Source organism: Chelonia mydas, chromosome 3 (genome assembly GCF_015237465.2).
Source record: "Chelonia mydas isolate rCheMyd1 chromosome 3, rCheMyd1.pri.v2, whole genome shotgun sequence".
NCBI lineage: Eukaryota > Metazoa > Chordata > Testudines > Cheloniidae > Chelonia > Chelonia mydas.
In genome coordinates this window covers 40,202,590-40,274,678 of record NC_057851.1, presented here as the reverse complement: position 1 = coordinate 40,274,678, position 72,089 = coordinate 40,202,590, and the positions used below count along the sequence as shown (strand labels likewise).

At 40.1% G+C, this 72,089-nt stretch overlaps 1 long non-coding RNA gene across 1 annotated transcript; it reads right to left on the bottom strand.

Annotated features, from left to right (window-relative positions):
- Positions 1 to 15,313: 15,313 nt before the first annotated feature.
- LOC122464948 lies at positions 15,314 to 67,838 on the bottom strand. Its single transcript, XR_006289411.1, has 4 exons — positions 67,791 to 67,838; positions 32,049 to 32,132; positions 18,278 to 18,424; positions 15,314 to 15,406 (listed from the first exon to the last, which is right to left on the bottom strand). It is a non-coding gene; the product is annotated as an uncharacterized LOC122464948 (long non-coding RNA).
- Between the last annotated feature and the right edge of the window lie 4,251 nt (positions 67,839 to 72,089).

The following is a 72,089-nucleotide window of genomic DNA, read 5'->3' as shown; positions in this document are numbered from 1 at the left end:
CATGGTGTGAAAATTACAGATGCAGGCATAAATATACTGGCACATGAAGAGAAGGGCGTTATCTTACAAGTGGAGAACCAGTGCTGACAAGCTCAATTCAGTCAGGGTGGATGTGGTCCACTCCCAATAATTGATGAGGAGGTGTCAATACCAAGAGAGGGAAAATTACTTTTGTAGTGAGCCAGCCAATACCAGTAACTATTCAAGCCCAAATTAATGGTGTTAAGTTTGCAAATGAATTGTAGCTCTGCAGTTTCTCTTTGAAGTCTATTTTTGAAGTTTATTTGTTGAAGGATGGCTACTTTTAAATCGGTTATTGAATGTCCAGGGAGATTGAAGTGTTCTCCTACTGGCTTTTGTATGTTACTATTCCTGATGTCTGATTTGTGTCCATTTATTCTTTTACATAGAGACTGTCCGGTTTGGCCAATGTACATGGCAGAGGGGCATTGCTGGCACATGATGGCATATATCACATTAGTAGATGTGCAGGTGAATGAACCCCAGATGGTGTGGCTGATGTGGTTGGGTCCTCTGATGGTGTCGCTAGAGTGGACATGGAGACAGAGTAGGTAACAGGGTTTGTTACAGGGGTTGGTTCCTGGCTTAGTGTTTCTGTGGTGTGTAGTTGCTGGTGAGTATTTGCTTCAGGTTGGGGGGCTGTCTGTAAGCGAGGACTGGCCTGCCACCCAAGGTCTGTGAGAGTGAGGAATCATTTTCCAGGATAGGCTGTAGATTGTTGATGATGTGCTGGAGAAGTTTTAGCTGGGAGCTGTACGTGATGGCCGGTGGTGTTTTATTATTTTCCTTGTTGGGCCTGTCCTGTAGTAGGTGACTTCTGGGTACCCATCTTTCTCAGTCAATCTGTTTCCTCACTTCCCCAGGTGGGTATTGTAGTTTTAAGATGCTTGATAAAGATCTTGTGGGTGTTTGTGTTTGTCTGAGGGATTGGAGCAAATGCAGTTGTATTTTAGGGCTTGGCTGTAGACAATGGATTGTGTGATGTGTCCTGGATGGAAGCTGGAGACATGTAGGTAAGTATAGTGGTCAGTAGATTTCCTGCATAGGGTGGTATTTATGTGGCCATCAGTTATTTGCACTGTAGTGTCCAGGAAGTGGATCTCTTGTGTGGACTGATCCAGGCTGAGGTTGATGGTGGAGTGGAAATTGTTGAAATCCAGGTGGAATTCTTCAAGGGCCTCCTTCCCGTGGGTCCATATGATGAAGATGTCATCAATGTAGCACAAGTAGAGGAGGGGTGCTAGGGGACAAGAGCTGAGGAAGCGTTGTTCTAAGTCAGCAATAAAAATGTTGGCATACTGTGGGGCCATGCAGGTACCCATAGCAGTGCCACTGATTTGAAGGTATACATTGTCCCTAAATGTGAAATAGTTATGGGTGAGGACAAAGTCACAAAGCTCAGCCACCTGGTGTGCAGTGGTCTCATCAGGGATACTGTTCCTGACAACTTGTAGTCCATCCCTGCATGGAATATTGGTGTAAAGAGCTTCTACATCCATGGTGGCCAGGATGGTGTTTTCAGGAAGATCACCAATGCATTGCAGTTTCCTCAGGAAGTTGGTGGTGTCTTGAAGATAGCTAGGAGTGCTGGTAGCATAGGGTCTGAGGAGAGAGTCCAAATAGCCAGATAATCCTGCTGTAAGAGTGCCAATGCCTGAGATGATGGGGCATCCAGGATTTCTAGGTTTATGGATTTTGGGTAGCAGATAGAATACCTCTGGTTGGGGCTCTAGGTGTGTGTCTGTGTAGCAACACAGGAGTTGATAATCACTTGTCACAAATGAGGACTTATTCTGAGGGAATAAGTGAAAAACCTAAACAAAGTCACCATCCTAAGATAGTGAGTGAGTATAAGTGTTATTTTCTATTGTGGTTGTATGATTTGCTTCTGAAAATTAAATGTTATATTGACCAAGTTTCTAATTTGTCATAGCCAAATCATAGTCTAGTAGCATTTTTGCCTTCTTATACTCTGTACTATTAGGGGCTGTTCAGGATATTTAATAAAACTCTATACAAGTAAATTCAACTTGAGTCATTTTCTTCAGTTAAGCAATCAAAATTCAAAGAACCCTAAGAAAGATGGTAGGAGTAAACAGATGAGTAGTTGCTCAACTACGATTTGTTCTATGTTCAATCTTTCTTAAAAAATGCTACAGTAATCACTTTTAACTAATAAGAAAGTAAACAGGAATACAAATGATGAACACTTGGCTAAACTGTAAAGCATTTCCAAGTCTGTGTAAACTGTTTTCCCTTTTTGGACTTGATGAACCTTTTTCGCAGAAGGGGTAGATGGCTGCTTGCACAGAAAGAGGGAGTTCAGCATATAGCAAAATGTAATTACTCAGAAAAAGAACATCCCAGTTAAATGGTGTGTAAAGCTTTTATGAATCAGATCCTTAATATAATAATTATATCCTTAAATAACCCTTCTGTTAAACAGAAAATAATGAAGGGAAAACACAAAAGCAAACACTTATAACAACAATCACTGTCTGGCCTGGTTACTGCATAATTTGAAAATACCTTCTTGTTTTTCTCCCCTGCTTCAATTAGAGGCATGATCAGAAACCCCATTTTCATTGTTGCTGACTAGTGGAAATGAAGTCAGTTTATATACAATAAATGTTCAGTGAAAACAAAATGTACTGGCTGTGATTTAAAGCTCAGCACCTCATAAACCATGCATGTCTTTTTGAAATACACAACAGTCATCTGCAGTGAATTTGGCCAAATAAAAGTGATTGTTATGTGAAAGTAGAATCAAACCCAAAGTATTGTGTTTTCTCACTTACTTAGAAAAATATAAAATGGAAAACATTTCTTTTCTTAATTTATTTAATACCAAAGAAGAGTTTGGTGAAAGAAAATACTAGTAATTCTTGTTCTGTTTTAATTTAAAATGGAGATATACCTATCTCATAGAACTGGAAGGGACCTTGAAAGGTCATTGAGTCCAGTCGCCTACCTTCACAGCAGGACCAAGTACCGTCCATTATTTTTGCCCCAGATCTCTAAATGGCCCCCTCAAGGATTGAACTCACAACCCAGGGTTTAGCAGGGCAATGCTCAAACCAGTACGTCCCTCAGCCTGCGTCACTTCCCGCAGCCCGCATTGGCCGGGCACAGCAAACCATGGCCAGTGGGAGCCGCGATCGGCCGAACCTGCGGACGCAGCAGGTAAACAAACCGGCCGGGCCCGCCAGTGGCTTTCCCTGCACAAGCGGCATCCCAAGTTTGGGAAACACTGGTGTAGATGACTGCAGTCCTGCATTTTGATATGGCATTATGTGACACCTACTTCTCATGCAGTTAGTGGGGACAAAAATTAAGCAGAAGGGAAACTAAAACAGAAAATCTGTTGAAACAGAGCCTTGATATTTTACTTTTGTCAATATTTCCAACAGGCCCAAATGAACAAGATTTTAGGCTTCTGTTTGGTTGGCCTAATGCTACAGTTTTCATATAAAAATAAAGATTGTGGAGCATAATACTGTAAAGTCCATTGAAATCAGAGAGGTTGTATGGACATAAATTAAAACAGAAAAGAGGCTTCATTCCAAGTAAGAAAATTCACAACTGAGAGTGCTGGCTAATTAATTTATCCTGTTCTGTAGATACCATGACAGATTAATTTAATTACTATACTGTGTATGTGGAATTTCCAACCTCCTTATTTAGAGTGAATTTTATCATGGCATAGGCAATGGAAAAACAGAAATGTTTCATTATACCAGAGGATATAGGGGACAAATTATTCAAATGCAAATGAATAGTTTAGGAAATGTCTAATTAGCTGAACACCTAAAATATGAACCAGTTAATAGTCCAGAACATGCTTAATAGTCTATTTCAGATCAAGATGCCAATTAGCTATGGATAATTTAACAATGGTCGCTACCATATGTAACATTCCAAGTTAGATGTGGATATACTATTGTTGCTGTTCATCAGGACATTCTATTTTCTGCATTAAATTTCAGATTGACATACAGTAAATACCTAAATGTTCCTCAGCAATTTTCTGAGTTTGAATAAAACTCTTTTCCAGGAAAACAAGCAGGAGCTTTTTAGAGAATGGTTGAAGTTATTTGGAAAAACCCTGCCTAGCTGATTTAAAGGAATGGCTTTGAAAGGAAGGACATGCGTGAAAAGTCTACTTTGACAATGGACTGCAATTCTCTAGCCTTATTAATGGGGGGAAGAAGTGGGAAATTATTAATGGAAAGGGAGGAAAGAAGGGATCTGAAGCAAGTAGAAAGAGAAGGGGGAAATATTTAAAGAAACAATAAAGCATTACATTGTAAAATAGTTACCTTTAGGCTTATTTACTTCAAGTTTTTCTGTATGTTTCTGAGCCATGTCTTCAGTTTCTTTGCAGATAACACACACAAGAAATAGCACAGCATTGTCTAGATTTTCTAATCAACTAAGTAGCGATTTTTCACCTCCTATATCTTTTTTTTCTTCAAATCTTCCTGTTGTGAGTGCACAAAGCCAATATGTATCTGTAAGACAAACAAAAAAATGTTGGTATGAAAATTTGGCATGATATTCTCACTTTATTACATGCTCCTGTGTTATGCTCTGATAGAGGCCTCTCTATGGGATGGGGGAGTAGGCTGATACCAGACACAGAGTTGGTATATAAAACTCTAAATACTTTTATTGATTACAATATAAACCCCACTCACTCCACATTCACATCACAAACATACTGCACCAGAGTCCGAAGATTAGAACGAAGTCTCGATGGCCAGTCGAGGTTCGGTCTAATTATAAGGTGTGGGGAGCAGCCAGCACTGCACACCTCTTCAAAATAAGGGCTCTGGGTCGATGTCTGACTCCAGATTTCAGATATGTCAGGCAACCATTTATAGACGAATCCATCACGTCATCCGCACTTTGTCTCTGTTTGCTTGGCCTTTCACCCACCACTCCAGGAAAACAGTTCCGGGCAAGCTGCCACAATCCAAGGCATTCCATTGCCCCCAATTTTTGTCCACAGCTATAACGGACACATTGTCATTACAACACAGCTGATGTTATTCCCTTATCTGCTGATTCTTCGTATTTCCCATGGACACAACAAAGTTGTTTTGCAAGAACAGTTCTTGACCGCTCATGACCTTAAATCCCTGCTTTGATTGCCAGCACTCAACTCACGTATTCATGTCAAGCACACTTCATCCATACTAGGCATTAATGGCCCATAGCATCTTACAATGTATACTGCCATATATCCCAAAACATGTACTGCAATGAAAACAAAATTGGATGAGCCAGAACAAGGAAGATAGAGAGAAAATAATTGTGTGTGGGTTTGTGGCCTTTTTTTAAAAAAAAAACCCACATCTTTGTTTTTGGAAAGGTCCGTTTTTAACTTGACTGAATTTCATTTCAACACCTCAACAACACTTCCCAATCTTCAGTCATAAGTTAATGAAGAAAAGAAATAGCTTTAAATAAATCATCAACAATATTACTGTTAACATTTCTTTTAACTTTTCTGGGCAAAATTACCTGTATGATGATCAGTTATCACACTGGACATATGTAAAATAAAAGACAATCTATTTTCTGCCATTTGAAGAACTTAATTGTTGATCATTTGGATTTGAAATATTTCGATTGCTGAGAATAAATTGTGTTTTCCTTCATTATCAATATCTCTGAGATTAGAGTAACCAAAGTTCTTTGTAGACTTCTGTTCAAAGATGCCCTGCATATTGCAAGGGGCTTTGGATCACAACTATATAGGTTTTTGCAATGGAGTCTTCCTGCTATTAATTAATTAATGTTATTATATTATTATTATTATTATTATGTGGCCCGCGCCACTTCCCGCAGCTCCCGTTGGCTGGGAATGGCGAACCACGGCCACTCTGAGCTGCAGGCGGCCATGCAAATGTAAACAAACTGTCTGGTGGCCTACCAGCGGATTACCGAGATGGGCTGCATGCAGCCCACAGGCTGCAGGTTGCCCACCACTGCATTAAACTAAGAAGATTAGGTTTGAAAAAAGCCTCAAAACTGGTGTTCTGCAGTGTCTCTGAGTACAGTTCGGTCAACACAAGTTTAGTTTTGTATCAACAATATTTAAATATTCAGCAAGTATGAAACAAGTTGGACCTAATTCTCAGTTATGCTAAAATTACATTACACCCACTTTAAGGCACTTTTACACTGCCAGAAGGAGCATTAGTGAAAATGAGAATTAGACCTGCTGTGTCTGTGCCTCTTACATACTAGCTCTACCTACAATTTGTACTTGTTTTGCTCACAGATTGCCTAAAGGATGGGGAGGGGGAAAAACAAACAAACAAACAAAAAGATTAAGGATTTTAATGGTATAATTTTCACTGTGTGTTATTACCAAATCTGGTGCAAATCCTCTCAGTAGTCATAAATTCTTTGAAATTCTCTGTCTAGCATAGAAATATTATGGGGTATGTGAGTGTGTGAGAGAGAAATGTATCAAATCTGGATTATAGAAAAGCTTTTTTGACTTCATCAGCTCCAGGAACCCCTGAGGAGACACCATACACTGAAAATTGTTCAGTTCCTGAACCATTATTCCTCTGTGCTGTTTTCCTCATTTTAAAATGGAAACATTGGAACCTGCTCATTCTGGCATTCATGTTTGTTGTTTATATTTATTAAAAACAAGTCTAAGCACTGAGTAATCATTCCTGCTCAAGATAATGACATTATTTTGTGTTTCTATACCCTTTTCTATTAAATTGTGACATTTGCCATTTTTACCATGATTAGCCCATAAAAATCTCTCATTTTTCTAAGTCATTTACAACACTGAGGGCCCAGCTCTTAGCCAGTGGTACTCTAATAATGTGATGATGCTGTTCTCACAGTGTGGCTACATGTGGTGAGCCAAAGCCATCGGTAATGTCATACTTCAATCAGAAATGCAAACAATCCTCTTGTATGTAGTCACCACTACCTTGCATAGCCACTGGCAAAGTGAAAGCAAAAGGGCTATAAAAGACTACATCCTTCTGATTGGTAGGTCCAGTTTCTCAGAGTCAGCTACCGTAAATTGGTATTATTCTGTTGAAGACGAAGGAACTAAATCAATTTGCATCAGCCGATCCAGCCTGGAGTCTTTCGCACTCATGTTGAAGAAGGGTGCTCCTGCATATGGTTGGTGACCCCCTTGACTACAACTCAAAATCATGTCCAAGTAGATTTTAGTATAGTTCATCCATTGAACCAGGAAGCTACATCCACCCCTGATGGCAATATTATTTGTTTTCTCTCATAAGAAATATCCTTAATTCCCATTTTTCTCCCCTGTACAAACAAATGCCATAAAATTATTGATGATAATTTTAGACAATTGTTATCTTTTGTGTGTGGAGGGGTGTGGGGGTATTCTTACTGTGATTTCTAGGAAATCTGGGTCCAATCCTCAGGCCCCAGTTTCCTCTACGATGTCCAGGCAGCACAGATAAGAAACTCCTCACTTCCATCTCTATTTTGTGTCAAGGAAGTAGGGAGTTTGTAGCTCACTTCAGCTGCTCATCTCCCTAAACCTGGGTTGTTGCATTATTCTCCAGATATCCCAGCTCACCAGCATACACTTTTGGCTCTCCCTACTCATGGCTGTAGATTGGATTCCAGGCCCATGTATCTGAACTTATCCTGCTTTCACTATGAAGCAGTGAAGGGAGTTTATATTGCAACCCAACTAAATTGTCCTTGTGAAGAAAGCTAGAGAACAAGAATTATCTAGCTGAAGGCAGGTGAAGTCCAGTTAGGGAGATAGTAATCTATGCAATGGAATTGGGTGCATAACCGCAGCAAAATGGTGAATTCTGTGACAAAAATGCTGAAATTAATGTGGAAAAATGTCAGATGTTACAGGATCACAGAGTCAATGATTGAGATAAATGGGGTGATTTGGTCCTCTCAGAATTCATAGAATCATAGAAATGTAGCGCTGGAAGGACTATTGAGAGGTCATAAAGTCCAGACCTGCACTAAGACAGGACCAAGTACACTTATACCATCCCTGACAGGTGTTTCTCTAACCTGTTCTTAAAAACCTCCAATGATGGAAATTCCACAACTTCCTTTGGAAGCCTATTCCACTGATTGAGAAAGTTTTTCCTAATATCTAACCTAAATCTCCCTTGCTACAGATTAAGCTTCTTGCTTCTTGCACTACCTTCATTTGACATGGAAAATAATTAATCACAGTATTGTTAATAACAACCTTTAACATATTTGAAGACTGGTATCATGTTCCCCCTCAGTCTTCTTTTCTCAAGATTATACATGATAACCTTTCCTCATTGAAAACCTGATCTTTCTTCTTGCTCCTCTCTAGACTCTCTCCAATTTGTCCACATCCTTCTTAAAGTGTGATGCCCAGAAATGGACACAGTACTCCAGCTGAGGCCTCACTCGTGTCGAGTAGAGTGGGACAATTACCTTCCTTGTTTTACATATGACACTTCTGTTAATTCAATCCAGAATATTAGCCTTTTTCCTCAACTGCATCACATTTTGGCTCATATTCAATTTGTTATCCACTATAACCCCCGGATCCTTTTCTGCAATACTTCTGTCTAGCCAGTTATTCCCCATTTTGTAGTTGTGTATTTGATTTTTTCTTCCTTAGTGAAGTACTTTATTTAGTACCTTTATGAAACATTTCTCCTTTTTTGAATTTCATTTTGTTGAACTAAGACCAGTTCTCCATTTGTCAAATTAGTTTTGAATTCTAATTTTGTCCACCAAAATGTTAACAGTTCTTCTCAGCTTTGTGTTGCCCTCAGAGTTTATAAATATATTCTTCATTCCATTAACAAAGTCATTAATGAAAATATTAAATGGTATTAGACCCAGGACAAACTCCTGCAGGACCCCACTAAATAGAAATGGTTCGCTGTCAAAACTGTGAGTCATAACTACTCTTTAAGTATGATCTTTCAACCAGTTTTGCATCCACCTTGGAGTAATTTAACCTAGACCACATTTTTCCTAGTTTGCTCATGAGAATCTCATCTGGGACTGTGTCCAAAACCTTACTAAAATCAAGATATATAATGTCTACACCTTCTCCCTATCCACTAGGCCAGTAACCCTATTAAAGATGGAAATTAGGCTGGTTTGGAAAGATTTGTTTTTTACAAATCCAAGTTGGTTATTACTTATAACCCTATTATCTTCTTGGTGCTTACAATTTGATTGTTTAATAATTTGTTCCAGTAACTTTCCAGGGTCCAGCTGACTGCTGTATAATTCTTTGGGTCCTTTTTGTTGACCCTTTTAAAGATGGGCACAATGTTTATACTGCTCTAGTGTACTAGGATCTCACCCACCCTCAGTGAGTTCTCAAAGATAATCGTTAACGGTTCCAAGATTGCTTCAGCTAGTTCCTTAAGTACCCTATGGTGGATTTCATCAGGCTTTATTGACTTGAATAAATCTACCATACAAATATTCTTCAGCCGTCATCTGCATTTGTGGCATAATGTAGTACTACACAATCATACATGCTGAGATAACTCATGAACTAGTGGCCCTCCAACTATGCTGTTTTAAGACATTGTCACCTAGGCAAATGTACACATTCGCAAAATAAAATAAACTACTACTACGGGGGTAAAAAAGTGTCCCAAATGTGATGCACCGTTATCCCCTATTTTTATTAGTTTTATGTACAGCTGTTTGCTTCTAATGAGAGTATCTTGTAATGCAATAGTTCATATATGCTAACTGATAATGCATTGCAGTGATAGTGGTTACTGCATGCAATAACCCTAAGGTAGAAGGTACTCCAATGAGGCTGGTCCCTTCACATATGGGCTTCTTATGAAGTAGTCTTGTTACTTAGTAGAAATAAAGTTATTATAATTATTATTATTATTATTATTAATGTTGTTGATTAATCACAGTTAACTCACGTGATTAACTCACTAAAATTAACAGTGCGATTAATCACAATTAAACAATAGAATACCAATTGAAATTTATTAAATATTTTGATGTTTTTCTCCATTTTTATATATATTATATTCTGTGTTGTAATTGAAATCAAGGTGTATATTACTTTTGATTGCAAGTATTTGCATTGTGAAAGATAAACAAAAGAAATAGTATTTTTCAATTCACCTCATGCAAGTACTGTAGTGCAATCTCTGTGTCATGAAAGTACAACTTGCAAATGTAGACTTTTTTGTCACATAACTGCACTCAAAAATAAAACAATGTAAAACTTCAGAGCCTACAAGTCCATTCAGTCCTACTTTTTGTTCAGCCAATCGCTAAGACAAACAAGATTGTTTACATATACAGGAGATAATGCTGCCCTCTTCTTATTTACGTCAACAGAAAGTGAGAACAGGCATTTGCATAGCACTTTTGTAGCTGGCATTGCAAGGTATTGATGTACCAGATATGCTAAAAATTTGTATGCCCCTTGATGCTTTGGTCACCCTTCCAGAGGACATGCTTCCATGCTGATGACACTCATTATAAGAATAATGCATTAATAAAATTTGTGACTGAACTCCATGGAGGAGAATTGTAAGTCCCCTGCTCTATTTTACCCACGTTCTGCCACATATTTCATGTTATAGCAGTTTAGTATGATGACCCAGCACATGCTGATCATTTTAAGAACACTTTCACAGCAGATTTGACAAAATGCAAAGAATGTACCCGTGTGAGATTTTGAAAGATAGCTACAGGGTTTAAGAATCTAAAGTGCCTTCCAAAATCTCAGAGGGTCGAGGTGTGGAGCATGCTTTCAATCGTCTTAAAACAGCAAAACTCCCATGAGGAAACTACAGAACCTGAACCACCAAAAAAGAAAATAAATTTTCTGCTGGTGGCATCTGACTCAGATAATGAAAATGAACGTGTGTTGGTCCGCACTGCTTTGGATTGTTATAGATCAGAACCCGTCATTAGCATGGACGTATGTCCGCTGGAATGGTGATTGAAGCATGAAGGGACATATGAATCTTTAGCATATCTGGCACGTAAATATCTTTCGACTTCAGCTACAACAGTGCCATGAGAATGCCTGTTCTCATTTTCAGGTGACATTGTAAACAAGAAACGGGCATCATTATCTCCTGAAAATGTAAACAAACCTGTTTGTCTGAGTGATTGGCTGAATAAGAAGTAAGACTGAGTGGACTTGCAGGCTCTAAAGTTTTACATTGTTTTATTTTTGAATGCAGTTATTTTCTGTACATAATTCTACATTTGTAAGTTGCAATCTTTTTATCATGAAAGTGCACTACAGTACTTGCATTAAGTGAATTGAAAAATAATATTTCTTTTTTACAGTGCAAATACTTGTAATCAAAAATAAATATAAAGTGGACACTGTACACTTTGTATTCTGTGTTGTCATTTAAATCAATATATTTGAAAATGTAGAAAACATCCAAAATATTTAAATAAATGGTATTCTATTGTTTAACAGTACGATTAATTGCATGATTAATCACGATTAATTTTTTAATCGCTTGACAGCCCTAATTATTATGTTTCTTTATCATTATAAAAAATTGACTGAATTGTGGGGAGGTTGACCCTGTGCAATCCTTGCTGAAAATACTCAATGGCTAAATTCTGAATCTCCGTGTGCTTTTCTATAGGAATTGTGTTGAAGCACGAGGAGAAAGGTGGCAAAGTAAACTCTAGCCCACCCAAAGTTTACATAGGCTCCTGTGGAGAGGAACTGTACATTCTGCAGAGGAGCACATGGCTCTGCAACAGTGGAGAGAAGGGATTCTTGCTAAGGTAGGGAAACCATGGGCTGGCAGCCTTCACATATGTCTCATCTCGAATAGGACTGTGTGTGTTCGGGGATCATGGTGCTCATCATGCAAATGCTGCAAGTCTGCAAGTCCCTGTCTGTATGGATGGCCCCTGCTCTTGCAGCCAATAGAAATGGAGCAATCTTGTAGGGAGGGGAAGCAAGGGCATCTTCTTCACATATGTGTTGTCTCCTGGATTGCACTTCTTTTGGAGAATGCTTCAGCTCTACCCATCAACATTCTCCTTCTGTCCTAGAATCATAGAATATCAGGGTTGGAAGGGACCTCAGGAGGTCATCCAGTCCAAGCCCCTGCTCAAAGCAGGACCAATCCCCTGCACACTCATGTGGAGCTGCGGGCACATCTCCTCTATGTGAGGAAGGAGCCGGAGCAAGACTTGATCTCCCCACTGGCTTTGGATCAGGCCCTAAAATATTTGGGTTTTGGAGCATGAAAGCAAAAGGGACATGAATAATTGTAAATGAATTTCATTTCTTATTCAAGTGAATATAGAAGAAGAAAAATGTTAGAGCTACTCCCCATCTCAAGTAGAAAACATGAGCTACAGTTTCGGGTGAAGTAACATCTGCTTTTTCTCACCTGGTCTTAAAGTTTGCCCATCACAAGAAACTAAGTTAAGGAATTTAATACTAAGTTAATTTAAGGAATTCTGTGCCTTAATTCACTCAGACCATGCAGGAAATATCACATTTCCACTCCTCATTGAAAAAGCAATTCAGGATTTTTTTTTAAGAAAGGAAGAGGTATAGTGATAAAAGATTTTTAAAAATCTTCACCTTTTTTTCGGTAGTAAGAGGACAGAGTGCATATGAATCAGAACAACGTTCTTCCTCCCCACCTTGCCACAGGCAACAGGAAAAATAAACTAAATCTAAACTAACAAAAATCCACAACATAGTAAGGACAGCTAACTATGCCCTTACCCTCTAGGTCCTCCAGCTGGGGAGTCTGCTAGATCTGAAATCCAACGGAGTATAGAAGCAGCGTTCATTACAGTGTGTTGTCTTCCTCTGGGCAAGTTCTACCCTGCCAGATTTGCAGGACCCCGCAGGAATTCTGTGCACCACTCATTTGTCTTCAGTGCTACTGGCAAGAAGTGTTGCAGGACATTTGCTGATTTGTATGCATTTGATAGCAACACAGTCAATCTCCTCTTGATGTACAAGAAAGCTAAGCTGTCTGAATTCCACTCGTGCACAGGGACATGAACCACCTCTGACTGTAAAATACAGGAGCAGCACATTTTATATCTACTATTTCTCAATAGAGAAACCGAAGGGTGTTTTTGAAAAAAAAACTTCACCTAGACTGTAGTCATAGCCACAAAGGTAGTTTAAAGTATTCTTTTTAATTCAGCAATATTGTAACCGGAAAGGCAAACTTGTTTTTTTTTGCAATTTGCAGTATACCTCGGTCAGAGAAAAAACTACCTTTTCTCAAGCAATATTAAAATAAATATTTGAGGTGTGACTTTGGCTTGAAAATGGATCTAAAGTGTTTCTCAATGAGTTCTTAACTATTGTAGCATTGTTCTGGAAATGACCATTTCTATCTTTGGTTTTCTACAATGGTCCAGGCATTCAAGTACAGTTCCTTCCTACCACCAGATGGAGAGAGTTACCTTTTCTTTCAAGTCTCTGGGTTACAATCTCAGAACTTAATCGTTTGAGCCACCAAGGAAAGTTTCAATAAAGAACCTATGTCAGTTTTATCCTATTTGTTACAGTCTTATTCCTAGTGAGTTGTTACTTCTTTTGAGCCAAGTGGTTAGCCAAAATTTGGGGTCTTTGGGTTGTTTCTATTAGGAGTGGAAAATGATGATGAAGTCAGGTATTTTCTGAGGCGATCCTGTTTATTTACAAAGAATATACACAAAGTCTTGAACAGGGTATGAATCAAACAGCAGGGGACAGTCAACTTGCCTATAAAGTTCCAAGCCTCTTTCCAATCAGCACTCTACCCAAAAGTGATCTCTTTAAGCTTTTTCTCAGGGTCATACTACTGAGTTTTTCTGGCTGTTTCTGTGGCTTCCATGCTGCCTTCTCTGTCTGCTTATGTGATGTTTCTGCTGCTCCTCTCTCTCTCTCTCTCTCTCTCTCACACACACACACACACCTGCAATTAAATCAATTATCTGCACCTGTGTTTGTCATCAGACCTCTGGGAAACCCCTTAGACCATATGGCCCAATCAGGCACAGAGCTGATGAGTGAAAAATTCGGACTTCCAGGGTCCTGATTCTGGCCTTGGGGAAGACTGCCCCTCACTGCTGGGGATTGTGAGCCCAGGGCAGCTTGCTGGGCGGTAGGGTCCCTGTCCCAGGGGGCCAGATCCTTTTTTCTTCTTTGAGCTCCGGAGCTGTCCCAGCTGGCTGGGAGGCTGGATCAGAGCCCCCTTGAGCCATTGGAACCTCCTTCCCACGTCCTCCCCAGGAATCCAGGCACGGAGGCAGTGGGTGGAAACTCAGACTTCTGGAGGCCCAATCCTGGCTGCAGGAGAGGCTGGCTGTCATTGCTGCCAGGGATGGCGAGCACTGAACAGCTTGCTGGGCTGCAGGATCCCTGTATGTGTAGGCTTGAGCCTTTTTCCAGTTTTGGGTTCTGGGGCTCCCTGAGCTGGTTTGGCATCAGCATCATGAGCATCAGCCCATGAGTGTTGGTCTAACTCTGACTGTGCAGCAGGTCAACCCCAGGCAAAAGGGGGAGAATATTCTAAGTCCATGATTATATGTGGTCTAGTCCTTGGAGGTGGTTTTCCATTGTTTCAGTTATCACTAAACAAAGGGCTATTTAATTGTTCCCTCATTTAGCATAAATAGATGGCAGTTGTTATGCCCAACAGCTTCAAGAATGTTGTGTGATTACCCAATCCCCAGCATATGAGGGTGAGCTTTAACCAAAAGAAACTGAAGAATGAAAGTATCAGAGGGGTAGCTATGTTAGTCTGGATCTGTAAAAGCGGCAAAGAGTCCTGTGGCACCTTATAGACTAACAGACGTATTGGAGCATAAGCTCTCGTGGGTGAATACCCACTTCGTTGGATGCATGTAGTGGAAATTTCCAGAGGCAGGTATAAATATGCAAGCAAGAATCAGGCTAGGGATAAAGAGGTTAGTTCAATCAGGGAGGATGAGGCCCTCTTCTAGCAGTTGAGGTGTGAACACCAAGGGAGAAGAAACTGCTTTTGTAGTTGGCTAGCCATTCAGGATTAAACAAAGACTGTATATACTGTATATAATACATCATTTATATATTATTTGTGTTATTTTATTTTAGTTTCATTTTTAATATTTTTTCTGTTACAATAGGAAATTACCAATCACTAAACCAATTACTAAACAAATTAATAAACCAATTACCAGTTAGAATAGCAGTTACAAATGACCAGTTAGAATATCAGTGAAGCCAATCAAGTACCATGTTGATGACAAGTTATTTATGTTTGATTATTCCTATAGTATGTTTTCTTTTTTCAATGTACTGACTGATGATTCAAGTATTCTGTCTTCATCTCCTGTTAAGTCAGAATCAACCCCAAAATGTGGACTGGTATGTAAGAACCTGAGAAAAGACAATTAACAGGAACCAAATTTCTCTTTTCTGCATTATTTGTAGCTATTTTTCCTTTAAAATCCTTCTAGGCTATAATAATAGAGAGAACATGAAAACATTGATAACTTTGCACCAATAGACCCAAAAAAGCTCATTTATGCATCTTGGCAATGGATCACATTACTTGAGTAGTTCTAAATTTTTAATCAGATTCTCAGCTGGTATAAAGCTGAATAGCTCTATTTAAATCAATGCGAATCTGCTTTATGGTTCTGAGAAAGTTTTGTGTGTGATTATTTTGCAAACGCACGTTATTTCATGTTCATTTTATTTTTTTAAACATGTTATGCTTAAAAAAATAGTTTCATTCCTTTGCCCTAACTAGCTAAACTGGAAGCATTGTTTTTCTTTGTAATATATAGTCTCTAGATCTGTTTGTGGTTTGGTTTACACTCCTTCAGATTGTTATTGAGATCATGTCAAATCACACTGTGTCAGATTTCCTTAAGCTGTTAATAATTCATGTCTGATGTAGAATGAAATAAAGGGTGGGGAGGGGGAGAATTACAGGGGGAAAATGAGCCCTATTTCTTTAAAAACAAGTCTAGATGGATGCAAGTGGACATCTGAGCCAAGTTCATTAACATGCAAAAGGAAATGAGACAGTGCAAAAATCATTGTTAAAAGAATAATCTGATATGATCTCTACTGCAAGATTTACCTACTTATAGTTTAGATCTAAATAAGCATATATATGTTCTTCTATGCATTGGCTACACCATACTCAATTAAAAAAACATAAAAAATATAAAAATCTATTGATCTATAAACTCTCAACCAAATGAGCAACCCAAATGGATGTGCGTAATCCTGTTGGTTTCAATGTTGACATGTGGGGAGAAATCAATGATCCATCTAGCCTGGTATCTTGTCTCTGCCCTTTGTCAATACAAATACTGCAGATGATGGTGTAAAACATCCACAATGCATCTACTTATACAATTTGTGGATTAGGGGGAATATATCTTTTAAATTTATTCTAGAGAGCATAAGTATAGTTGCTATTCTTGTGGCAAGGATAAGTAAGGGCTTGCACACTACTGGCTTCTACATTTTTTCAGACAAATATGTATTAAAATTTGAAATGATCTTCAGCTTTACGTATGATCATGTAGAGACATTTTATTTTTAAAATGTAATCATGAAATAAAGCAACTCTATACTTAGTGTCCAATACCTCAGTGCACATGCAGGTAAAATTCTCATTGAAGTCCATGGGAGCACTGCTACATTACAAGATAAGAGCTCCTGGAATGAATTTCGTTCAGAGGACCATCAGAAAACCTATGCAAGACTTAAGTCAGGAACAATTGTAATTAAAGAAAGAATAGGCCTTGTGCTGGCCCTCTGCAAAGGAATGAATGTAACCCTAACTATTGAAATGATATTATACTGCATGGTGACTCTTGAATCTACTTGTCCTTTCTTGAGATGTGCACCCAGTTCTAGGAGTCAGACTGCTCATTTTTATTTTTATAGAGAAGAAGTGTGGCATAAAAATACCATCTTGGATTAAAAGGAATTTATTTTATGGCATACCCCAAAGCAATTAGGTGAAATATGGAATTTTCCCACCTTCCACTAATATATTTGGAATTTATTATTGTCAGAGACAGGATACCAGAACTGGGTGGATCTCTAATCTCTTCATACGTTATGTTATATTTTTCACTATTAGGTTCAGATTCAAAATACATGATGTAAAGAAAAGAGAATATGGAGACCACCGGGGGGCTACAGAACATGGCAGAGTGAACTCCTGAGTGCTCTGGAGCAATTAATCAATATCAATCTGCTGGGCACCACTCTTTCCCCTCCAAAATAAAAAAAAAACACACACACCTTAAACTGGGCTGATGCCAACTGGGGACTCAGCAGCAACAGCAAGTTCCTCTCTGCTCTACAAATCCAGAAGAGACACACCCTAGTCAAGATGTCTGCCACTGAGCACAGGGAGAGTGTGCTGACTGTTCAAAGAGATGGGTGCAGCAGCTGAATGAGAGCTATAATCACCGCTCTCCAAACAACAGTATCTGCTGCTGAATCTTCTTCGCAGCTACTATCAGGTAGGATGTCAGGGGCAAAGGGTTAAAAATCATACAATCATCAGTCTTAGAATCATAGGCTGTGACCAGGGGCCTGGGATAGACCACACTGGTAATGCCACACTCAGGGAAGGCTGCAAGAAATAGGGCAGACAATCCCCCCCCAAACTGGTGTTTATTCTATAATTAGATTCACCAAGCCAGTAACAAAAGAGCTTCTGAAGTACCACACTGGATAACCAAAGCCAAGCACTGTCCCCTTTAGGCATTCCAGCCTTGGATTCCCATCCAGACAACCTCACGGATACCCAAGGATCAGACACTTACCCCAGATCAATATGTATCTCAGATCTTACCCAAATATCATGCTGTCAGCTAATCCTTAGTAAACTAAATAAAGCAGTGGTAGGCAACCTGCGGCCTGCATTTGGCCCATCAAGGTAATCTACTCGAGGGTCACGAGACAGTTTGTTTACATTTGCATGGCTGCCCAGAGCTCCCAGTGACTGCAGTTCGCCGTTCCCAGCCAATGGGAGCTGCGGGAAGCCGTGGCCAACACATCCCTGCAGCCCACACCACTTCCTGGAGCTCCCATTGGCCGGGAACGGTGAACCGCGGCCACTGGGAACTGCGGGTGGCTGTGCAAATGTAAACAAACTGCCTGGCAGCCTGCCAGCAGATTACCCTGATGGGCCGCAGGTTGCCCACTACTGAAATAAAGATTTAATAAAATAAAAGAAGAGACTTGTAAATGGTTAATAGATCATATACATACAAATGATTGTGAAATCTCTATAGTCTTAGGTTTGTAGCAGTGATGGAATAGACAGCTGGCTTGTAAAGTCTCCCTGGTAACTTCCCAAAGGTTGGAAGGTCCTCAGTGCATAGTTCAAGATTCTCCTTTTAGTTGTAAATCCACAGTCTGCAGAATTAGAACAGGAAAGAGGAGGCAACATTGAGATTTTTTAGGTGTCTTTTTATATCCTCTGCTGTGTGCATGTAAATTTACTGTCCCAAACAAAGCCTAAAACCCCACTATGTGGAAAGTTACTGGCCAAGATGGAATCCAGGGTCACATAAGCATATCACATGCCCCTACATGTTTGTTAAATCACAAGGGGTGGACATTGGCTCCTTGCTATCTGAGGCATCCTCAGGAAGAGCTATCTGAGCAGGATGAGTTTTTTCAGTGGCTCATTGTGAGAGTGGAATGTCCTTGATAGTCTATCAACACATAGTTGTCTAGGCCTGATGTAAATTTTATCTGGAGGGGCATCTCCCAGGAATACAACACAGGTTTAAGATACAAGTACATAGCCAATATCCATAACTTCAGATACAAAGATGATACATGGATTTCACCAGGATAATCATACTTGATAGATTATAACTTTTCCATTGACACCTTACATGACATACTTTGTACAAGATTAAAGGTAATTGTATAACAGTAGTAACATTAATTATATAAATCATACAGCATCACATAGGCATCCCTGCAGAACAAGGGAAATCTCTGGAATTTAACCTCACACTTTCATTGGAGACATTTGATCTGCCTGAGGACTTTATATTCAGTACTGAAGGAGCCCACAGATCTCTGGCCCCAAGACTTGCCCTGGACTAAACCCTGAAACTAGATAATGTTTTTTTCAGGTTCACGACCGAAGAAAGCATTCTGTGCAAGGCAAGGGGGTAAATAATAATGATTTTTCAAGATTTTGCAAGGGAAGTCATGGAGCAGAGGGCAGCTTTTGTCAGGGCCAGGGCATTTATAAAACAAAAGGGGCTAAACTTTTGCATGAGTTTTCCTGCATCGTTTCATATAATATCTGGAGAAGTGACCCATTGATTTCAAAAGCCTGAGGAGGCAGAGTGTGTCATAAATAACCTATAAACTACTTTTGTTGTATTTTGTTCTTGAATACTCCAACTGCTGGCACTTTGTTTGCCATGACAACCATGCAGATCTAACTAGCCCCATTATATCTAATCCTCTTACCCGACACACACACACACTTTGTCCCTGAATGGGTGTGGTGAAGTTGGAGTCCCTGTGTATGCTGTATGTTTTCTATATGGGGGTTTTGAATTATGACAACAATAATGGCCACCATGGCTTCAACAACACTGCATACAATTATATACCGTAGACACGCATGGACCCTTTCACTACTGCATACTTAACGGCACATCCACATGGTAGCTGTGATTTATATGACAAGATGCCTGATGCTGAGGGAGTAGAAATATAAATCTTCCCCACCCAAACCCCACACAGTGGCAGACAGTTGCTGGACAACAGCAAATGCAGTATGAACCATTTCCTAGCAACCACTAGGTGGTTTTATACATGGAGGCCATATTCTCGGAGGATAGCCCTGCTGGAAATGTTTCTTCTGCGGCAGAACAGAGGAGCTGAGCAATGTGAAGATGCACACAGAGACAACGGTGAACAGCAATGAGCCAGGGCTCTCTGCTTCACTGGGAACCCTGAGAATAGAAGAGGTTAGACTGTGTCATACCATTGCAGGTGGATACCTGCAGCATGGATTTAGAGATGATAGTAAGGGTAGTTACCCACAATCACTTTTGTTTACCACCTTCTATTGCTGCAAGACTGAAGTGTAACCATCAAACATGTTTTGTATGCAAACTAAGTGTCTGAGGACACTGGTTTAGCTGCATGCACTGTACAGTTATTGGGTTAATTGTTTATTGTTTGAAAATGGTTTGAAATACAGGAGATAGCAACTCCAGCAGAAAGTCACCCCCACATGGGAACTCTCACATTTCAAGGACCTACTTGTAATCATTTGGTATATAAGGTCCCTGACCTACTGAGCCTATGTGTCTTATACTAGCTCAGACTGATATAACCACTTGCGGGATGCTTCTTACATTATGGGAAATAAACTTCAAACCACCCACCCCCTCTCTGTTGGGTATGTAACCCATGTAGAGTTGCTCTTTATAAAAAAGTTTGTACCCATGTAAGAGTTTGGATGCTGTGGGGACACCAGAGAACAGTGACCGGCTGTGTATAATGTATAGGAGTATGTCTATACTGGAGTAAGCCCTGGAATATGAGAGAGTTTTAAGTATGTCTAGTGAGAAGTGTTCTTTCAAAGCCTGGTAATGGACAGCATCCGTCCTGGGTGTTGTTAAGAACACAAATGTTCATATGTTGCTATAGTTTATTTATCTTTTCATTTTTATATTGTTTGGTTCCTTTTTGTCTCCCTGCACCCCAGTATCTTGCTGCATCCCTCTTTCTTCCCCCTTCCTCCCTCCTGATCTTCAAAACCGAACTCATGTGTTGGTCCAACTGGCACCAGGTGGTTCTGACAGGTGAGTTTAAGGATGACATCTGTAGTCGCACACCCCACTTCTCTCACAGAAACCCATGGGGGGTGGGGATAAAGTAAGGGGAGGAGAATAAAGGGAAAGGGTGACCTACTCATGCAGATAGTTCGATTATGCTTTCTCATCTCTTTGGTGGTCTGGCCTCTACAGTACTGTCTGCAAGGTTATCAGACTATCTTCATTAGATGTCTGGGACCTCCTGTCCCTTTACTGTGCCCCACACCCAATAGGTTTCTGAAAGGGGAGTGAGGTGGAAGATGACAGACATGATCCTTAAACTATCTATGCACTGCCGTGGCCCAAAACCTTAAACTAATCTCTTAGAACATAATGGATTAAACAACCTCATTAAATATAAGAAAGTTTATACCTACTTGAAAAAGACCAAGGTCAGCATCGCATTTTTACAGGAGACTTATTTAACTGTATAACACTCTTATAAACTGGAGCATGATTGGGGTACTAGAGTGCTGTCCTGCTGCCACATGTCAAAAACTACAGAAGTCTTTGTGCTGTTCCACAAAAAACCAACAATGAATGTTATTGATGTCATCTTGGACCGTCAGGGTAGGTTTCTCATACTCAGAGGTACTGTACATAGGACTGAAATGCTGTTGGCTAGTATACATGAGCCCAATATGGATGAACCTGAGATCTTTAATAGATTCTTGTTGAGCTGCACAAAGATATACACTTCCCCACCATAGCTGCAGGCGACTTTAGTGAGGTTCTAGAGCCAATGATAGATAGATTCTTTCCCACTACATATGAGACAACCAGAACCAGAAGAGGACTGGAATCTATGATTAAAGATATGGGATTGTGTGATGTTCAGAGGATCATGCATCCAACTTAAAGGGACTATACAGCTTTCTCCCCTGCCCATAATACATATTCAAGGATTGTTTTTTCCCCCTTAATCTCAGGGAAGCTAATCCAATCTTTATCCAGCTCCTCAGTGGATACAATGGTGATCTCTGACCATGCATCTATTATCCTACAATTTACTTCCGACACACTGGGCAAGCAACAAAACTGAGGGAGGCATAATGGGGGAGGTTTAGATTGGATATTAGGAAAAACTTTTTCACTAAGAGGGTGGTGAAACACTGGAATGCGTTACCTAGGGAGGTGGTAGAATCTCCTTCCTTAGAGGTTTTTAAGGTCAGGCTTGACAAAGCCCTGGCTGGGATGATTTAACTGGGACTTGGTCCTGCTTTGAGCAGGGGGTTGGACTAGATGACCTTCTGGGGTCCCTTCCAACCCTGATATTCTATGATTCTATGATAATACCTCACTGCTTTTACATCCCCATTCTGAGAGGTTTATAATAAAGGAAAGTGACCTCTTCCTGGCCACAAAGGACTCATCAGCTCCTTCTAACACGCTTGTTTGGGAAACTTTAAAAGTCTTCTTTGGAGGGGACTTATTAGCTTTGCTGCCGCTAAAAAAAGGGAGAGAAGGAAAAACATAGTGCTCCTTGAAAGGAAAGTCAACAAGATGGACCAAGTATATACTAAAAATCCTTCCGCAGAACTCCTAAGAATTCTGACTAGAAACAGCTATGAGATCAATCAACTATACATGGCCCAATATGAGACTGCATTTTTTTGATTAAGACAAGACTTCTGGGAGTCAGGAAAGAAGGCAGGTAGACTGTAAGCCTACTGTGTTAAGCATAGAACAGTCAGAGGATCTATTACTGCAGTCCAACATAAGCATAATAAATTATGCACCACACTCAAAGAGGGTCTGTCATATTTTAGTCAAATTTTGGTTGTTGGGTTTAATGTGGGGGTGCTGCATTGTGTTGGTGACTTGTGTTATGCAGGAGGTCATTCAAGGTGATCTGGTGGTCCCTTCTGGCCATAAACTCTATGACTTTGGTGTTATACAAACAAATATTATTAAAACCATTACAGAAATGTATATAATTCCAATTCCACCCCTTCACATGAGGCCCTGGAAGCTTTTTTTTTTCCTTGCCAAAATATAAATATCCCAACTCTCTATGGCCCAGTAGGAGACTATAAAAAACATCAGAGATTATCGATGCCCTGAAATCCATGAACCTGGGTAAGGTTCCTAGCCCATACAGCTTCCCTGTTTATTGTTATAAACATTTTCCTGATCCCCTTGCAGGAAAACTGCTTACCTCGTTCAATGAGCACCTGGAAGAGAGTACTCTTCCACCTCCTTGATTTCAGCTATTTCCAAGGCAGGTCAGGATCTCAACTCATGCTCAAACTATAACCCAGTTTCTTTAATTAATAATTATTTAAAAACGTTGGCCAAAGTGTTGGCAGCCAGGTTGGAGACAGCTGTATCCAAATCATACATTCAAACCAGGTGGGATTTATTCTAGGCCATCATGGACTGAAATATAAAACAGCTTGTAGAGATAATAGTGGCATGGCTTTATGACCCCTACCCTCAATTACTTCTAGTCTTGGATGCAGAAAAGGCCTTGATCATGTTAACTGGAAATATATCCTGTAAACCCTCTGAAGATTAGGTTTTGGACCTGTTTGTAGAAAATGAGTTAAACTTCTATATAATGACCCCACATCTCATATTTTAATCACTGGCATAATTTTAGATTCTTTTAACCTTTTCAGAGGCATCAGAAACTGTTGTCCTCTGTTTCCTTGATCTGGCACCACACCCCATGGCAATTACCCAGATTCCTCATAGCAGTCGCCCATATGCACTGGAGGCCCTGGCAATCCCCAATAGGCTCTCTCCCAAATATTCAGAGTATTAAGATGGGCTCTTTGGAGTATCACTTGATGTTATATGATGATGATACCCTTGTGTTTATAGCTAATTCCAAAACCACAATTCCTGTCCTCCAAGTACTAATCAAAGACTGTGGCTCACTCTCAGGCTATAGAATCAATTTGGAAAAGTCAGAAGTACTTGAGATTTCCTGGATGCCTTGTAGCAGGGCTTTCACCCAGTAGAATTTTCATAGTGAACCAGAGGTAAATAAAAATTTGTAAAAAAGAATTTAGAGCCCTGTCTTCTACAGCCAACAGAGGACATAAATCTTATTGGTCACCAATCCATGACAGGCCCTTTCCCTGAGCCTATGGGGGGAAATCAACATAATTAAGATGAATGTCTTACCTAGATTTTTGGACATGTTAAATGGGCTACCTGTCGTCATCTCACCATTTTATTTGAAGAGAGTTAATGAGATCATTAAGACTTTCATATGGGGCCGGGGACAATGCCCCAGACTATCTTGAAGGATACTTCAGCTCTCCATTGATAGGTGTAGTTTCGGATATCCAGATCTTCAGAACTGTTAGGTTGCCTATATCATGTCCCAGACTTCTCACTTGTTCCAACCAATGAGCAAGAACACCCCTTTCAGGTTGGGATAAAAAAAGAACTAATGAAACCAATCATGCTATTCGGCCTTTTAAGACCCTCATCCTATCCTACATAGAAAAACAGGGTGACCAGAAGAATATGGGCCAATTTGGCCCGTAGATTTCACACTTACCCTGGGCACCATACAAAAGCCATTATCTGGGATAATTTTGAATTACAGACTGAAAAGCATCCAATCATATGGAGAGGATGGATAGAGAGAGGCATTGTATACCCTCTCACTTGGTTGACAGTGGGTGTATAGCTCCATTTCAGGTCCTACATCATCTGTACAGCCCCATGGCAACATATACAGCTGAATCATTCATTGACTTATCAGTTTGGCCCAGATGCCCTGGGATAGGCTGATACCCCTAAAGTACATTGCATGGGAGAGATGCTCCACAAACTCCTCAGACCCATGTTATACAAATATTCCTTTTTGAGGACTCCGTTTTGCTTCCATAGATTTTTGCTTCTGTTTAATTCAAGAACAAAACACAAAAACTTTATAAGAGTGCTCTCATAGGATACATGCTGGTGCTGTGGTAAAAATAAGAGCAGACTTCTGCACAAGTTGGGGGAATATCCTCTAGTTAAATGTCTATGTAAAGAAGTTGACATTAGAATTAAGGTGATTTGGGGATTGATCAATACACCATCATTTGAGAACTACATATTAAGAAATTTACCTGTGAATTTTAGTCTCAAAAGTAGGCAGGGCTGGCCCATGACATTTTGGCACCTGAGGCGGGAAACTCAAATGATGCCCCCATGCCCCCTCACTTGGGCCAAAACTTTGAAAGTTCTCAATTCTGCCTTCTTCCTGCTCTACTCCTCTGCTGCCTATCCCAATAAAGGAGAACTAACAATTTAAAATGCCTTGTTCAAAAATTTTAAGTAACACTTAACTTTCAATCTCCTGAACAGCAAATGTAACTTTTCTTGTCTGCATAGTAAACACTGGCATTTTTACCTGTTTGAATAATCAAAGTGGTGCTTTCCGTGCCTTCTTGGTTGCAAAGATTTGAACTGCTTCCTGCTGAAGGTCCACAGTCTGGGCCAGCTCATGCTTTATTGAGATGGTTGCAAGGCCGACCAGCCTATCCTGTGTCATTGTGGAGCGTAGATGTGTTTTTATTAACTTCAGCTTGGAGTAGCTGCGTTCCCCACTGGTAACTGTTACAGGAAGTGTTCAAAGTATGTGCAGAGCAAGAAAAGCATTTGGAAAAAGAGTGGTCATCTTATTTGTGCACATGTATTCCAGAACAGCCTTTGGAGTTAATCCTGCTGAAATGTATCTTGAAAGGGCTTTCAGTTCATCACCGAAATCACTCGCATCAATATCGCACATGTCATCATGTGTCAACACTGTCCTGGTGTAGGTCTTCTTCAGGTATAGTGAGGAGTTTTGGAATACAACATACCAAATATACTGCTGTGTTCCTTGAGCTGCATGAAACGTTCTTCAGCTGACTGTATTGCACAATCTAGAACCTGGTTAAAGAATTCAACTTTGAATTGTTGTTTGGAGTCTCTTTTGGGATTATCCCGTGATTGGTAATCAAAATGTCTTCTTCAGTGACTCTTGTATTCTTGAATGGGTGGGAAAATAGCTTCAGTGTGAAGTTCCTCTGCCAACTTCTGTGTACTCTTCAGAATGTTTTGAAATCCCTCATCTGACCGGTAAGACTGTAGGTATGACTTTGCTTTGTCCAGTTGTTCCATTGCTCCAGATATATCAAGGTCAACACCTTGGAATCTCTTGCTTACAACACTTATTTCAAACAGTATGTCATGCCACAACACTAAGCCACACAGAAATTTGAAGTTATGTATGTTTCTGGAGATTCCATTTCCCTCTGCCACTGTTCTCCCACGAACTCAAGGGTTTAACTCTCGGATCCGTGTCTGCACTCCTCTGTTCTTTCCTCTCATTTTGGCACCATTATCCTAGCCCTGACCTCTCATGTCAGCTATCACAATTCCCGTATCTTCCAGCTTTTTAAGAAGCACATTTGTCATACCAGCTCCTGTAGTATCATCAATGTCAATAAATTCTAGAAAATGCTCTCTGACAGTCAGCATTGCAGGGACATTTTCACTAGGTTCTGTTGTTGTTACACCATTAAAGTAATTTGTTCTGTATGGCTGATGTCAGGTGTGCAGTCCAGAATAGCATAGTAACATCTTGCTGACTTCAGATCTGCCACAATCTTCTGTTTGACTTTTGTTGCCAGGAACTGTATGATCTCATTTTGAATTGTTTTTCCAAGGTAGTGGTGTGTGTACATTTCTTAGGTGGTGACTCTTCTTAGATGCTCCTGGAGTACAGCATCAAACACAGCCATCAGCTCCACAATTTTAAGGAAGTTTCCATTGTTTGGCATATACAGCTGATCTGAAGTGCCACGCAATGCTAGGTTTTGGGTAGTAAGCATTCTCACAATGACAATAAGCCTTTTCAGAACATTTTGCCAGTAAAGAGACTCTGATGCAATCTTCTCTTGATGCTGATCATCTATGGTGGCCTTTAACTTTAGTTTCATCCCAAGCTCTTTCCACCTATAGAATGCTCTCTGGTGATTTGCTGCCTTCTCATGGCGTGCCAGATTTCCATCCAGATTTTTTCAGTCCTTTCTTCCGGTAGAACCCAATGTGGCTGGAACATTAGACTGGAAGAGTTTGCAACAAAAACAGTATGCAGCATTCTGGATTTTTGAGTACATAAGCCATGGCCTCTCCACTTTGTCACCATTGGGAATTTCACGCCAGTAATGTGTTGGATGGAAACTTCTATTTTCATTGTCTTTGAGGAACATGAAGTTTTTCCACTTGCTGTGGCCCATGCAGTACAAGGAAGTCCCTTAGGCTACTGGTCACATGGGTCCACAGTCCTGGATCATCTAGACTTAAGGAACTAAGCTCAGCAGCAACTCTTTCTTGCACCACCTTTGATTTACACTTTTCTTCAGGAATGTGCATGGTTACATCCATTTGAGATGGAGATATGGATGCTGCAGTAGCTGCCAGGTCACCTGCACTCTGACAAACTGGAAGATCAGGCATCTCCTCACCACTCAGATCCGCACTGGGGCCGGAAGGCTCACCATGAATATTTGTGTCTATGTATCTCAGGAGAGCTCCTTCCTGCTTAGGTAGAAAAGCTTCCTTTGCTTTCTTTCTTTTTCTGAATGCTACCCCAGAGGGGCGTTTTCTTCTTTCACTCATGACTGCTGTTCTGTGCCAGCTATAATGGCTCTCAACACTCAATTGAAGGGGATAAATAAGCAGGCTGGTAGCAGGGCCTGAATGAGGGAAGATTGCAGCGTCTTAAGGGCCTAACTGGCTCCTACTACTTCAGTTGACTGCCTGTTCTCCCCAAGTGAGTTCAGGGAATCAGCAGGAAACAGGAAGCTGCCTGAGAAGCTGGTGTTAATCAGTCTAGGCTCCTGGGGGTGCTAGAGAGGTACATAAGAGGCTCTTCCTCCTCCTCTTTCTCCCTGCAGCTCCTTCTGCTTTCTGTTATTCCCTCTCACCTTTTCTCCTGCCTGCTTGTTACGTCTTTTGTGCCCTCCTTCCTCCAGCACAGCACTCCACCATCTCTGTGCATCTAGAGCAGAGGGAATACATATTTTTCTACACTCTAGGTCCTAGTGGCATCCCCCCCCTGACAGTCTGGCACCTGAGGTGGCCGCCTCAGTTCGCCTAATGATAAGGCCAGCCCTGAAAGTAGGCTGTGTCCACACTGTGGTGTGTAGCTACACACTGCAGTGGAAGGCTCTGGCAAGGGGGAGGGAGTGGGGAAAGGCTCTGTCAGCTGCCTGCAGTGGGGAAGGGCTCCAGCACTGGGGAGCTACCAGAGCCTTTCTCTGCTGAGGGGAAAGGCTCCAGAAGAAGGGAGGCAATGGGACACTAGACTGTTAAAAAAAAAATCAGTGTAGATGGGAAGGCACAGGTCAGGTGTATAGAGAGACGTTTAGGGTACACACCCTAAAGTTCTGGTGTGTCTTTATTCTACTAGCCTAAGCAATGCCTCACTGTCTGCACTGGTATTTATACCTGTGGTAGGTGGGCATTCAGTGTATATAGTCTACATGCCATCATAAGTTTAGACATAGCCTCATTAGAATTTATAGTTTAATATTATGTTTTTAAAATGTTTTTGCATATGTATGTTAACACTATGCTGTATAGTATTGATGGTCATTATAAGTTATAGAGTTTATTTTTAATGTATCTTTTTGCATTTTGATGTTTGTATTGAAGAGCAAAAATTAATTAAAAAATAAAAAAAAGAAGAAGGAAAGCTACAGTCAAAGTACATGTATTACAGTGTATTCATACGTAAAGGATTCATTTCAAATATACCATTTACAGTTACATACACAGTTAGCAAAACGGAGGAATAAAAACAGTAAGACTTTATCTTGTGTAAGGGGACTGTTGCCCCCTTACTAACATTCAGTGGGGGTGTTTTAGTTGCTAGCTCCCAGTACTAAAAGGGGAAGGGTGGATGGGAAATCAGGACACTGAGACTGACAGTCCCCAGAAACAATGGGGAGAGTCCAATGCTCCAAGTCAGCCTGAATGACAGGGTGAGCAGGCGAATCAGGGAGTCAGGAGGCCAGGGGGGGTCCCGTCCTCTGTGTAAACTGGAATTGCCTGGGTCAGATAGAGTGGGGCCGAGCTAAGGAGAAAACGAGCCAAGCTGAGCTGGGGAGCAGAGCCGTGCCAGATCCAGAGGCACCAGAAAAGCAGCCCAGAGAGAGCAGACCCTCTGCTGGGAGCAGAACTGCAGCCTCAAAGCCAGAGGCACAGCCCAGAGAGAGCAGACTTGCCCTGGTAGGAGAGCTGCCTCAACCAGAGCCAGAGGGGCCAGAAAAGCAGTCCAGGGAGCCGGAGGCAGAGCAGGAGCCGTGCTGAGGCAGAGTGGGGCTGGAGCCGAGACAGAGTGGAGCTGGAGCTGGGGCTGGGGCTGGAGCAGTCCGGAGCCGGATGTGGTGAGCTGCTGGGGAGAGCGAGGGGGGATTCTGGGCAGTAGGCCCAGCACAGGGAGATGCCTCAGCCAGGAGGCTCTGTAAGCCAGACTTGGAGGGGGATTGGTAACCCCAACAGGGTGGGCGCAATGCTGGGAAGAAGAGTCCTGCCACCTAGAGCCTGAGAGCGTGTGGCCACCACCAGAGTGAGTGTCCAACCTACAGGATCCCTGCAGCACAGCCAGGGCCTGAGAAGAAGGCCTGGGACTTACAAGGAACAGACTGTGAACTGCCCTGACATTCCAGAGACACTGTTTGTGATGTTCCCCGCCACAGAGCGGGTTGATGTGTTTCCTTTAACCTTTCCCATTTTTCCTTATTCTTTTTAAAATTAATTGTTGATTAAATAACTTGCATTTGCTTTAAATTGTATGTAATGATCAGTGGGTCAGAGAAGTGCCCAGTGCAGAGAGAGTACCCTGGAGTGGGAACACCCTAGCCCCTGTCCTAGGTGACCACAGCAGGGTTGGGGGTCGAGCCCCCCCAGGAATCCTGGGCCCAGCTTTGTTGGGGTTACGAGGACTCTGCCAGACAGGAGAGTGGAAGGGGAATCCTCAAGGGCAGGGAGGCCTCTGGGTAAAGGAAGTGGAAGCGAGGACTCGGATCCTTTCACTAGCCCACTTCAGCGGGGTAGTGCAGAATCCAGGAAAGTTCCCCACAATAGCAGGACTAGTCCCCCGCGTACACTTGGAATTTATTTTCTTATAAAAGACCTTGCTTGAAGATGTACAAAAATGGAAGCAATCTCTGTATCTGACCTTCACCAATAAGACTTTGCAGTTTGTTTTCTTCAGTGAATGTTTGATGAAGAAAATACAAATGAAAATACATAGATGTCGTTCTTTTTGTATTTACTTGTCAAATATACTCCTAATTCATCTTATTTCATATTTCTCCAGAGACAAAAAAATCCATCAGTATGGCTATAACTGATTGCATAGTCTTATATAGACAGCAAGAATCATCGTAGCCTAGCCCCTACTTCTGACTATCTCAGCTTTAGCTTAAAAATAGAATGATAAATAAGATTTATAAAGACAACTACATGGCTTATACAGCAAAGTGAAAAATATGCTGGAGGAAAGGTTATCGTAAGAATCCTGAACAACAGATATTGATTTAAAAAATTGAGATGTTCTGAAAAACATTTGCAAATAAAAGAAAGAAGAAACTCCAATCTTCCAATGGCACAAAGTCACTACTTCTTTTATTTAACATTCAATCAGTATTACAGTACGCAAGTTCACAGTTTGTCATAATATCAATAGAAAATAAGTTTTCAAAGTCACGCTATTATTTATCTGTGAGCTTTATTCTTAACACATTGAGGGACACACATCCACATAAAATTATCATTGTTGAACCACTAATTACAAAATACTAGGGTCAATTTTCTCCATTAATATTAATGGGACTTCAGTACAATCATTGAGGAAAGCGTTGTGTAATAATAGCATGCCCAGAGAGATTGTAAATCACAACACTGAAAGCCTATTCACACCTACGCTAGCTGTGTCATTATACTATATCACCTGAAAAGCCTTAGTGTGATTATAAAATAGCATTTCTACTCTGTGAAACATAAAACAATAAAAATTTTATTTAACCCACTGAGAATCCCATGTGCTGTCCAATTCAGAGCCAAGAGATTTTCTATAGCACCCACTCTGCCAGTGTATAAAAACTTCAGTTGAATGTCGGGACATTTTGATACATGTAAATATTTATCGATTAAAACAAATACCACTTTTTTGGATTTACATTGAATTTCCCTAGTGTTTTTAAAATAAGAAAAAATTAACCCCAACCAATGGGATATATTGGCCTAGAATTGACATGTACACCAGAATTGCTGAATAGAGTCCAGTTCAAGGCCTCTGTCCTGCTATTCAAAGCCCTTTATGGGGTTGGCCTTAATACCTAAGAAATGGCTTTTCCCTCTTTAGCCATGATCTCTCACTGCAGATGTGCTCCACTGGAAACAGAAACCTGCCGAGCAATAGGGCAAGGCCTGTGAGCACAGGAGACAGAACTATTACAGGAGCTGGACCTACACTATGGAACTCATGCCTTCTGGAGAGAAAAAAGAAAAAAAGACAGCAAGAGAGTGATTGCTACTCTCGTTTCTATTTTTAGGTGCTTGGTACGTGCTCAGATACTGCAGTGATGGAGATCACATAAGTACCCTGATGAATACCTAGAGAGAAATGCTAAAAAGAGTAAGAAATCCTAGGGATATGGGTTTTTTTTTTTCATATACTTTGCTTTTTATGTGGCACTTCCATCAACATACATGAAAAGAGCCTGCCAGTCTAATAAAATCAGTACATTGCAAATATGTTCACTTGGGACACATAAGGCCAATATTTTCAAACTTGGGTGCCTAAAGTTAGGCACCGGAGTATGTGCTGAAGCACCTAAATAACGGGCATGATTTTCAGAGTTCCCATGAAAGTCAATTGTGACTCTGATAATAAAGGTATGTAGATAGGTGCTGCAGCACGTATGTAGGTACCTAATTTAAGTATCCAAGTTTGTAAACTTTCACCTTAAGATTTGAAAATTTTGGTCTTCAGGTTTTACCAGATCAGTTAGAGCTCCATTTTGCATAAACAGCTGCACTGTGAGTAATGAATGTGATGGGTGCCTTAGATAGAATGTATGTGCCCGACTCCTGAACAGTGAAGTGGTTAAATGAATGAGTTAAATTTGCCTCAGAGTTTGAGGTATTTATTTAAGAAAATATGAACACTCCTTTCTCACCTTCTGATCACTACCAGTCCTTGTGCTTTCCTTAGTTAAAGGTAACTTTCCATCTCTTCTTTTCCTTCTTTGCTTCAGAGAACCCTGGTCACAGTGACAAGAGAAACAGGATAACAATTGTCTTACTTCCCCTGACCCTTGAATGTTTCTTCTGTTGGCTCAGCCTGTGCACTGTTTTTCTGGACTATGTAATGAGGTTCTTTGGTTTCTGACATTCTCAAATGTCTGGGGAAATGTATTTATTTTAACACATATATGATTTACAAAGTTGATTTCCTTACAATTCACTTCAGACCGATCCATAGCCCATAGGAGTTATTTTAATTGACTTCAGTGGATTTTGGATCATACCCTAAGGTATGAAGGTTCAGACTTATTCTAAGCACTTGTCTACATAGAACAGCAATGCTCACTACAGGGGTGTGATTGGTAAAGTGCACTGACATCTTACACATTAATTGATCCACGTAGACCAGGGTTTCTCAAACTGGGGGTTGGGACCCCTGCAGGGGTCGCAAGGTTATTACATGGGGGGTCATGAGCTGCCAGCCTCCACCCCAAACCCCCCTTTACCTCCAGCATTTGTAATGGTGTTAAATATATTAAAAAGTCTTTTAATGTATAAAGGGGGGGTCACACTCAGAGGCTTGCTGTGTGAAAGGGGTCACCAGTACAAAAGTCTGAGAACCCCTGATGTAGACCCTGCTGGTGCACACAAAAGGCTCCCTGGTGTGCTTTAACACAACACTGTTTCAAACAGCACTACTTTAGGGTGCACTAGGGAACTTTTAAAGTGCACCAGCAGGGTCTGCATGGACCAATTAATGAGCAACTTGAGCGTGCTTTAGAAATCACACCCCTGTAGAGCGCATTGCTGCCCTGTGCAAACAAATTCTAAGCCTACCTATGATGGGTACCATGCTGCTATACGTTCCTTTCTTCCTGGCTATTAACATTTTGTTTACATTTTACAGACACAAATCTTCCACATCTTTATGTCTGGTTCAAAATCACTTATATGACATTTACACTTGGAACTGGAGATGAGGTTCCTAGCTCACATAGGCAGACTCACACTAGCTTTCAGGGAGCTAGCATGCTAAAAGTAGTAGTGTCACTGGGGTAGCACAGGCAGTGATGAGCGGTTGCACAGGTTAGCCGCCCCAAGTACAAACCCACCTGAACTCCCTGGATATTTTCTTGGGGCGGCTCGACTGCGCAGCCTTTCGCTGCTGCCCATGCTATTCTGACTACACTACTGGTTTTAGCATGCTAGATGAGAGGTAGTGTGAGTGTGTCTATGCAAGCTGGGAATCACACTCCTAGCTCCAAGTGTTGACATTCCCTTACTTAGAGAAGGCAAATCCTGTTTATAGTGGGACCACAAAGTCTTGAATAGCACCTGAATTTAAAGTGACTTGGGGTGAAAACAACACATCATTATTCACCTCCAATAAAAATAATTACCTGTTCTTAAATCCAAAGGTAATCTGTTTTTAAACTAATTTCTACCTAAAACAGAAGTAATAAAATGTGGTTATCATATTTGTGGATATAAAAAATACGTATGTCATTTTAGTTTCATTAATTTTTTTTTCATTAAATGTATTTCCTGATTCTTTGTCAAGGCATCAAGTTTAGAGGATTTTTATTAATTAATTATTATTATTATTAGAAAAGTAACTTGCAATTCCTATTTCTGTGATTTCATAATAGAATATAGCACCTCTGAGGTGTCATTTTCAAAGGATGTATAACAGACTTTCTAACCAAAGTTTATATCTAAGAGCTGCAAAGCTGTCAGAGCTACACAAAAAAACAAGTACAAGGGCACTTATCTCTATAACAAAGAACCAGAGAGAGAGAGAGAAAGACAGTCACGTGGATTCACCAGAGATGGATGGATGGATATGATAGTTTTCCCTTCATTTTGTTCTGATGGTAATATGGATATGAAGGTTGTGCAACCAGGTGACCAATTACTCAATGAGCATTACAGTTAATGAGCTGCATTTGTAACGTTAATATAATGTCTCTGGCTCATAATGTTCTGTAACACGTACTATTTAGCTGAATGATTTATGAAATCTCTGTTATGGTGTAATACATTTCCTAGGTTAATAGATGAGATTGATTATTTTGTGCAGAAGTTTTCTAGCACAAAGTATTTTCTGTTCATTACAAACATAATTAGCTTACAATGCATCATATTTTATTAACCAATGACTGATTTTTTTTGATAGGTGTCCCTTCTTTATTTAGTTGTCTTTCCTTCATTACATAGTACTAGGCATTTCCTTAATTTTTCCAATATTCACAAGTTTGCTTGTTATAATATCTGTATATAGTTCAGTATAATAAATATGTTTAAAAATGCACCATATCAGACTTAATTGTCTCATTGAAAAAAAAATACCTCTTTTCCTTGTTGGTTACTATTTTAAATGTTTTGCACTATGATTCCTTTGGGAGCTAAGTTTCTGTCCACAGTAACTTGAGGGGTAATAGTCCATATAATCAAAAGATTTCCATAGTATTCCACAGTCCAAAGTGGTATCCTCAGAGGTTCTAGGCAAAATTTTTGCCTAAAATGTTTTTTTCTTTTTTGAATGATGTCCCTGTGCGTGCTTCACTTCAGATCATGGTGCATCCCTGCGCCTTTGAGAGGAGAATTTCAGCAGCAGGGTACATACGAGTTACACATACGCTATCCCCATCTTGCAGGGCCACTGGCGCCTCATCCAATGCATGCAACCTGACCCCCCTCAGTTCCTTCTTAACTGTCCTCGGCCTGAGATGCAGCTCCCAGCAGCCTTGAATCCGTTAGGCTATTTAGTATTGAAAATAGGGTTCGGGTAGTTTTTAGTAGATTAAATAGATTTACTTACCTTTTTTCTTCCCAATTTACCAACACTCTCCCACACACAACTTTCCTTCCCTACCCTTTAGAATAGTTAATGATTCCCCTCAGGGTAAACCACATTAGCTTGCACCATGCCCGGTTCACCAGGCTTCAAACACTGCCTTTTCATGACGGGACGCAATCCTGGTTTTGGAGGGCCATTGCTTGAGTGAATCACATATCCTTCAAAAGTGCTCTCACTACAGCAACCTAAAGGCTCTCGCCAGGAGAGACAGATACCCTGTCTCTCAAACTTATCCTGATGGAGAAATCACTGTGACAGGCAATCTGATCCCAGCCAGCAAACACCCTCTGAACAACGATCTCCAGAGACCTCACCCTCCTCACAGAGGAAGGCTCATTCCTCCAAAAAAGCAATGAGGAGAAGAGCAGCAAACACTCCTACTAAAGAACAGCCAAGAGAGAAACTGTCACCAGCTCATTCTCTATCCTCAGTACTGACCATACTGCAGCTGAGTACATACAGGGCACTGGGATCCTCCAGCACCACACGCAGTGTGGCATCTGCTGACCCCCAAGCGAGCAGTGATGGAACTATCTAAAGACAGGGCACCAAGACTCTCACCACAGGCGATGGCACCACCACATGCTCTGACCTCTACGTCAGCACCAATGACTCCTACTACAACGGTATCATTGGCACTGACCACTTCAATGCCGAAACCATCGGCACCATGCCTTTTCTACAACGCAGAAGATTTACAGGTGTCCTTGACACCCGAAGCCCCACTCTTTGGTATCAGTGTGTCTCTGGTAAGCACAGTACCTGGCCAACCCGTTTCACCCATAGCCCCAGCACTTTCCAGTGAGGAGGAAGACAATGAAGAAGAAGATGTCTTCTCACCACGTCACTCCTGTCCTGTCACTCCAACTGCAAACCTAGGAGATGTATGCCCAACACATCATCCGGTGTCTGACATACAATCCTGATATGGTCACCCATGGATGCCTCCACCTAAGTTTTTCCCCCACACAGTGGCCTTGCTGGGACCCCTGAATTGCATACAGGAGGCAATACTGTAGACCTCCCAGTCCCTACAGAGAAAGGCTCAGATCTCCAACACTGCCTTCAGTGGCTGCACCATCAGAGCCCCCTGAGGAAAGTGTTGAGGAACAGAAGGAGACCCTGGAATAGGACACGTCACCTCCTGCCCATAATTCCTCCTCTTTTCCAGATGAGGCCATAATGCCTCCACCAACCTCAGCCACGGATGATTTCAAAAGTTCTAGGAATGCTTCAGAAAAGTAGCAGACTGCCCAGAGATTCCTCTGGAGGAGGTACCAGAGTCCCAACATAAGCTGTTGGACATTTTTCAGACCTCCTCATCTTCCAAAATAGTGCTCCCAATAAATGGTGCACTCATGGAACCAGCCAAAAACATCCGGCAGACCCCAGCAACAATACTGCCTGCCTGCCTGCAAAAGGGCCAATAAAAAGTATTCTATCCCTTCAAAGGGGATGGAATTTTTATTCTCCCATCCTTCACTGAACTCATTGGTTGTTGATGTGGTCAACCAATGTGGTAGGTACCAGTATCATTGGTACACACCATATGACAAAGATTGGAAGTATCTGAACCTTTTTGCCCGCAAAGCTTACTCATCAGCAATACTGCAATTTAGAGTTGCCAACTATGCAGCCCTAATGGTGAAACACAACTATGTCTTCAAATTTGCAGACTTTACTAATGACATCCCAGAAGAGAAAATAGATCAATACAAATCTCTTCTAGCTGAGGGTCAGCTCTTAGACAGAACAACCCTGCAGGCATCCCTGCCATCATTATGCACTGGGCATCATGGCTGCACCTGTCCAGTTTACCCAGGGAAATACAGTGCACTGTGGAGGATTTTCCTTTCAATGGCCAGAAACTATTTATCTTGAAGATGGACGAAATCCTCCACACCCTGAAGGCCTCTCGAGCAACCCTTTACACCCAGGAGATATACACAGCTGGAACCAAAACAAAGCAAGGAAAATACTACCCCTACCAGAACTCAAGATCCGCCCCATACGCCCAACAACAGTGGCATTATGAGGCACAACAACAGAGACAGAGACCACTTCCACCTCAATTTCTCAATCCTCCTCTGCCAAACAACAATTTTGAGAGTTTGGTCGAGGGTCTGCACAACCTCCCCATCTATCAGTGCTGATACCATCAACCATTCCCAATCTGGGACATCATTTGAAGCCTTTCTATTCAATGTGGGCTTCCATAACCACAGACAAATGGGCCCTAGAAATAATCCACACAGGCTATTCTGTCCCATTTACCTCCATTCCCCCTACCCAACCTCTGTCCATCTTCAGGGACCCTTCTCAGGAGTTCTTCTACAGCAAGAAGTAAATCATCTTCTACATCTGGGTGCTGTGGAAAAGGCACCACCACAACACAGAGGGAGGGGCTTTTATTCCCACTACTTCTTAACCTAGGAAAAATAACGGAGGATGGAGGCCTATTCTAGATCTCAGAAGGCTCAACAAATTCATAAGGACCCAATGATTTAGGATGATCACATTGGCAACAATACCACCAGCACTGGAACAAGGGGACTGATTCTCAGCCCTTGACTTCCGAGATGCCTATTTACACATGTCCATGCATCCCGCTCACATGAGATTTCTCAGCTGTACTCTGGGAACAGTTACCAGTAAAAAGTTTTACCTTTCGGTCTCGTGACAGCACTGCGAGTTTTCTCGAAAATCCTTGCAGTTGTGGTAGCACACCTTCACAAGCAAGTGGTAATAACATTTCCCTATCTTGACGACTGTTTACTAAAAGCAGATGCCCTCGACGTTAGTCACAGGATACTTGCTTTCTTCCTGAGACTGGGCTTTCAGATAAATGTCCAAAAATCAACTCAAAACCCCATACAGAAGTTGGACTTCATCAGGACTCATCTCAACTCCCTGGAAGCCAAAGCGTCATTACCAACAAACTGGTTCATTACTGTGACCAACCTCACCTCTTCAGTACTGAACAGTCCACATGTATCGGCACAAACCTGCCTTCAACTGTTAAGCCATATGATAGCAACCACATTCCTGGTATGACATGCTCATCTTCATATGCACTGCCTTCAGGGCTGGCTAAGAACCATCTATATACCACACAAACACAGCCTAAAAAGATGCCTCACAGTGCCGATCAAAGTCAAAGACTCTCTACACTGGTGGACACAACCCAACAACATGTACTTGGGAGTCTCTCTCACCCAGACTCCACCTTCAATGATACTCACAACTGATGCCTCCTTCACAGACTCCATGTATAGCACAACACAATTCAGGGCAGGGGGGGTCTCCACCTGAGTTGTTAAACATCTTAGAACTTTGAGCAGTTTGCAGTGCATGCTTCCACTTCGTGCCATTGATTAGGGACCAGACTATATGAATCATGAATGACCACATTGCATGAATATTTTACATAAACTGACAGGGCGGAGCCTGATCACATTGCCTGTGCACCAAAGCCATGAAACTATGGAACTAGTGTATCCAGCACAATGTCAGCATCTCAGTCTGGTACCTCCCAAGCTGTAAAAATACTACAGTTGTCATGCTCAGCAGAGAATTTCCTCAGGATCGTTGAATGGAAACTAAACAACAAGATCCTACAGAACATATTCAAACAATGGTGTCAGCTGTCCATCAACCTCTTTGCGATATTCCAGAACTACAAATGCCTATAATTCTGCTTGAGAGCAGGTTTGGAGCCCTGGGGGATGCATACCTCCTTAAATGGGCACCTCTATTATATGCACTCCCCCGGTGCCTCCGTTATTTTCTGTATCACCCTTGATAAGTACTGACAAAGTCAAGGTCATACTGAGAGCCCCAACATGGCCCAGACAAACATGGTATTCTTATCTATTGCGGATGGCCGTATGTACACCATGCACTTTCCCTCTTGTGTCAGATCTATCACAGGATACTGGACAGGTTCACCACCCAAACCTGGAGAGAATTCACCTGGAAGCGTGGCTCCTACATGGTTCAATCGGGATGAACTAATCTCTTCCAAACAGGTTAAAGACATACTGCTAAAGCAGTAGAAGGTCAATCACGCCCAATACTTACCTTTGGAAATGGAAGAGGTTCCACGTATGGTGCCAGAACAAACACATTAGTGCTGTTTCCATCTTGGACTATATCTTGGGACTAAAAACATCAGGACTTTCCATTAGTTCATTTAAATGACATCTCGTGGCTATTATTGCCTTTACCAGAAGATTGAAGGGACATCGGTATTAGCCCATCCTATCACCAAAGGTTTCCTTACGGGCATCTGAAATGTTTACCTGGAAGCACACGCACTCACTCCACCTCGGAACTTGAACCTTGCTGGAGGATTCTCTGCATCTTGAAGTCTTTAAACTATGATTTGAGGACTTCAATACCTCAGACATAGGTGAGAGGTTTATTGCAGGAGTGGGTAGGTGAGATTCTGTGGCCTGCATTGTGCAGGAGGTCAGACTAGATGATCATAATGGTGCCTTCTGACCTTAATATTATGAATCTATGAATCTAATGCTATGCTACCCCACTGCGCCCCAGTTCAAACCCTTGGCAACATGTTCTCTGACACATCTATCTATGAAAGTACCATTTTTAGTGGACAAGTTGGGGGCCTTCATGGCACACTCACTTTACACCATCTTTTTCAAAAATAAGGTAACTCTAAGACCTCATCCAAAATTTCTTCCTAAAGTGTCTTTCTCCTTCGATAGCAATCAACCAATCTATCTTCCCTCATTCTTCCCCAAACAACACAGAAGTATACAGGACTCAGTATTACATACTTTAGTTGTCAGACATGTGCTAGCATTCTACCTTGATAGAACTAAACCTTTCAGAAAAATCTCTGAGGCTATTGATTTCCACTACGGAATGCTCTAAAGGTTCCACTATCTAGGCCAGTGGTGGGCAAACTGCGGCCTATGGGCTGCATGCGGCCCATCAGGGTAATCTGATTGAGGGCCTTGAGACATTTTGCTGATGTTGACCGTTCTCAGGCACAGCCCCCGACAGCTCCCAGGGTTTGGGAATGGCGAATCACAGCCACTGGGAGCTGTGGGATGCAGTGCCTGCGGATGGTCAATGTCAGCAAAATGTCTCGCAGCCTGCAATCAGATTACCCTGATGGGCCGCATGCTGCGGTTGCCCACCACTAATCTAGGCACAGATAGTGGAACTAATGGTGCCATGAGATTGGGAGAGCGCATGCATGATGCGGTCAGGCACTGCTGCTTAAATTCTCCGATCAAAGGCACAGGGACGCACCGTCACAGGGACACACATCTTGAAGAACCTCAGTTATTGCACAGGGTGAGTAACCTTCTCTTTTTAGTGAAAAATGCACATTTGTTGACACTAAAACATTTAGCAAATTCATGTAAATTCCAGCAAATTGTTTTGGTCGAAAAAACATTCAAAAAATCGGGAGGGGGGGACATTTTGTTTAGAAAATTTCAGACTAAATCTTTCAAATTGAAATGACTTCATTTTGAAAGCTGTTTTACATTTTTTTAAATTAAAAAAAAAACATCTATAATCTCCTCAAAATTGTATCAAACCGCTTTTTTTTTAACTTTTAGATTCACCTAAAATTTCAAACCATATAATTTTCAGTTTGATACAAAACTTTTTTTTTTTCAAATTGCTAGCAAACAAAACAAAATCCATTTTTCAGACAGCTCTAATTCTCAGTAATGCCATGTCAATACATACCTGCAGTATGCAGATCTTCCAGAAAATATGAGGAAATACCAGACTGAATTAATACCATAAAGGGGAAAGTGGGCTAAATTTATAAAACTCATTGACAGTACTCTCTCTGAATATATTCTCTGTGCACTAATTGCATGTCCAAGTCTGCGTATAGCATGCAAATGGGCAGCTGCACAATTTTGGACATAATCAGCATTTTAGCATGCTTTTTACCATTGTGTGTACACAAATATCTTTTTAATGCACACTGGGTGTGCTTAATTTTGTGAATGCAATTAGGTGACCAATTTAATAAATTTGCTCCTGAATATATTAAATTGCCTAAGGAAAAAAAAATCAAACAAATCAAATCCACCATAGACTTCTATTTAAAATCTCCGTATGGGGCATAGGACCACTCTATTTCCATTTCGGTATTTAATTCTTATTACACCCACTTTCAAATAGTATGTTTTCAAATTAGAAATCTCCAGAACCATGTATATCCACTGAAAACACACTATTTCCAAAAACATTATGCATTTATATTCAGGGTCTATTCAAGACCATTGGTATGATCCACTCATGGGTTGAGATGTAGCTCAAGAGGAGATGTATTCTTTCCTCTTTATATAATAAAGACCTTAGCGGCTAGTCATAAATTTCAACCTGAGCAACTAGTCAACTTTCACCCCGGGAATAGAAATTGGTGATAGTTAGGAATTATTTTTATGGAGTTTTGTTTATTTATAAAGAATGCACCCAAATCCTGTGTCTCTGAATGTAGACGGAACCAAGAACAAAAGGAGCAGTTTCTTGATATACAACCCCAAGCCTCTTTAACCAACAGAGCCAAAAGCTCTCACTCTAGCTTTTTCCAATGTCATGCTGTGCTCACAGGCTATTACTGCTCTCAGTGTGTGGGTGTGGGGGGAGGGTCTCTCTCTCTCCCCCCCCCCCCTTCAGTTTTTGTATATTTTCTCATTTCTTCCCCACCCCACCCCCAATCCTTTTGTACACTTGTTCACAATACCCAGTAGAAACCCACCACTCACATGGTTCTAGTTTCTGGGTAGATTCTGTTATGCTTTGTTAAAGATCTGGCCCCTTAACTGTCTCCTACAACTATCTTAAATGGATAACTCATTAACGCATCAGTTTGCATGAGGTTTTAACTCAATCCATAATAAGGCTTCACTCAACTCGTAACGTTATTTTTCCAGTATATAAAAATTAGGGCTGTCAAGTGATTTAAAAAAATAATCTCAATTAATCGCACTGTTAAACAAAAATGTAATACCATTTATTTAAATATTTTTGGATGTTTTCTACATTTTCAAATATATTGATTTCAATTACAACACAGAATAAAAAGTGTACAGTGCTCACTTTATATTTGATTACAAATATTTGTACTGTACAAAACAAAATAAATAGTATTTTTCAATTCACCTCATACAAGTACTGTAGTGCAATCTCTTGATCATGAAAATTGAACTTACAAATGTAGAATTATGTACAAAAAATAGCTTCACTCAAAAATTTAATAATGTAAAACTTTAGAGCCTACATATCCACTCAGTCCTACTTCAGCCAATCTCTCAGACAAACAAGTTTCGTTAAATTTGTAGGAGATAATGCTGCCCACTTCTTGTTTACAATGTCACCTGAAAGTGAGAACAGGCATTTGCATGGCACTTTTGTAGCCAGATATGCTAAACTTTGATATGCCCCTGATTGGCTGAACAAGAAGTAGGATTTAGTGGATCTGTAGGCTCTGAAGTTTTACATTGTTTTATTTTTGAGTGCAGTTATGTAACAAAAATAATCTACATTTGTAAATTACACTTTCACGATAAAGAGATTGTACTACAGTACTTGTATGAGGTCAATTGAAAAATACTATTTCTTTTGTTTCATTTTTACAGTGCATTTGTAATAAAAATAATATAAAGTGAGCACTGTACACTTTGTATTCTGTGTTGTAATAGAAATCAATATATTTGAAAATGTAGAAAAAAAATCCAAAAATATTTAATACATTTCAATTGGTATTCTATTGTTTTACAGTGTGATTAATCCTGATTAATGTTTTTAATTGCAATTAATTTTGAGGATAATCATGTGAGTTAACTGTGATTAATCGATAAAAATATCTTTAATTACCTATCCAATGTCTTGGGAACCTCACGCCCAAACTAAAATATACTGTGCAATGTACTGCCCTTAAATAAATATCCAGCCAAGTCGTCTAATTTGACCTCATTCCCCTCAAAAGACAGAGAAAGAAGATAGGCTTTGGTGATCCAAGGTGCAAGGTGAGTGAGTTCCAGAGTCAAAGATCCCTCACAAAGCGTGTTACTCTTACTTTTGCCCCTCTCAAATTTTGCATTCTTTGAGGTCCAAGTCGGGAGCTGACCATGTTGTAAATGAGGCTTCAAAGGCAGCTTATACACCTGCTGCCTCTCACAGGCCTCAACCATCTTATTCTTAGGGTATTTCTACATTGCAAGTGAAAATATTTAATTGTAGCACAGGTGGGCATAAACACTAGATTTAATCTAGCTAGCACGGGAACAATAATAGTGTAGATGTGGCAGCACAGGCTTCAGCATGGCTAGTAACCCGAGTACATGCCCAGGATATTTGGTGCACCCGTACTTGTGTTGCTAGCCCATGCTGAAGCCCAAGCCACCACATCTACACTACTATTGTTACCAGAACTAGCTAAATCAGAGGTGGGCAACTTGCGGCCCATCAGGGTAACCCACTGGCTGCCCGCAGCTCCCAGTGGCTGCAGTTCACCGTTCCTGGCCAATGGAAGCTGCGGGAAGCAGCCCGGGCCGCAGGGACATGCTGGCCACTGCTTCCCGCAGCTCCCACTGGCTGGGCACAGCGAGCTGTGTCCACTGGGGGCTGTAGGTGGCCATACAAATGTAAACAAACTGTCTCACAACCCACCAGCGGATTACCCTGATGGGCTGCATGCGGCCCACGGGCCACAGGTTGCCCACCACTGAGCTAGATTAAAGCTAGCCCAGATGTGCCTGCCCAACCTACAATCACACCTTCATTTGAAGCATAGACATACCCTTAGATTGTAAGCTTTCTAGGGCAGGGTCTGTTCCTTTGTTATGTGTTTGTATGGTGCCTAACACAAGGACCCTGATCATCATTGAAACCACATATGATTGAGAAATATCTGAGGGTCCCCCCCCAATTTTTCACAAATAAAATAAAATAAAATTATAGGACCTTTTATGTTGCTATGTCCCTACTGCTGACATACCAGGAAAGAGACTCATGGCTGGAGAAAATGGGGTGTAGTCAGCATGTCCCTGGACTGTGCTTTCCCTCATCTCTGTTTTCAGATCCCTGTGGCCCTTGCAGCTTGGTGGAAATTACAGCTGCTCCTATGCACAGAACAGGAAGGGCTAGTTTAAATAAATCATCAGGAGGACCAGAAAAGTGCAAAAGTGAGCTTTAAGCAACCTTTGCATAGTATTCCCTGTCTTCCACTCAGTGAAATTTAACTACCTCCTCACTTCTACAATCTCTAAAGTTTTTAAGTCTGGTTCTGCAAAGTTTTACTCAAAAGAATAGTCACAGTAAAAGCAATGGGACTACTTTTGTGAGTAAGGGTTTACAGAAGCTGAGTCTTTAGTGAAGTATTGGACAGATCAGTGTTATTTATAGAACAAAAAATTGTGAACTCAGTAAGTTACTTGGCTGATGGTACTGAAAGTAACATTTCCAAGTCTGCAGGTGATACTAAATTAAGGGACTGGTAAATAATGAGGGACATAGATTCTTGAAGGACCTGGGGAAATAAATAACAAATGCACATTCCGTACACATAAATGAATTTTGAAATATAGTAAAACATATCAAAGAGTAAATGACTATTAAATGAAAAGGTGCTATGGCATCTGACCTTCAGAAAATTTCTGAGCAGTCGTGGAGAAATCCCAAAAGCCTTTAATTAAGCGTGCAGCTGCAGTTAAGAAACCAAACAGGATGCTAAATTGCATTATTCCAAAAATACAAAATAAATCAAAGAAGGTGGAAGCAGTGATTCATGAGACATTGACTACACCACATCCATACAACACAATGTTTCATTTGGTGGTAACTGGTTTCTTCTATACCCTAGTCAGTGTTGTATGCCAATGTTCTTTTAGGAGGTTATCACAAGGAAACAAAAATATGACTGATGCAAGGGAAAGTATGAAGAGCCCTGCAAATCTGCAGATATCTGTGTTATAAGCGTGGACCATGTTTGCTGATCGTGGATTGTATGCAGATACAAATTTTGGATCCACGCAGGGCTCTATAAGTATGTTTGTTTAGGATATGAAGAGTGTCTGAAAAAGTGTCAAAACTGCAGTGATCTGACTAATGGTCACAAAGGGATTGAAATTATGCAGAGATTAATAATACTTTGTTTCTTAATATCAACAAATACTTTATAATAAATCAGCATGGTTCAAAAATTGAAGACAAAAATAAAAATGTAAGCAAATGTCAAAGTGCTAAACATGTATGGCTAGATTCTCTACTGTATTTGAGCTCTGTTCTGATATATTGGTGATAGGGTGGGGCTAGAAGGAGCAGCTCTAAATTTGCACCGATGGTAAAAGGTCTCACAGTGATCTATGCCAGAAGAGGATTGGTTGTAGTTGACCTCTGCTCTGCCATGCTCTTCCCTATTCTGGGGGCAAAAGGTACCACTAGCTTTTCATTCCAATATCTTTTCCAACTTTGTACCAGTGGGGAACTCACCTGCATGGCAGAAATTGTCTGCTGGCAGTCGTTGACCAGAGTAAGTCCAGTTATGCTGCCGCAGCCCAAAGCTTTGTTCATTTTCTGCAGATGACTAAAAGGTATAACTGATGGCAGTACAGCACTGCAATTGGAATTTAGTTAACAATTCTGTTGACTGTTCACAAACTGTAATAAAATCCAGACCACTCTCCTGTAGCTATTGTTTCTTTATTATTTAGCATTTATATGGCAGTAGCACCTAAAGACTTCAAACACACTGGGCACTGAAAAAACATATAATAAAATCACAGTCCCTACTCCAAAGAACTTAACATTAACGTTAATGAAGATTAACAGGAGTAGATATTTTGTCACTAAAGTAAGCTAATATATCTCTAAATTCTTTCTCCAGAGTTCTCCTTTTCTGAAAGAACCATTTCTGCATGGTTGATTTTCAGAGTAAAAACATACCTCAAAGATAAAGAGTTGAAATTCAATCCAGTACAGAGACCTATTCAGAGGCCCAGGGATCACATAAACCCATACTTGTTGCAAGGGTTTAAGTGGGGTTTAAACAGTTCATATGGTTTTATGTGAGCTGCTATACTGAAACAAATTTCACGCAGCATTTTCACATAAGCAAAGCTATATAAACAATTGATTTTTTGGTTTGGTGGCTGAACCGAAAACAAAAAATGTGGATCAACATGAAAAAATTCAGTTCTCAATAAACAAAAAAACAAAAAAAAGTTTCTTTTTATCTGAAAGAATTCTTGTTGATTTTATTTTTATTAAAGGCAAACTAAATTTGCAAATGCCATTCACAAAATCAGAGGAAAAGATGAGATTGGGATCCAGGTGTGTTCCCCTCCCATCTGAGTCTACAACCACCCAGCTGTAGAGTCATTCTAGGTCTTCTTCTGTCCCAGTGAATGTTTAATTAGTTATATAAACTGCAGAAGAATTAACAGAAGAAAATGAGACTCTTATTATCTCCCTTTATACCAGGGGTGGGCAAACTATGGCCTGGGGCCCGCATCTGGCCCTTCAGACATTTTAATCCTACCCTTGAGCTCCTGATGGGGAATGGGGTCCGGGACTTGCCTTGCTCCGTGTGTGCCATGGCTCTGCGCGGCTCCCGGAAGCAGCAGCATGTCCCCACTCCAGCTCCTATGTGGAGGCGCAGCCAGGCAGCTCCACACACTGCCCCTGCCCCAAGTGCTGCCCCCACAGCTCCCATTGGCCAGGAACCATGGCCAGTGGGAGCTGCAGGGGTGGTGCCTGCTAACGGAGCAGTGCCTGCAGATGGGGCAGTGTGCCAAGCCGACTGGCTGTGCCTCTGCTTAGGAGCCAAAGGGGGACATGCCACTGCTTCCAAGGAGCTGCTTGAGGTAAGTGCTGCCTGGAGCCTGCACCCCGACACCCTCCCACACCCTAACCTCCTGCCGCAGACCTGATTCCCTCCAACCCTCCGAATGCCTTGGTCCCAGCCCAGAGCATCCTCCTACACCCCAACCCCTCATCCCAAGCCCCACCCCAGAGCCCGCATCCCCAGCTGGAGCCTGCACCCCAAACCCCTGCCCCAGCCAGGAGCCCCCTCCCACACCTGAACTCTTCATTTCTTGCACCGTCCCAGAGCCCACACCCCCAGCTGGAGCCCTCACCCCTCCCGCACCCCAACCCACAATTTTGTGAGCATTCATGGCCCGCCATACAATTTCCATACCCAGATGTGGCCCTCGGGCCAAAAAGTTTGTCCACCCCTGCTTTATACCATATAGCCTTGTGGTTAGAGCACTCACCTAGGAGGTAAGAGACCCATGTTCACTCTGCCTGACTCAAAGCATAAGAATTTGAGTTTTCCACTTTGCAGGTAAGTGCCTTAGCCACTGGCTATAGACTATTCTCAGGACACCATCACCTCCTCTGTTGGTTTTGTTAAGGGCACCTAAGCCCATCTAGGCTAAAATTATTTTGGCTGAAACTATTTGGTAAATTTGTGTCAAATTCATGAATAGTTTCATTTGACCCAAAGCTGCATTTTTATTTTATTTTTTTTGCAAATAAACTATTTGTCTGAAAAATATTGCCCAACTCTAATTCTTATGATATACATTGTTTTAAAGATATCTGAAAGATATATTCTGACTTCAGCTGAGAAGAAGTGATTGTTTAATAAAAAACAATTGTTAAATGAATGGACTTCTTTAAGCTACTAACTGAACAATGTTAAATATGTGCAGTGAAATCGACTCAGTAAATCCAGAAATAATATGCTTAACAAAGTCTCCATGGACAAGCTTCTTTGGTCTGCTTAAGTGCCTCACATTAAGAAAGTAAAATAAAAATGCAGAGAAGATAAAGAGTGATAATTTTGAAGAATGCTAAGCAGGTTACTCAGAAATAAATATTATAGTTGTGATAATAAAATAACTCACAAATGGGCACTAGGAATCTCTTTCAGGGAAAAGTGACGAGGAATCTTTCCCCCAAGCTGCAAATCAGGAGCAGTGCCTAAGGGATGAGGAATGCTTTGTAGCATTTGTAGCAACCTGCCCTGCACGCCCCATGATGGTGAGGCCCTGAAAGGCCTGCACAGTGGCCAATTTTCTGCCCATGCACCCTGCCTTTCTAACATCATTAGGCATCAGCTGACTCTAGAACAGATAGCTTTGCTACTTCTATTCATCAAGCATATAGGAATTATCTTTTAAAATGCTTATTGTCAGCTGTGATGCAATTCTTTCAAAGCTAATATCACCAGCGAAGTCTGTTCTACTGAGTTTCTCTCTCACTAGAAATTATATTGAGTAGGTGTGGTGATTACAGGTTATACCCATACAGATAAAACATTACATGGTGCCATGACATTATAACCATGTGCTCCAGTGCATCACAGGACAGGATTTAGACCTTAGGTTTTTTAAATGGTATATCTGCACTGGAGCTGGACATGTAATTTCTAGTTTAGGTAGATATACCTATGTTTGCTCTGATCAAGCTAGCACACTAAAAATAGTTTAGCCACAGCAGCATGAGTGGCAGGATGGGCAAGCCACCCTAAGTACCATCCTGTCTGAAACCCTCGGCAGTACTTGGGTGGCTAGCCAGTCCTTCTGCCCATGTGGCTTCAATTTTCAGCATGCTAGCTCAATCAGAGATTAGTGTGGATATGTCTACTTGTGCTGGAAATTACACCTTCTGCTCCAGTGTAGACATATCCATTGTGTCCAAGACAATTGAGAAACTATTATGCATCATATTCAGGGATTTTCTCTTAGTAATATCCATATGGACCTACACATCTTCCTCAGTGTTTAGCTGTTGTTCACATCCTCAGAAACTAGTGTTATCATCAAAGGGCTAACTCCTTTGGGATAACCTGATTAAGTGCAATTTTCTGTTCAAAAAGCATCAACTCTTTTATTTCCCTAACCATATTCAATGCATAAGTTTCAAAGTAGCATGTGTTTGATCACATAGTCATAACGTCCTATGTATACCTACAGAGTCTTTAGAATTTGAGTAGAGCTGTTAGGCTTTCAGTGTTCACCTATCAGGGTGCTCAAGGGGTTAAATAACCAAAGAATACAGGTAACAAGTTCAGGAGGGCACTCAAAGCAAGAACTCCACATGAAAAAAAAAATCACAATAAGAAAGTGTAATACTTAGTAATCTTTTAGGCTTCACTGAAGCCTAATCCTGGCTCTGTGTGCACTTGACTGACCACATGTATACCTTTGCTTTGCACTGCAGCATGCATTTGTTTTCACATCACAGACACTGTTCTCCTGATCCACACCATTGTACAGTAACTCCAGTTCTGACTTATTATAATAACACAATGACTCCTGACTGCAGATGCAGACAGTATTGTTTGTTCTGAGTCCCAGCAATGTAATTTCTGATTCATTTAATATCATGTCTCACCCAGTTTGACTCTGTGCAGAACTGAGGATAACCAATTGGGCATTATGTGTATTTTTTGTTTTGTATCGTTCATATAGCTTTTCATATATCTTGCAGCTATATTCAAATATTTAATAGTCTTTAAATATGTCAGTCTCAAAACCAAATGGAGCATATGATTTCTAGAAGGGCAGGTTAGGGAAAGTGGAGATTATAAAAAAAGACCTTTGTGTAGTGATAGCTAAAGACGGAGAGAGATGGACAGATGGCAAAATGAAAAAAATAAAAAGAAGGAGAATGAGCCACACACAATACATAGTTAAATTATGTAAATTACATAATTCAGATCAAACTAAGTTGATTCCTGCCCTTTTCTGCCCTCTCTCTTTGGAAAAAAAAGAATTTTGTATCTAACAGCAAAAATACCCATCTTAGATATGGATGTAATGGAAATTAACAATACAAAACCCCAAAGCAAGACATACCATTGATCAGGCAATACCCAACATAAGGTCTACAGTCTTCTCTGACTTTTTTTTTTAAACACTGGTACAGGACAGTGAATTGCCCATTCAGAAGCATGGGACATATAATATAGCCCTGTAGTATAATATGACTGGTCTAGATATAAAATTTCACTATTTTAAATTAACCTGTAAATGTCAGCCTCGGGTCAAATCCTCAGCTCTCTCTTTTTCCCCTTTGTACTGATCTGTGCATTTCCTTATACAGATGGAGCAGCCCGAATCAGCCCCCATATATACAGGAGAGCCATCTAGGACCCTCCCTCTTCCTATATGAATCATGCAGGCACATCTGAGAATCCGACCTATAATATCACTGTGATGAGTCTCCCCAGGATGCCACTTGGAACTGGTGTGCCACTGAACCCTCTGACCCACCAGTCTGGGCTCCTTCACAGACTGCGCAGCTGTGAAAAGCTGCAGACGCGCTCCAGGTCCAAAACTTCCACCAACATTCACACAGGTAGGGACACACCCAGCTGCAGTTACAGCCACTACATAAACCAACAATAGAGAGGCTACAGCCAAAATAACAACCAGCTGTACCATCCTGCCCTGGTCCAAACCCCAACCAGTATGAATTTATTATCCTGTATGCCTCCTGCTCAATGTGGAGAGGAAATGCAACAAGCCTGTGTTAAATTAAGCTGAGCTCTCCAAGCACTTCACTCCAAACATACTGGTTTAGATTAAAACATAAAATAAGTTTATTAACAACAAAAAGATAGATTTTAAGTGATTATAAGCGATAGCAAACAGATCAAAGCAGATTACCTAGCAAATAAACAAAAATGCAAACTAAGCTTAACATACCAGAAAGATTGTTAATTCAAATCCTATCACTCATCCTGACTGATTATGCAAGCAGGCTGGCAGATTCTCAAGGTACAAGCTGCACTGGCTTTACAGCTTGGAATCCCCAGGTTTTTCATACACAAGCTAGAAATCCCTTTAGCCTGGATCCAGCACTTCCCCCAGTTCAGTCTTTGTTCCTTAGGGGTTTCCAGGAGTTTTCTTCTGTGGGGAGTGAAGAGCAACAGATGATGTCACTCCCTGCCTTATATAGCTTTAGCATATGGCAGGAACTCTTTGTTCCAAAACCAGTTCCCAGACCAGTGTGTGGGAAAATATAGACACCCCAGAACGGAGTCCAGAGTCACATGGCCTGGTCACATGCCCTTATAGAGTCATAGCAACTATGACTTACAGGCTACCTGTAGTGTTCTTAGGAAGGCTCACCAGGTGGGAGATAAGCTTCTCCCAATGTCTATTGGTTTCCCTAATGTTTCATTACCCTGAATAGGCCCTTCCCAGCCAGCTATCTAGACTGAAAGCATCTTGCCTAGTAGACATCGCCCAGGAATAACTACATTTGAAAACAGATATATAGTTAATGTTCATAACTTCAGATACAAACATGATACATGCATACAAATAGGATAATCATATTTAGTGAATCATAACTTTTCCAATGACATCTTACATGACCTGTCTTGCACAAAATGTATCATAATTATGATATGTTTATAGTATAATAATATCACTATGAAGAATATGGGGCACAGTGTCACAATCACCTCCATCTCTCTGCCATTTCTTTTTTGTAGCACCTTACACCTCCACTGCAACAGCTAGCCTGGGAAGGTCCCAGTGACTCAGTGTAGAAGTTAAAGAAAAACAAACAAACTGGTATTTGTTCCTATGTCATCCCATAAGCAGAAATTGAGCAATATTATTTTTATTTATTTGTTCTGTGGTTGACTTTGAATGGTTTAAAATATACAATAAGACAATTTGCATAAACGGAAATTTTATCAAAAACATTCCCTATTGTTATTTCCATTTTTTTTAAAATTCTCTCATAACTGGCTGCCAGGGGCTTTGTTGAAATGGCAAACAGGAGTATGGAAACTCTGCCATTTATCTCTTTTTATTTAGTGTAAAGTATTACACTTAATACTATTAACCCTATCTTGAGCTTCAAGATTGTCATATCAAGTTTTGATCCATAAAATGAATTCTACTGGGAAATCTATTTTACCTAACACCAAAAATAAAATGAGACCAATTTAATTGGCCAAATAATTGTTAGCATCAAGTGATGATCATTTTGTTTTTGTAATAATATCCAGAGGGCCTTTAAATGTTGTCCCAGTTCATTCTGACTAAAATAAATCCTCTGAGTTTATTGGACGCTTCACAAATCTTTATAAAATTTCAAAATAATAATCATCATCATTAAGTGCTGATTTCTTGATGGAAGTTTTATAGGAAAAAATCATTTCAGCAAATGTGTTGAAAAAACAAACAATTTACAAAACAACAAGAAAGGATGTAACAACAAGAAAAAAATCTTACTATATGAAGAATTCAGGAAAAAACAAAAGGAAAAGGAGACACAAAATGATATTGAAAGAGTTAACTGAATTAGAAAACCAATACCAAATCTGCAGGGGCTAACAGAATATATTAATCCTGGATTAAATACAGCAACAAGTGATTCTGACTTCACTTAAACCCGAGTAAATCAAGAATAACTCCACTAGAATTACACTGGTATAAATCGGATGTACATGAAAACAGAATTAGGGCTTGTGATGAACTGGGAATGTGTGTACAATTTATGAATTCTGTGTGAGACTATGAATCCTATGTATCTGTCTCTGCTTTTCTGTGATCTGTTTGCCTCTGTGTTGGATTAAAAATTGCAATGGTTTGTGGGGAAAGAACAACAAGAGAAGGTAATTGACTCTTAAGCACCCAATCATTGGAAATATATTCACTCTCGAGAAAAGACTGGACCCTGCACTCTGCCTAGAAGAACCGGGAGTTTAGTGGGGGAAAATCACCTTGGCAATTTACCTTTGCTGGGTATATTGCATAATGCTGATTATCATACTGATTTCAGATTAAAAAATTTAAAATAAAAGGACTAGGATCATAAATACAAATATAATATAATATAATAAATAGCTCCTATTGAGTGCTTTTCTTCAGTAGATCTCAAAGCACTTTACAAAGAAGGTCAGTACTATTATCCCCATTTTATAGAAGAGGAAATTGAGGCACAGAGAAGTGAAGTGACTTGCCCAAGGTCATCCAGTAGGTCAGTGACCAAGCTGGAATGCAATCTCGGTCTCCTCAGTTCTAGTCCATTGCTTTATCCATTAGGGAACACTGCCACACCTAGATGTATAGGCATAGCCTAATTATTGATCCCTCTGGCTCTGATCCTGCAGGTTATTGTCAGGTTCAGATTAAAGCTACTTACTCACATGAACCTAAGGATCAGGAGACACTGTGGTAGGGAGAAATTCTTCATAGCGGTTGCCCTTAAGGGAAAATAAGTCCAGAAGGTAGGCAAAGAGCCTCTTCAGTTGATCAAGCACTGAAATTTGACAGATAATGATTATTCTTGCAGAACACTGTTACACAGGAGAGCTCAGTGCCCATAAAATGAAGCTGAATCCACATTTTTCTGGGAATAAATTGTTTTTATAATCCTAGTAAACTATATCTATGTATACAGTAACCAGACTGGATTTACAGCAATCCTTGCCATATTGAAATACGGGTCTGTTTTAATTTCATTAAATATCTGCTCTATAAAATATATCTTAACTAATAAGATCACTTCAGGTGGATAAGATTCTTTTTTTCCATTAATCATTTCAGGGCTGCCATCCCAGAGACAGACCTAGAACAAGAAACACTATATATTTCCCAGGCCAAATCCTAGGCACATATAATAAATATACCAATATGGAATGATTTACATATGTTAAATAAAGGAACAAATATCTGAGATTAAGCTCTGGGTGGAGTGCTTAATAGGCTGAGTAAAACAGAATGGTTTATTGATATGAACGTAAATGAAAAAATTGAGGCTGGCAGTTATTTTATATTCACTGGGGCCCAGATCCCCAAAGATTCCCATTATCTGCACCTAGCTGATGAAATCTAATTCATATCTTAGAGTTGGAGAATCAATTTCAGAATGAGGCAACAGAAATTATAAGATCTAAAATGCTTTTCAGTCCTTCAGACCTTGAGATGGTTTCCCATTGTACAAATGACCAAATGGCTTCATCAGAGATGTCTGCTTCTCCAAGCCAGCAATCAACACAATGGGATATACAGCCCTTGATTCATTCAGCTCCCAGGAACAGGTGTTTGGTTCATGGAGGGCAGTATAAAAAACATTTTCAGGAGTCATTTTATCTTATCTCACAAGGCTGTTGTAAATAAATCCAATAACATATTTCTCAAAATCCTTAGATGGAAGGCAAGACCTTATAACTATTATATTTTTTGAATGTCATGCAAAATCAGATCAAGGTGGAAGGACCCATATTCACAGGAATATAGATACCTCAGATTATCTGACATCATAAGTATTTATAGTTATTCAAGTCACATATCTGGTGAAAGTAAATTCCAGGGGGAAAAAGGATGGGGAAGAAGAGGGGAAATAAAGAATTAAATAAAAAACCAGAACAACAATAGCACAAGAATAAAAATGGTATTCATGGCATTTCACCTTTATCTCTCTCTTTTTATCTGCATTTGGTGGATTGCGTGATATCAGAATTTAGAATTTCACACCTATTTAACACTTGGCTGAACACTACGTAACCTCTTGGCAACAGGATGAATGCATCCTTGTTAAACAGAATATAAACTATTATTATCCAGATTAAAGGCACTAATATTCACATTCAAGCTAAATCAGTCTCTTGGGAGGTGTCCTAATAAAGCAGCCATCCTAATTAAGTGTGTTCCGATTAAATGTTATATATTTCCTAACCACAACATGGCTAATGTTCAGAGAATTATATACACAGGCTTGTCCTTGTTAAAATTTTATGCCTGTTTGAATTCTACTCTGAAGTGGATTAAAAAACCACTGTGGAGTATATCATACAAAATATATAAAATTTTTTGTCTCTCGTGTTGACTTTGAAATAACAAGTATACAAGCAAGCTGTGAAAAACTGGTTGCCATCAAAGGTCTGTTTCTCCAGGGAACAGTCTAAGTGTTCCTTTACTAGAACAAGTTAAAGAATGATTGCAATAGCACATTTGATGGAAACTAGTCTTTCAACCCCTGTGATATCTTTTATTTCAACTGGAAATTGGATTAACAAGTCTTTCTTTTTCTGCTACTTATATTTCTTGGATCCTGAGCAAAGTCTTTTATCTGGAAATTCATACACCAATCTGCTTAAAATTCATGGCATAGGGTCTGAATATCCATTCTGGCAGACATTCCAAATTTCCCTGTTTTCAGTTCTATCTGCATTGTTATCGAAGAAGTCTCAATATACAGTATGTTTATATAACTCAATGAGACCAAGCCAGAAAGTGAAAGCACAGTGAGGGAAGGAAAATCTGTTTATGGTTTAAGCTCATTCAATAAGTTTTAAAACATTAAAGACCCCTTATTGTTAGGGATGGAGAAACAGGTTCAGTCAAAATAAGGACCTACCCAAACTAAAACCAGACCCATGCATTCGCATGACCCTTTCCAGGTCTAGCTGAAGCAGAAGTGACAAATACTGTGAAAAAGATTGTTCTCTTTGTATTTCTGCTTAGACTGGAAATGAAAACACTTGCAAGAGAATCTGTTGTAAAGAGATTTCCTGTTTAGCTTCCTGGACATAAAATGTTCACATTGTTTAGACAGCACAAAACAGAAACATCCATTCTTTTGACTGCTTATCTGAACTAAACTTCAGAATCTTCTGATATTTTCTCATCACTTATTTATGTCAATATTTACCCTGCAAAGTTTTAAAAAATCATTTAGAGCCCTATTTTACATTCCTTGCACACTGAGAACTCCCACTGATTTTAGTGGGACATTTGGGTGCATAGGGAACTTAGGACTGGGCCCTTTGTGAGTTTGGATAGTGATTCAACCAAAGTTTATAGACAAACTAGTGGATATCTCAACTATAAAATAACAATATCTAGCTCTTATATGGCACTTTTCATCCATAGATCTCACAGAGGGCAGCATCCTTATCCTCATTTTATAGACGGGGAATCTGAGGCACAGAGAAGTGCCCAAGGTCACCCAGTAGGCCAATGGCAGAGCTAGGAATATACTCTACATCTCCTGAGTCCCTTTCCATTGCACTCTCTAGGCCACACTGCCTCCCTATGTAAATATGTATTGGACAAGTTTTCGAATGGCTACTCAATCTGAACATCCTTTTGGTTTTGGATCCTATCTGTATTCAAAAAAGCAGGGTGCTGATTTCTGGATCTGAATGCAGGAGTGAAGACATATTTCTCCTTTAAAGTCTTCCCCAATTTCTTCCTCTGAAGTTTGTCCCATGCCATTTAATTAATCCCTAGCCCTACTGATCCTTTACCTGCCTCATAAGAGCATAAAAATGATCATAATGGGTCAGACCAATGGTCCATCCACCCAGTATCCTCTCTCCCAACAGTGGCCGGTGCCAGACGCTTCAAAGATAATGAACCAAACAGGGCAATTATCTAGTGATCCATCCTCTATCATCCAATCCCAGATTCTGGCACTCAGAGGCTTAGGGACACCCAGAGCATGGGGTTGCATCCCTGACCATCTTGGCTAATAGACATTGATGGACCTATCCTCCATGAATATATCTAATTCTTTTTTTAACCCTGTTATACTTTTGGCCTTCACAACATCCCTTGACATTGAGTTCCATAGGTTGATCATGCTTTGTATGAAGAAGTATTTACTTGTGCTTCTTTTAAACTTGTTGCCTACAAATTTCATTGGGTGAACCAGGTTTCTGTGTTATGTGAAAGGGTAAATAGCATTTCCGTATTCACTTTCTCCACACCATTCATCATTTTATAGACCTCTATCATATCCCCCAGTAGATGTCTCTTTTCTAAGGTGAACAGTCCCCATCTTTTTAATCTCTCCTCATATTAAAGCCGTTCTATTCCCTTAATAATTTTGTTGCCTTTCTCTGTACTTTTTCCAATTCCAATATATATATTTTTGAGACAGGGTGACTAGAGGTACACACAATATTCAAGGTGTAGGTGTACTATGGATTTATATAGTGACATTATGATATTTTCTATTTTATTATCTATCCCTTTCCTAATGGCTATTAACATTCTGTTTGCTTTTTTGACTGCTACTGCATATTGAGCAAATGTTTTCAGAGAACTATCCATAATGACTCCAACATAGAATCATAGAATATCAGGGTTGGAAGGGACCTCAGGAGGTCATCTAGTCCAACCCCCTGCTCAAAGCAGGACCAACCCCAACTAAATCATCCCAGCCAGGACTTTGTCAAGCCTGACCTTAAAAATAGGTAAGAAAGGAGATTCCACCACCTCCCTAGGTAACGCATTCCAGTGTTTCACCACCCTCCTAGTGAAAAAGTTTTTCCTCATATCCAACCTAAACCTTCCCCACTGCAACTTGAGACCATTACTCCTTGTTCTGTCATCAGCTACCACTGAGAACAGTCTAGATCCATCCTCTTTGGAACCCCCTTTCAGGTAGTTGAAAGCAGCTATCAAATCCCTCCTCATTCGTCTCTTCCGCAGACTAAACAATCCCAGTTCCCTCAGCCTCTCCTCATAAGTCATGTGTTCCAGTCCCCTAATCATTTTTGTTGCCCTCCGCTGGATGTTTTCCAATTTTTCCACATCCTTTTTGTAGTGTGGGGCCCAAAACTGGACACAGTACTCCAGATGAGGCCTCACCAATGTCGAATAGAGGGGAATGATCACATCCCTCGATCTGCTGGCAATGCCCCTACCTATACCTCCCAGAATGCCATTGGCCTTCTTGGCAACAAGGGCACACTGTTGACTCATATCTAGCTTCTTGTCCACTGTAACCCCTCGGTCCTTTTCTGCAGAACTGCTGCCGAGCCATTTGGTCCCTAATCTGTAGTGGTGCATGGGATTCTTCCATCCTAAGTGCAGGACTCTGCACTTGTCCTTGTTGAACCTCATCAGATTTCTTTTGGCCCAATCCTCTAATTTGTCTAGGGCCCTCTGTATCCTATCCCTACTCTCCAGCGTATCTACCTCTCCTCCCAGTTTAGTGTCATCTGCAAACTTGCTGAGGGTGCAATCCACACCATTCTCCAGATCATTTATGAAGATATTGAACAAAACCGGCCCGAGGACCGACCCTTGGGGCACTCCACTTGATACAGGCTGCCAACTAGACATGGAGCCATTGATCACTACCCGTTGAGCCCGACATCTCTTTCTTTAGTGGGAAGAGCTAATTTAGACCCCATCAATTTGTATGTACAGTTGGAATTAAGTTTTCCAATATGAATTACTTTGCATTTAATCAACATTGAATTTCATCTGCCATTTTGTTGTCCAGTGACCCATTTTAGTGAGATCCCTTTGTAACTATATACTGTCTGCTTTGGACTTAACTATCTTGAGTAATTTTGTATCATCTGCAAACTTTGCCATCTCACTCTTTGCCCCTTTTTCCTGATCATCTATAAATATGTTGAAACAAACTGTTCCCAGTACAGATACTTAAGGGACACCATTATCTACCTCTCTCCACTGTGAAAAGTGACCATTTATTCGTGCCTTTTGTTTCCTATCTTTTAATTAGTTACTGATCCATGAGAAGATCTTCTCTTATCCCATGATTACTTAGTTTGCTTAAGAGCCTTTGGTGAGGGACCTTGCCAAAGAAGGCCTCCTCCTTTTTAATTTACTACTATGCTCTATGTTATAGAGATCCATTTCAGAATTCCTATAATGCAAGTGCAGTACCATGATAAATTCAAACACACTGAAGAAACGATGGTGGGTGATGTTGGCCCAGAAAACTTCTTCCATCACAGCCTACAATGTGAAAGTACACATGCGGACTTGACTTGGGGCTGGGAAGGTGAGCAACCTCATATTCATGTACAATGGTAGAAGGAAACGAGGCAGTAGTATATGTGGAAAGGCAATGAGGTAGTGGTATATATGCATGAGGCAGTGGTTTAGGAGCAGCTAAGGTTGTATAAGTATGTGAGATCAGCGTATCCAGATCTGTGTGTGGAGCAAAGGAGTTTCCATAGATAGGCAGAGTAGTGGGTCTTATTTGATGCTCTAAAGTTTCTGGTGGAAGACAGCATGCATTAGACTAGGGAGTATAGGCCCTATTCCTCAAAAATGGTTGTTGGTTAGTGTGTGCTGTGTATTGCATGCTTCTATAGAAAGAAATGCACTTAAATGCATGCAATATTAGCCTCAACTTAGCAAAATTTTGCTAGCTTACTTCATTCACTTAAATGTGTATGGTCAGTGGTGGGGGCAATATTTAGGCATACATACTCCAAAGTTTATTGTGTTCCTCTGTATATGTTGGCAACCAATATGGGGTGGTTTACCAAATATTTCTTTATATGTTCTGGCCGTCATGAGGACTGGTTTATGACATGCTCTCATATATGTGATGCTGCAGACTGGTTTGCTGCATGGTCTTAAAATGATGGAAGTGGACTAAATGCATGATTCCATGTGTATTTTGACAATGGTATTGCTTGTTTGATGCATGTTCCTATATTTGTGAAATGCAAGCAGTGGTTTCCTGTCTTCTCCTTTGAGTATTTTGGGTAGGTGGGAAACTCATTCACTGTATATTCCTAAATACATATTGGCAAGGCTAGGCAGATTTAGTGCCCGCACACCTATTAAACTCAAAGCTCCCCTGAGTCAATGGCTCATCAGACTGATGCAGTTAAGGCATGTCAGTTATATAGCCAATGATACAGAAGGGAGTAATGTCACCAGTATCAGAGTCAATTGCTTTGACTGGGGTAACCCAATAGATCAGGTATTTATTTTGAAGTTGGGTGGATAAAAGGTGACCTTTCACTATGACATCAAGCAAGACCTGAACCCACAACCTTCCGAAGTATAGTGGAACACCTGAACCACTCACCTACCATAACACAGAGAATTTCATCTTGATGAGCCTAGGGCTTGTTTTTCATTTGTTTTAGTTCTGTCATAGTCCTAGAAACAGGGCAGGTATTATTTAAAGGGGGAAATTAGATTATTTTAGGTTAAGTCCTTACTGAACAGGGGAAATTGAAAAATTGAAAAATACTTCTTTTTCCTGTAGGGAACTGTCTATAGGTACTGGAACTAGTGGTTCTGGGGGTATGGCAGTACCCCCTGGATTGAAGTGGTTTCCATAATATACTGGGTTTACAGTTTGGTTCAATGGCTCTCAGCACCCCCACTATACAAATTGTTCCAGCACCCCTGCTACTGTCACAGTTACAGGACCTTCTCTGGCCTCTCTGAGTGCATCCCCTCAGGTCTCAGACCTCAGCCTTTACCTTAGTTGGGGTTGAATCCTGTGATTCTCTCATTTTAGACTATGTCCTGGGTATAGCTCCCTAAGTATTGACTGCATACTTAGCAGGTCTGATTGGTTGGGTACCTACAGGTCTTCACTTTGGGAGTCTGTGACCAATGAAGAATACAGTAACACAAAGCAGCCTTCTTAAAACAAAGTATTGTTTAATCTTAACAGTAAGAACATAGCACTATCTAAGAGAAAGGGATTTTTAAAACACCACAAGGTTTACATGCATGCCTATCTTACCTCAGATGCTACAAAATCCTATTTCATTCCAGATCAACAACGTTATCTCGCCCTTCCACTGTCTTTGAGGGACAGACTTTTAAGTCATTAACTATTACCACTGGAACAGCTTACCAAAGATCTTGATGCATTCTCCATCACTAACAATTTTTGAATCAAAATTGGATATTTTTCTAAAAGATGCACTCTAGGAATTATTTTTGGGGAAGTTTTATGGTCTGCGTTAAAAAAAGATGTCAGACTAGATGATCACAGTGGTCTGTTCTCGCCTTGGAATTTATGAATTTATTAAATCTATCCACACAGTTATCTGTTCTCAATTTCACTGGCCTTTTTTGGCCCTGCTGCCTTACCCCAGTCCAGTGATCTCAGCGGGGTGTTGGAGGTGGAACTTCAAAGCAAACTGCTCTTGCACTGTCCCTCAAATGTTGGTAAATGAGTGACTACCAAAAGCCATTCATTCTTTCCTGCTTATGGACAGTGAAGAGCTTCTTGAATTAACACCATTTATTTATATAGCAGACCCCTTACAAACAAACAATCAATCAGACACACATATATAAACATATTAAAGACAATAATAATATCCTGGGACCAACACTGCTACTACAACACTGCAAACTTAGAGAACAGATACATTCATAAAATTATTATAGGTGAGCTCCAAATAGGTCACTGCTACCAATCAAAAATATATTCCAGTGGGGTGTACTGTTTGTCCTTCTCATGGAGAGGTTTTATTTTTTTTTAGGGATTTAGGCTACAACAAAAAACTCATGAGATTGTAGATTTTATTAAAATATTAAGGGCTATTGTGGCTTTACCTTAAATCCTTAATAGATGGCAGCAAGTAGCTTTGCAGCGTCCAGGAGAAAGCTGGGAAAAAGATTGTGGAAAACAAAAATGTTGGTTTTCCCCCGGGGCTCCACAGAATGTTCCCATTGCCAGCCTCATACTAAAGCAACATATATCCCTTACCATGCTGACACAGCTGTTCTGGCCAACACATTTGGGGTGAAGCCCCATACCCCACTAACCTCAATAAAAGGGTGAATAGCAAATCTATGGTGGCTACCCTTTGCCACTGTGATGCAGGGAGCCGGCCCACGATGGACCACCACGTCCCGGCACTTAATGAGAAGCAGAAAAGTGAAAACATGACAGTCTTAGAGGTCTGACATTGTATGTTCAAGAAATAGCAGAAAACTGAAAAAACAGAAAAATGCCCCAATACAGATCAATAGTAAAAATCTTGTGCTAACCTGCTATACTTAAACTTTCATCACTGTTTATATGAAATAAATTTAAATGTTTGGATGGCTATTTCTAGAAGAGACCTAGTTATAATTTTATTTATGAAAAGTATTTGCAAGAAATCTGGAAGTCTGCTGCCAATATATACTTTATGGGGAAAAAATGAAAGTCACACATGTCAGAAAATGTCTAATATCCCAGTTCTAAAATAAGATTCTGCTTGGGTATTCTTCACTTTTGAAAAAACATGTTTCAAGGAGTTAGATAAGACTTCAGCCTCTGTGAATGGAGGGGACTGCAGGCGTTTTGAAAAATTTCCAATAATCTTAGAAATGCTTTCATATCGTATGCAATGTTTCTTCAAGAGCAGCAAGATCTTCCAGTGGGAACTTGGCCAGTGTTTTACATCACATATCAGTCATTCATAGCCCTTTGCTAGAGGAGCGGGTGTGAAGAAAATAACTTTCTCATGCCTGTTTTGAATTGGTGGTTGGCTGAATATTATGCAAACATTTTCTCTACGGCATTAAAATATATTTTTTATAAGTTATTTATTAGAGCAGGTATTTCTATGTCTGTATCATCATTCCCTCTGCAAAAGTAGCAGACTGTACTCTTTCATCCTTTTGCTCTAGAGTTAAAAATTGATTTTTAACAGACTTCTAGACTGTAGTGTAAATGGGCATTCACTTTTTTGTTCCTTTTTAAGTATCACTTCTGAAAGATGGTTTCTATAGAACTCTATTTAGCCCTGTATTTTCCGTTGTGACTTTTTTTCATTTTTTTTAAACTTGCCATTGCCCTGAGTGTCTGCCTCCTCTAGTAACACCACTTCATTGTCATAGATTCATGTCACGATTCCTTTTTACTGGTAGTTTAGGATGATTGAAGAAACAATCTAGCCTCTTCATGTGGTTGCTGCTTATACACTCAGAGCGGGGAGAGAACCTGCTTAGCATTGCCTCAACATGTTCCTGCTATGTTTTTCTCTTTGGTAATCACTTTCATAGTAGCTCACTCTGTAGTAATGTCACGGAATTTACCATCTGCAGCATTACCATGGCTTGTCTTTTTTCAGCACTCTCCCTGTTCTAGTCAGTATTTCTTTTTCATACCGTAAACTTTCATATGTTTAGTCATTTTAAAAAATTCAAATTGTTTTATAGAGTGTATTGAAAAAAGGGCACAAAGCGAAATAAAGAATAATGAAAATGTTACAGAGTAGCTGTATATGTACCAGTATGTATATTGTATACAGATTATCAGGAGTTTTAATGCAATTTTATATTGAAATAAGAAGTTTAATTGTTGCTGTATACTTTTCAAAGTCACTTACTTGTTGAACTAAGTTCTGTTATTTTCTATATACTATCATATTCAAATATTTTACAATGCAGAGTTTCTAAACATCATCGTAAGTAGTTCACACTGGGACAAAGTCAGTTATATCAATGTAAATCCACTTCTGTAAATGGATTTCTCTAGATCACGACTGAAGTAAATGAAATCAGAATCTAGTCTGTTTTGCTGAACAGTACTCAAGAATACAATACAGTATATTTGACTGCAGCAGTCACTCTAATCTCCTTTAACAGCATATGATTACTTCCTTGAGTTTATTATTTTATAATGAAAGCCAGAAAACAGTTAAATAGCTTTTGCTTATTTTACATAAGCATTTAAAGGATCCCAGCTTTCACTGACTGTTCTCAGTGCCTAATTTGTAATGAAAGAGGTGCCGGGGCTCAAGCAATTAGGTGCCACGGCTCAAGCAATTTTTTACTTCAACAAACACAGAGGTGCTGGGGCTCAGCCCTGGCAAGCCCTGGCACAAATTAAGCCCTGCCTGTTCTGCTGGATCTGGTTCTCTATCCTGTCATATTTATCAGTTAGACATATAGGTCAAATGTAACCCTGATGATTTCAAGGTTGTTGCTGTTTCCTGTTTATTCCAGGAATGAACTTGGTCCATTTTGTTGAGTCCAGCTAAAGACGACAATAGATTATTGAGCTGCAGTCAACTAAATATATATCAACTTTTCACTGATGATAGCAACATTGATCAAAAGTCCAGGATTTTTTTTTTTTTTTTTTTTTTACATTTAACTAATATTCTTGGCAGGGTGAACAATTGTCTGGTTTTGAGACGCCACAAATAACTTTCATTAACTATGGTCTAAACAGTTTAATGAAGCATATATTATCCTTCCCTATGCACTATAAATGGAGGAGTTGCTGCCTGAATGGTTTCTACATCTTAATCAACAGATCAATCTCCTATACTTTTCCAGGTCCAGAACAATTTACCTGCCTTCACTTCATTGTTCTCTACAATTTAGTTGCAGTCTTGGCTCTTCTTTATCACTTCTGCAAACTGAGTGGTTCACGCATATCATTTAGTGCTCAAATCCCTAATTATTTTATCTTCAGTTGAAGGAACTTGAAAAGTGGACACCTTTAAAATTACCATTAAGTAAATAGTTGACAGATTAAACATAGCACTCCTCCTGCACTATATAATCAGCAAAGACAGAAACACCTAATTCATATCAGAAAAGCCCAAAAAAAATCATATTTTTTTAAATATGCTGAACTGAATGGTTTCTGACAAAGAACAAATAACTTTAATAAATTACGTCTGACCAGTGGATAAAAAAAAAAAAAAGGCAGCCTCACACATTAGCTGTGAAGAGCTGCTCAGCTAGGAGGCCATTTTGCAGTGCAACAACAACTTTACTGAATCTATAACCTTATGAACAGTACAACAGCCTCTCAGTGTGATTGTATGCTATGTCCCTTGCAGGTGCAGCATGCACAGACACAAGGCAAAGGTGGCTTTAGGGATTGCTTGGGGTTCAGTGCCTTCCCCAGCATAACTCAGGGACCTGCTTTAACTTATGGTAGCTTCCTACGGGGAGCTCCTCACAATTCCCACAGCATCTATGCAATATCCTTGCCCCATCACATCTCCTACAGTAGCTATTGCATGAGGCCCTGTGTAAGACATCCATGGGGGCTGTCTTACATAGTGTCTACACCGAGGGAATTTTAACCTGGCCAGCCAAGGGTCTTTAAAGCCCCTGTATGATGCCACAGCATTACTATATGCCAGTAGATGGAATTCCTTATAGGTGATAAAAAGCAGGGTGTATGTATAGTTATCAACAGCTCTTGTATTTGACAATGGAATATTGACACTTTTTATGTATTTCTCCAGTAGGTTCTTGTACTGCTTCTCACTCTCATGTTTCTTGTTGTACCCTCACATAAGATTTAGTCATGTTTTGTGTGCTGAAGTTTTAATTTCTCTCTACAGTATTTAAACCTTTAGTTATCCAGAGACTTGGACTTTGTCTAGCTTAAACTATTTTTCTTTCTTTTCTAATTATTTATGATGAAGTCCAGATTAACAATATAAAGGAACAGCTTTAACATTGTATCCTGTAAATGGAGCCTTACATACTTGCCAATACTTTATAGTGACTCATATTAACTTTAATAGGAGCCATCCAATGGGACAGCATGGCTCTTTTATGAAGGCAACAGGACAGGACATAGCAGATACAAATGAAAGTGGCAAAATAAATAAATTTATAGATTTAAATATTTTAAGGCTAGAAGTAACCATTATAATCACCTAGTCTGACCTCCTGCATAAAAGAGGCCAAAGAACCTCACCTAGTAATTTCTGCATCGAGCCCATAACTTCTGTTTGACACATAGCATATCTTTTAAAAAGACATCCGGTATTGAGTTAATGTCTTCAAGTGATAGAGAAGCCACCATATCCCTAGGTAAGTTGTTTCAATGGTTAATTACTGCTTAAAAGGTGCACCTTATTTCTAGTCTGAATTCTTCTAGCTTCAACTGCCAGTCATTGGATCACGTTAGGCATCTCTCTGCTAGATTAAAGAGCTGTCAGCAACCAGAAATCTCTTCCTCATGTAGGTACCTGTAAATAGCTGTTTATACATCCAAAGAGTACGTTTTTCCTCTTTGCTACAGCATAGCACTGGGAGCCCATGGTTAATTGTTTATCTTTTCAGTCTACACAAGGGTAGAAGAAAGGGAAGATATAACAAGAAACAAAAGTCTGAACGAAGTACTAAAAATCTGAATCAAGTCCCGCAACTACTTTGAAAACGTTGACAATGATATTTTATACTCAGATCAATATCACTGAAAAAAAGAGAGTGTTCTTAACATATGGAATCATCCTCTACAGTCGTAAAAGCCCAAAATTCAAAAGCTAAAGTTTGTGGGGGCATTTGGGTCACAAATGTCAAGAGAATCCAACAATGTATTTTGTGAATAATTCACTAGAGACTCATACTAGAGTTCAAAGCTTCTGATAGCAAGGTTGCTAATCTCATTTAGCTTCACTACATTTGTTACTCAGTGAACATTATGTCATTTCAGGGACAAATACAGGTATTTGTCTGGCACAAAGGACTCTCACATGCAAAAGAAAGACATTCCCGTTACAGTTTTTAGTATCTTCTCTCCATTTGATTTTCTTCTTTTCCTTCCTCTTCAGATCAATAGTGATGAGTAATCAAGCTGAAATAGAACTGTAGTACCTCAGAAACCAAACCACTTTCTCACACTTCCTTCAAAATGACATTTCTCAAGGTAAGCATACAAGAGATTAACAGGATCAGATTGAGCAATCAAAAAGATTGTGCCCTGAAACCCCTCGTATGTTCTCAATGAGGAGACCATTCCCAATCAAGATGGTTCTTCTCACAAAGAGCTCCCCTCTTCACTGATCTGATGTAGTGGCATCTCATATCTATTTATTGGCAGTCTATTCATTCATTCTTGATTATGATCATGCTCCAATAAACCTAAAGCACACAACTTGAATGGAGTTTTCATTTAAATTTCCTAAAACATCATATGTTCCTTACAGCTAGATACAAATATTTCCCAAGTGACACTGCTTGGCCTCTTCTCCCTAAACTATGAGGCCTTTTGAGAATGCCTGATGAATCTTAAATTATTCCATGCCCCAGATTTCAATCAAATTTGACGTTACACTCAGACTAAAGGCTACAGAGTAGCCATCTCCATTCTTATTGACCTTAGATGGTTATTATACGAATGACATATTCACTGAGAGAATAGCTAACAAAACTGAAAATTTACTCCGATGTCTAACTCTGTACATACTCCAGTAACTTGCTACTACAGATTATATTGAACACATCACTCCAGTGATCATACCACTGTGCCAGTCAGTCTCTTGGCTTGTTCTGAGATACAGAAAGAATGTTAGCATGTGTAGCAGTAGAAATGGAAAAAAACTGAAATAACAGCAGAATCTACTGTGGTATTCACCCTTTTTTTTCCTTTTTTTTTTTTTTTTTTTTTTTTTGCACTTTATATCCCTTTGAAGATCATAGAACTGTACTAAGATTCATTCATGGGCAATTCATATACTAGTGACACACAAGGTATATGCCTTTTTTTGTATTGAATGCTGTACATAACAAATGGAGGAAAGACCCATGAATCTGCATGAACAAATTGATTTTCCACTACAATATGTCTGCTCCTTTCAATTCCTATATCTTTCCCTTTACTTCACGGAGGCTAAGATTCATATATGTGTGTGTGTGTGTGATTGAATTCTACATGAAGACAAATGCAAATGAAGCAATGTTTGAGTGAACTTGATACCTTGTACAGAAAAATCAATATCCAATATTTTACTTATTGAACAATACTTACAAACACAGCTGTAAAGATTTTTGTTTAGTTTAGATATAGGACACAAATTTAGCATTCACAGTTTACAGAAGGCAATATTCACAGTTCATAGTGGCAAGGTAGATATCAGCCTAATGAGCAGCCATAAGCCCTAAAAGTTTTTGTCTAGCCCTGCCCCACTTCTATTTTATTAACACATTAGTCCTCTCATACCACTAAATTGGCAAGGCAGAACAGCTCAGAACTCAAAGGTGAAAAGTTAATGTACTCACACTGTGCTTAAAGCCTCCCCCCATGGACCCAGTTTTCAGCAATCAACTTTGCTACTTACCTTCTCTCACCAAGCCTCTTCCTCTACTCCCTTCTTGTCAACTAGCACACAGTTCCTTCCCCTCCCCACCCCCATGACCGCAGCTGATAAATGCCTGTTGCCTGGCTGCTTGTCAGGGTGACCCTGATCACCTGGCTCCTTTTCCCCTGTTCCTTTAGATGGTGTTGGTTCTGATTTAGTTGGTGTTGGTCCTCCTTTGAGCAGAGGGTTGGACTAGATGACCTCCTGAGGTCTCTTCCAACTCTAATCTATGATTCTATGTTTTCTCCATATCAGTCAGGAGAGCTGGCAATTTGTAAAAGAGACAATATAAAAGGCACAACAGCAAACCATCCTGATATGGAAAAAAGATAGGAAGAATAGTAAGAGACCAATATGATTACATTGGGTGCTCTTAAATAACCTGAACATTAAAAAAAATCATACAAAAAGTGTAAACAAGGACAAATTGCTAAGGATGAGTATAAAAGAATAGTACAAGCATGTAGGGAGAAAATCAAAAAGGCCATGCCACAAAATGAATTACAACTATCAACGGCCATAAAAAAATAAGAAGAGGTTCTATAAATTCATACTGTTAGAGAAAGATGAAGGACAGTGTAGGTTCATTATGTAATGGGGAAGGAGAACTAACAGCAGATGACAGAGAAGACTGAAGTGGTTAATGCCTATTTTCTTCAGTCTTCAGTAAAAAGGTTAATTGTTATCAGATCTGCATAGACCTGATACTTAACCCAATTAATATTAACAACAAGGGGAAGGAACGCAAGCCAAAATCGGGAAAGAACAGGTTAAAGAATATTAATATAAGTTAAATGTATTCAAATCAGAAGGGATCGATGAAATTCATCCTAGAGTACTTAAGGAATTTCTGAACCATTAGCAGTTATCTTCAAGAACTTGTGTAGGATGGATGAGGTTCCAGAGGACAGGGAAAGGGCAAAAATTGTAACTATCTATAAAAAGGAGAACAAGTAGGACCTGGGGAATTACAGACCAATCAGCCTAACTTCAACAACTGGAAAGATAGTAGAACAAATTGTACACAATTTGCAAGAAAAATAAGGTGATAAATAATAGCCAGCATGGATTTGTGTAGAGCAAATCATGCCAAACCAATCTAATTTCCTTCTTTGATAGGGTAACCAGCCTAGTGGATGGGGTACAGCAGTGACAGGATATATCTTGACCTTAATAAGACTTTAGACACAATCCCATATGACATTCTCATGAGCAAATAAGAACAATATAGTCTGGATTAAATTACAATAAAGTGGATGCACAATTGACTGAAAAACGGTATCCACTTTATTGTATATTGTGGTCCTATAGGTAGAGTCAGCATTATTTGATTTTTTTAAGATAGTCTTTTCAGCATATTGTATAGGTGTTGGTAGAAGGAGACAAGCAGGAAACATCAAACTAGATTAGACCATGCGTAAACCTATTTTGAGATATTTATTCTTAGCTTCTTTGGCTTCATCAGGTAAAGAATTTCAGGAACACTAGTTGGTGAACAATGATCCTTGTTTTTGTTCCTTGGCATTCAGTTTAAGGTCAATGATTAAAGTTCCTACTGATCATGACCTGGTTAAGCATGAAGACCCTAACTTTGCATGTATAATTGAGGTATGGCTGAATGATATTACAGGACTAATGCTGATTCAGTTATAGTTTCCTTGCTTCATTCCTTTTACAATGACTATTTTAGGGATAATGGTTAGTTCTATTTATTTAAACAATGTGTGTCTGGCCTTGCCAATCTTTTAGATGCAGCATTTTAAAAAAAAATGTAATGGGAGAAAACAAGACAGACAAAAGGTAAGAGAATCTTTGATGGCCTCCTATAATTCACAGGGCTAGTACAGAACCCAGGCATGACAGCCATTTTGTAAAGTGGTGCTGTGAAGACTGCTTCTTTTCCATGGAGTCTGCGGGGAAATCATCTGGTGGAGGAGTGCTGGACTGAAGCCAATGTGTTTTCATTAAATGAAGAGACATTAGTCTACATAAGGGGAAATATTTTGAAAAGTGACTAAGGAGTGATTATGTCTCATGGAAAGAGAAAGGGGCTTAATTTTCTAAGTGCCTAAGTCTATTTCAAAAATGGGACACAAATAAAAAGACCACAAGAATGGTCAGGTCAGCATTTGTTTTCAGATGTGTTTATTTGTTATTGATGTATGGGCTTTTCTATTGCTCTCATCACTGTAGGAACTGGGCACCTTGTCATATGCACAGAGACACAGGCCTCTACGGTGAATATGTGAGTAACTGAAAAGCCTTTATTTCCTGTTACCCAAGTGCTTTTATGCTTTGCCTCTAAGGCCCCCTAGTAGTCCATCTACACATTGGCTCTAGGTAACCACAGTAAACACTAATCTCACTTACATTAATGAATTCATCCTGATAGCACCTCACAGTTGAGAATTATTAGCCTCATTTTACAGATGGGGAACTGAGGAATGGACAGATTAAATAACTTGCACAAGGTCACACAGTGACTACTCTGTGGCTGAGCTACAAACAGAACTCCTGAGTCCTAAGATGTTATACCAATAAAATAAAAACCAGAAGGATCTTATTAGAGGGGATAAGACAAAATGTCACATTTATTGTGAATACAAAAAGAATCATTGTAGGCAGTCAGTTAGAGCTATAACATTTCATTCAGATGTTCGTTCATACACACACACAGGTTCTGCTGCTGCTGTATAGTTACCAGTCCTGACTGTAGCTTGAGTTCGTGGCTTGGGTTCATAGCTTGTGGTGGCTAACTGGCCAGGAACGCCAGGCACAAGGAAGAGCTGGGTCTCTGTTGGGCATGCACCGATGCCCTTCAATGTTGGCAGCAGAATGTTACCCTTCAACGTCTTCCATCTCACCCGTCCTTTTTGTAGGCTTTTGTTTGAATCCAGAGTCTATAGGTCTTGCTGTGTCACGCTGCCTCTGGGTTCGGTGTGATTGATCACCCGTCAATTGCAGACATGACTTTCAGCCTAGAACCTGGCTTTGATGTTTCTTCAATTGTACTTTTGTTCTTTTCTTTTGAGGGTGGACTCCTCTTACCTTGTCAGGGCTGTTGTCTGCATCTTCAGCCGCTGGGTGTTTTCACTTTATTTCATCAGGACAGGCTGGGGCTGGAGGTTGATTCCATCATCCATCCATACCTCATTCACACATCTAAACTAAACTAATAAGATTACAGCAGAGTTTTGCAAAAATGAAGGTTGCAACAAGCTTTTACAAAATAGAGTGAGCATTTTCAAATGGAGTTTGGGACAAGTTAAAATGGAGTTTGAGTTACAGTATGGACAAGTGTAAGGAATGGCAAACAGTGAACAGAAGTTACAATATAGACAAGTATAATGAATGACAAACAGTGAGCAGAAGTTACAATGTTGAAACAGTGTAAGTTTCAGCGATTTAAGCAGCAATTGGATTGAAAGTGAAACTCAATTAGCCAGTTATTGGGGTAACTGGTTTTATGAATGAATGTTGTTTCATTCATAAAACTTTGCTTATGAAGTTATATTAATAAAGTGAACAATTAAAAACAATTCCATTGATCAGTTCTACAAAGACAGTGACTCAACCACCAGCCCAAATATTTGGAAAAATCTCCCCCCCATTCCCATTATTCAAACTACTCTACAAACAGAGAAACAATGTGAACATGAACTGAATAAACAGACAATTTCTTTTTAGTCCATTTTTGCAAGTATTTCACAATGGTTCCTGTGATGACAAGCACTAATGGTTTATTATATGGTAATGAAAATGATTGGACCTCATCTCAGCAGAAATCACACCAGATTTTTATGAAGGTCATAGATTTTAAGTGGGTCATTGTTGTAGCGCCTGCCACTCATACTACTTCCCTCTCAAATCATTTCCCTTATGAGTTTGTTGATTTTGATTTGTTTGATCCTGATGTATGATTTAGGAGTGTGTTGATCTGGCAGGTAAAATTCAGCAAGCACTAACAATTGTTGTAAGTGTCAACCATTGACCTTCAGATTCCCTTCCTGTTATGATGCACTGCAAATGTTTAATTTTTTTTCTGGCAAATATAAGCAAAACTACACTGGTGGAGAATTTGTTTTTCACTGAATCTGTCAATGTTTTTCTCACAAAGCAATGTTTTTTGCTTGAAGTGTGAAACACAGCATCTAGTTTACACATCTCTGGTGCCCTCTTTCTCTTGGTTCCCCTTTCTCTTTTAGTTTGTTTTTGCTGAACAGCACTGTGAATTACATTGGCTTAAGTCATTCCCTTCCATAGAGATATCTGCAGGAG